General features: G+C 49.7%; 1 long non-coding RNA gene across 3 annotated transcripts; it reads right to left on the reverse strand.

Annotated features, from left to right (window-relative positions):
* Positions 1–2,127: 2,127 nt before the first annotated feature.
* On the reverse strand, positions 2,128–17,760 carry LOC128313226 (uncharacterized). Of its 3 annotated transcripts, none has more exons than XR_008293612.1 (5): positions 17,695–17,760; positions 12,300–12,523; positions 10,152–10,246; positions 7,866–7,974; positions 2,128–7,407 (listed from the first exon to the last, which is right to left on the reverse strand). It is a non-coding gene; the product is annotated as an uncharacterized LOC128313226 (long non-coding RNA). The 3 variants fall into 3 exon arrangements; XR_008293611.1 differs by having other exon boundaries at positions 2,128–7,429; XR_008293613.1 differs by having other exon boundaries at positions 10,152–10,663.
* Positions 17,761–71,170: the final 53,410 nt, after the last annotated feature.

Raw genomic sequence — 71,170 nt, forward strand, 5'->3', positions numbered from 1 at the left:
GGGCTTGGGCTCCAGGGGCCCTGGAGCAAAGGCCCAGAGGTGTAGGGGCAGCATCATTGTGGGGACAATGGCTGTCGGGGGTTATAGGGTGGAGGGCCAGAATGAGGTCCTGTTTCCCAGCCATGATACCAAGAGAGGGGCAAGGGGTCTCCTGGTCCCCATCCCCCTTCTCCTAGAGAGAGTATCAAAGGCCCTGTGGTTCAAAGAGGGCAGCAGCACGATTAATCCTGGTAAGACAAAAAAAAGCCTTGGGGCAGCCTTAGTCCAGAACGTCTTAGTCTCGGCACCATGGTCATTCGGGATTGGGCAGTCCTGTGCCGTGGCCCCGTGCTGTGCACCACGGGCTACTTAGCAGCCCCTTTGGCCTCTACTTACTAGATGCCAGCGGCACCCAATCCTCCCTTCTCTGCCCAGGTGGTGCCAACCAAATGTGCTTTCAAGACTGTATCAAATGTGCCCCCGGGGTGATGGGTGAGGGCAAAATCACCCCAGGTCGAGCACCGCTGTTCTGGGCCCTTCTGCCCGGCTCTGCTGGTACCTGCTGAGGCCGAGAGTCTTTCCCCAAACCCAGATGCTCTGAGGAGGTGTGGCTTCACGCACCCGGCCGCCCGTGCACATTTGTTCAGGAGTGAGGCTTTGCGTGGACACGGGGCTGTCCGTGTTTCACTGACCGCCCCCCCCCCCCCCCGAGAATGCTCTGGGAGTCAACCAGCCCTTGTTGTAACGGTCAGTCCAACTTCCACACGCTCGGGGCAAGGCCACGGGGCCACCTCCGTGGCTGAGTCCGGAGCCTGCAGCTCCAGGGCGTACCCCGCAGCGCAGATCGCTCACCGGATGCCCCTGTCCACGGTGTACCTGTTATGTGACAGGCTCTGAGCTCCGAAGACACAGAGGGAAGCAAGCCAGGCAAGGCCACGGTCCTTCAGGGGGCTTGCATTCCGGAAGGTGGAAGTATGGAAATGCGTGGATCTGACGATTTCAGGGCGGGCCTGGCCTTTCTCTGGGTCAGACTTGCCCAGAAGCTGCGAGGGCCCCGTTGGGGGCTTCCGCCTCTCAAGCCCCTCCTCCAGGCCCAGGAGGGACCTCGGCAATGTGTTCACATGTTTTTACAAAATTTGCAAAAAAGTGCGGCGGCTTTTCTTGACAAGGGCCCTCAAATTGCATAACCTTCCAGGCCCCCACAAGACCTGGATCTAGCCCTGATTTTTAGCTTCCTGGACGTTCTGGAGCCCAGGTCCTCTTCTCAAAATCTATTAGGAAGGAGGAAAATGCATGCAGTTTTAATTCACGGACAGCAGGGGAAGAAAGAAAATAACATCCATTCGGAAAAAAAAAAAAAAAAAAAACCAAAGTAACGAGGAAAGAAAGGGTAGATCACCCATTGGCTGGTGCCCTGGGTTGCTACCTTCAGAGACTGGGGTCATCAGATTCACACACACCAGGGTGGAGGAAGCAGGGAAGCCAGGATGTCCCCACCCCGAGGCGGGGTGCGGGGGGAGCGAAGCTGCCATTGCCGGTGGGGCAGGGCTGAGCAGCTGGCCAAAGCCTCTTGCTAGAAGCTGACCACGGGGCTCGGGGCGGGAGCCCTCCCCCGCCCCAGCCGCGTTCTCCCGGCCATTGTGCGCCCGTATTGATCAGGCAGGGAGGCAATAGGGCTGGGGCAGCTGAAGCTCTGGGGTGGGCAGCATTGATCCGGCCCCCTCCCCAGGTTATTTATAGGATGCGCCAGCCTGGCAAGTAACCGGGAGAGCTTGTTTAACGAGGGTTCAGGGCGCTCTTCGCTAGCTGGTTAACTTTAAGTATTGGAAATGGGATTGATGCGCACATAATAATATTATGATTCATACAAACCACTTCGCCGGCAACTCAATATATTTCATTACCTCCTTTCTAGCAAATGTATTGATTTCTGTTTTGCGGTTTTATAACACAATTTCAAGGCTGTTGTGGGCTTAATGAGCCGTGTTCTTATGATGTTTAAAAAGATTTGAAGCTATTGTTGAAATAAATATTATGGATCACCCCCTCCCGAGGCACCCCCCCCTCTCTCCCTGCCCCCGCCCTCCTCCTCGCCCCCACCCCCACCCCCACCCCCACCCCCACCCTCCCAGCCCGCCCCTCCCCTGCCCGGGCGGTGCCGCCAGCAGAAAGCAGGGGGGCTGCAGCTCTGCGGCCCTTTGTGGCCCAGATCAAAGGACCCGAGCGCCACAAAGGCGGCCCCACTCGGGCCGCGCGGCCACACACAGCCGCACCTGCAGCGCGGCCAAATGTCTTTGTCGCTTCTGCGGGGCGAGCGCGGGGGACGCACCTCAGAGGCGGCAGATGACTCTAATAACGCTTGATGAGAATTGATGGGGAAGGAGGCGCGCAGTGCCCAGGGCTTTTTATTAGCTGCCCCGACTGCCCGAGCCCCAGCCCGAGCGCCTGCACCTGTGGACCCCCTTCCTTTCAGCCTTTATGGAAGTTGACAGATTTTATTAACTTTAAGGAAGAACTTTCCAGCGTGTGGAGGGCCGCAGTTTATTTTGTATTCATGCGAAACGGAAACCGAAAAAGCCATGTTTACATATTTACCGGGCCCACTGACTTCCCTCTGGGGCTCCATAAGTCACGTTCCAGATTAATTTTGTCATAAAATTGACTAGTGTGCTAAGGGATCTTGGGAGTTTGGGGGCTGTCGTTGGATGTGTGAATTTTTTTTTCAATGGGAGAAAGCTATATTCAATTATCTAATATCTCAGAGGAACCCCCAAAGACTTCCCAAATCGTGCAGAAATTGGAATTCTTTTTAAAAGCGTTTGCTCCTGGGGAGAGAGCATTTGCAAGAACCGGAGTAGCTTTTGCTCACAGCGAGGCTTCCCAAATCTTTTTGATAAACTAGAAACAAAGGCAAGGACCAGTGGCATCTTCAAACTTTGTAAGAGTGGCTCTCTTTGGGGGCTTTAGGGTAAGGGGCTCATTAACGGGCTGTGCTCCAGCCCTGGAGGCTAAGCCCCAACACATTTGGAAGAACAGATTTTAGTTTTAGCAAAATGATACGGTTGGTGGGGGAAATATTGGTACATAAGCCAACACGGTTTTACACGTCTACACTATTAGAAAGATCCTAACGGGGGGGGGGGGGGGTCAAAGTAGTAGAATTTTGCTTATATTCCTGGTTGTCCCCTGCTCTCAGGGTATTTTGAGGGTTTATGTCTCATGACAAATGGAAGTCTCCGACTATGAAAATTCATGTTATATTAATGGCCCAGTGTTGAAAATTCAGCCACAGAGTCAGCTGGGTATATTGCTTATTAGCTTAAAAGCATAAAGCTTTCTAGAGCTTCCTTTTGTGTGCCAAATAAACTTCAAATGAACCGAGGATCATTTTGCAGGAAACTCTTAAGTTGAACGATAATACAAAGTAGTTAGTAGAATATTACACTTTTCATTTGGGCAAACAGATGGGATGCCTGCTTTTAGATTTAATCAGGGGCTGACAGACAGGTAGGACGCCGGCATATTTTAGTTGGAGTCTCTTTCTTTTCAGGAAAGAATGAGACTACTTAATATTCAGTATATCCCCCCCCCCACCATGCCCCGTGATCTCTAATGCCTAACTTTTCCTCATTTCTGATGACATTACAAAGTACAAAGGGCATCTAACTGCAAGTGAATCCGTTTATTAACACATCTTTTACTCTATTCTTCCCTTGCAAAAAAAAAAAAAGTTATGAGTGTGTGTGTGTGTGTGTGTGTGTGTTAAAAAAAATAAAGGCTGTTTAAATCACCGAGAGCACACCCAAATCTCCATTTACATAGACACAGACGTAAATAAATGATTTAACAATTTGGGAGTCATGAGTCTCTGACCTCATGCTTTCTCAACTAACCTTTTTAAAAGATTTTGATATCAATTGTTTCTCTTTTTTCCCCAGAAGCATAATACGTGGTAACCTTAGCATGCGCAATCTGTTTCAACAGAAGCATACAGACGAGTGCAGCCAGTGGTGGATTTTAATATCGTGCTAGAGCTCGTATTACCTTGCTGGAAACCAAATATCCCCCCTCCTTCAAATGCAAGTCCCTGGACACCCCCATCGGAGATCATTTGTTATGCAGAGTTTTGTGAGGCAATCAAAATTAATTCACAGTGATCTTTTCACCCAGAACCTCCAGCCTCGAATAATGGTCCTTCTCAACAGGTGTTCATTGTGGCCGTCTGACTCCAAATTGCCAGACTAAAGGTTTTATTCTGTCATCATTTCTTTTTTAATCTCAAACTTGTAATTTACTAACCTGTAGCAGCTGCCAAGAAGGGCCCAGCTGCTTTACGAAGAGGGGAAGTGTAGCTCCAAGGAGGCCAGGGAGAGGGGAGAACTTCACCTCTGGACAACCAGGAGGGCAAACTTGGAATTCACAGGCTGGGCGGAGCCCGGACAGGGGCTCAGTGGCACCTTCCTTCCTTTGAGGCTGACCTAAAATGGGTGATACCTGATTGGCGAGAGCCGACCCCTCCAGAAAGCCTTCAGAAACGTTGTGGGTTTTGCCCAAGTGAGTAGAGAAGGGATCTTGACGGCGGCAACACCAATCACCAGAAAAATACCATGCAGAGAGAAAAGATTTTGAAAACTTGCATATTTCAGTTCAGCCAGGCTAGCATACTGTCTTCGTCAGCTTTCACATCTGCCTCCTTTTAAGGTAACCCTAGAGTGGGGAGGGAGGAATTAAGTTTTACTGCGAAGATTCTTGGACTTCATGGCTCATCATCAGAATCAAGCTGGCTGAGTGTGTGTGAGAAAGCAAGAGACCAGACTCGCCATTTCCAGATTGCTACAATTATAAGTGCCAGGATTCCGGCCCTAGAGATTCTGATGTAGTAGGTTGGCACCGGGCCTGGGATTATACATTTTAACAAGTATCAAGGGCTTCCGACCCTAGGGGCCTTGAATCCCTTTCATCACGGCTAGCTAGCTGTTTCACTGCCTCAGTAATCTGATCTCTACAATGGGCTCCCCCTCTTCAGTCTCCACAATCACTTGGTTCCCACCACATGGTTCCACCTCTGAGCAGGTACCCCTGGGGGCCACCGTTCTGCCTAACAGGTGTCTTCTTCCTAAGGAGATGACATCCTGGAAGAACATAGACCAGGTTGTCAAGCAGTAACCAACTTTGCCGTGTTGCCAATTCTTGGCCTCCTGGGTTTTTTGGTAGATGATGGCTGCCGCTTGTTTATGACCCCTGGGCTGACATCTTAGAGGATGCAGCTTCGGCTGAAGTGGGTGCTTTGTGCAAAGACTGGAACTGGAGGCAAATCCTCCCTGACTTGGGGGGGTGACGGAGGCTCACCGAGAGTTAAGAGGACCTCGGGAGGGATCAGTTGCAACTCTCTGCTTGGGTTTTGTCGTAGCCTACGAGTCAGCATCCTGCAAGGGTCAGAAAGGAGGCAGGGTGACCGGCACTGCTCTGTCTGGCCCCAGACTTACAGGAAGGGGATTTGGATTCCTTTGGAATGTGCTGGAAGGAGTGGACACAGACCCAGGCGACTTCAGAGAGGCAAACCAGAAGGCTCATGCGTCCCGAGGCCATGCCTCCGTGGAAGAATCCCCAGTTGGGAAGCAGGATGAGCCTTCCTTTCCAGAGACAATTGCTCCTTAGCATTTTAGCTTGGTTTTTTGTGAAGGTTCCCCTGGATCCATTCAAAACTTAATTATGGCTGTAAAAACTGCGAGGGGCGAAGCCGGGTTGACGAGTTTGTTGCACCGTGTCCCCTCCGGTACATTTGTCCGCACGGAAGGCAGTGTAGCCGCTCTGCGCACTGATGGGCATCGATTTTGTAATACGCGAGCAGCTCTGTTCTGCTCTCGGGAGCCTCTTTCGTTTCATGGCGGCGTGGAGAGGTTTCTTGGGCCCTGGACGCCAGGGAGCCCCCTCCCTCACCACGAGCCTACGGGTGAAAAATCGTGTCTCCCAGCCTCATTTCTGGATTGCACAAGGCACCATTTCAAGTGAGAAGAGACACCCAGTAGACTCTTTAAGAGAATGTGCTGTTTTTTTTCTTGGCCTCACTGTAGGCCATTGCGGAAAGGCACCCCAAAGAGGTTTCTAAGTGGGAACTGACATCTCAGGTGCGTTAGGCCGCTTTGGTGACAGACACATGCAAAGCTGCTGGAGAAGTACAACCGGGATGGTATTGTGCTCTAATTGTCTGCCCAGCATAAGTCTTATAATGAGTATTTATAAAACACGTAAGTGCAGGGCGCGTGGGTGGCTCAGTCGGTTAAGTGTCTGACCCTTGAGTTCAATTCAGGTCATGATCTCACGGTTTGTGGGCTCGAGCCCCCCCCGCATCAGGCTCTACACTGGGATTCTCTCTCTCCTCTCCCTCTGCCCACCCCCCCCCCCGTCTCAAAATAAATGAACTTTAAAAAAATACATAAAGGCATACTTCAACGTAACCTTACCCCCCATACGGAAGCTCCCAGAAATGATTGCCTTCATTTGAGAAAGTCAAGGCCCAGAGAGGGAAAGACTCTTGCTTGAGGTCACACAGCCGGTTTGAGACAGGGCATATAGCTCAGAGGGTAGGAGCCGTCTTTTGGCCAGCCAGTCAGAGATTTTAACCTGTTGAATCTGAATCACCCACTCGTTACGAGAACATCGTACTTTTTTTGGTTTGGGGCCTAATGTTTCCCATGTGCTTGTATTTATGTTACTGTCTGGTCACCTGAACCATTCACTCGTTCATTCGGTCGCTCAACAAATGTCATTAAGCATCTGGCAAGAGCCAAGCATAGGAGCTAGAGATACAATGGTGAGCGAGGCAGACCTGGTTGAGGCCCTCATGGAACTTTTGGCCTCGTGGGGGAAACAGACATTACGCAGATTGATACACATAAGTAAGAGATTGCCGCCACGATAAGTGATCTGGAAGGAAAGTTCATGGTATCAGACAGAGACCTGACCAAGTGTGGGAGCAAAGCTGGGTGTATCAGCCCGGTCAAATTATGTTTTGCTGTGGAACAAAGAGCCCCCGCAAACTCAGGGGTTAACGAGGCATATGGGCTTTTCTCTCACGCGGGCCTTGACCCTGTGCTCGCTCAGGAACTGGCCCACAGAGGCTCCATCTCGACCCGGCTCCCACGATCACAGGAGAAAGAAATGCGCTTCCGCGTTCCTTCCCAGAGGCCGCCATGTTACCTCTGCTCACCTTTCATCGGCCAGTTCAAGTCCCAAGGCCACACGCAACTTGAAAGAGGGTGGGAGGGAATCCTCCCTGCGCCCGGAAGGAGATCCAGAATGCCTACCGCGTAGGGTTAGGGACCGCTTCTCTGGTTTTTCCCGAGGATCTGAATCGCGAGCGAGTGTCAACCAGGGAAAGGTTAGCATAACGGAAGCTCGAAAGTGCCATCAGCGCGTCTGCAGGCCCTGAGGTAGGGAGAATCACAGCCTGTGTGAGCAACGGAAAGAAGTAGCTGGAACCCAGTGGGCAAGGGGGACGCGGTTCCCAGGCAAACAGGACATGTGGGGACTTAGCCACCGACGGAAGACTGTTAGCCCATACCGGAGAGAGAGGAGGGTGCAGGTAGGTAGAGAGAAGGGTCTCAGGGACTGGGTGCTCATACATCACCACACACCTGTTAGGTAGCAGAGCACCCATTGTGTTGGAAGGAAATCGTGGCCCAGAGAGATTGAGTTGCTTGGCCTAATGGTTGCATCTCGTAAGCACTAGAACCAAGATTCAAAGCCTCTCCCTTAGACTTGGACCCTCCCTGGTCCCCACTGCCCACAGGGGCCTCCCCCTCATGCTGGAAGAATCCGCAACGTGTTACCTCCCCGCCCCAGCCCCTTGTGGGGCAGCACCTACACTTGCAAGTGTCATGCACGTGTTATGGAATGGAATTTCTGGTCAAAGCAAATTCCGACGTTCGTATTTCCACTCGCTAAGGAGCTCCTCCGTGTCACGCTTCTGAGAAAACTTCCGAAAGACGGTATCTGCATATCAACGAGAATGAGACGTTGGAGACGTCAAGAAGTTTCAGCAGTGGCTGCTGGGGGAAGCAGGGAAGCCTTCTCCAAGCTGAGCCCCCATCTCCCAATTAGCATACGGAAACATTTTTAAAGGAAATAACCTTCACGAATAAAATGCTATAATCTCAATAAGACATTTCAGCAGGGGAATTATTAGATATTAATTCATGCCCAGTTGCACTGACAGCTCTCGGCCGTCAATGCAGGCCTAATAGCACACTAGGTGAGAATTAATATACCATAATTCACGCTCTGTCATGCATTATTGCTTAAATAAGATACATGAAGAATAACCTATTCTGGCGAAAGAACTGGGATTCTCAGAGTTCTCCCGGCCAAGTTATAAATAGTTACGTTAGGACCCAGAATTTTTTTGTATTACTAAATTTGAAATAATTGCATATATGTATCCTCATCTGTAATTACTGTGAACAGTTTTCGTAAGTACTGACATTAAGTTCAGTCATATTCCATGTTTTAAAATTGAACTGAAGCAAAATCACATAATTTTCTTGAGACCAAAATAGAAATTTCTCTCCTCCATATATAATTGTATCTGGTGCTACAGCACGCGTGACGGAGCGTATCCGGACGTGGCTTAGGGACGACGAAATGGGTCTGACCTGGGGGTACAAAATAGAAAGAGTGGGGGTCTGGGGGGGGGGCCTACGGGATATTCTAGTTATGTTTGTGAAGAGCTTGAGTCTCGCCGGACAGTGACCATTACTCGTGATGCCTTGTTTTCCTAACAAGGGAATGCAGTAGGAAGCAATCCCTGTCTTCCGGAAACTTCCAGCCTCCTGAGAGAATCAGTATTGACCCAGGTGATAAACTAACCTTGTCCTCACGGGATAGCACCCAAGAAAATGCCAAGGTGTGAAGAGGAAGGCCATGGAATCCTTTGCAAGGGCTCTGTTGGCAGAGTGGTAGGATCCCAGAGTTATTTTTTTTTAATGTTTATTTTTGAGAGGCGAGGGGCAGAGACAGAGGGAGAGAGAGAATCCGAAGCAGGCTCCGTGCTGTCCGCGCAGAGCCCTATGTGGTACTCGAACTCATGAACCAAACCATGAGATCATGAATGGAACCGAAATCAAGCGTCGGATGCTTAACCGACTGAGCCACCCAGGCTCGGTCCCAGGCTCCCAGAGTTATACGATGAATCACTAATAAACCATTCATGTGTTTATCATACGGTTCTCGGGCACCGTACTCTATGCCAGGCCCTGGGACGGACATCGAGCACACCAAGAAGCTGGCAGCCTGGGGAGGGAGCGGGCACTTAGAGATAACCACAATGTCAGGCGACAACAGCAAAAACCAGGGTAACACAAGGGCTCAGAAGCAATCAGTGCCTGTCTCAGACTGCCAGTGGGGAATTTGGCCATGGAAGGCTTCAAGGAAGAGGTGACACCTGCAATGAGTCTTCAAAGAGAGGAATTATGGGCACCTGGGTGGCTCCGTTGGTTGGGCGACTGACTCTGGATTTCGGCTCAGGTCAGGATGCCAGGATGGTGAGTTCGAGTCCTGCATTCGGCTCTGCACTGAGCACGGGGCCTGCTTGGAATTCTCTCTCTCTCCTCTCTCTCTGCCCCTCCCCCTGCTCATGCACTCTCTCTCTCTCTCAGAAGTAAATAAACTTAAAAATATTTATTTAAAGAGAGAGAGGGAGAGGAATTAGATGACATATTGAGAGGTGTGGGCAAGGGTGAGCCGAAAGGAGATGGAGGTAAATGCAGGGAGAGCTGGCAGAGGGCGGTGAGGGGCTCGTGTGCTGCCCTGACATGACTCGATCTTACTTTGAGACCCAGCCATCAGTGGGATCTGTGAAGTCCGTACCCAGGAAGACACGTGGGGAAGCAAGGAAACCAGGTAGGAAGCTGCTGTTTCAGGTTGGGGGAGAGGGGGTGAGGGCCAGGACGGGAGAAGACAGAGGGACAGTGCAGGTGGTTCAGGCAGGAAGCAGAGGGGACACGTAGAGACTAAAGGGAAAGAGAATGAGTTTAATCGCGGACGTGGTGGGTTCTAGGCCTTGAGCTTGTGAGAGAGAAGTCTGGGCTGCAGGTCAGGTCTTGGGGGGTCCCCCGCATCGGTAAACCTGGACCATCAGAGCCGAAAGAGTCACTGGAGAGCATCTTACCCACCCGTTTCAAAGATGGGGCAGCCCGGTTCCAGAAAGGGGAAGGACCTTGTCAAGATCACTACAGACCTCTGAATCCTTTTCCAGATGGATTACTCCCTGCAACAGAGAGTTTTCCACTTTAATCGGCAAGTGACAGAACTGACTAAAAGCAGGGGACAGAAATCACGAGTGGAACGATGGCTTACGACAGAGTGCCCTAAACTTTGGTCATCCGCAAACAGCACTCAGAAATTTCACCATGTCAGTTACCTAGTATTTATTTATTTTTTAACGTTTATTTATATTGAGAGAAAGACAGAGCATGAACCTGGGAGGGACAGAGAGAGGAGGAGACACAGAATCCAAAGCAGGCTCCAGGCTCCGAGCTGTCAGCACAGAGCCTGATGCGGGGCTCGAACTCCTGAACCGCGAGACCATGACCTGAGCTGAAGTCGGACACTTAACCGATTCAAGGTTATGAAGTCATGTGACCCCGTATTTCCTAAAACATGGCATACCTTGGGAAATACCGGGCTAGAGAAAAAAAAAAAAAAAAGAAACAATATAAGGTATCGTTTCCACATGGTCCGAAGATGGGCTGTTTTATGATTTATCAGAGTGAAAGAGGGGCACCTGGGTGGCTCAGTGGGTTGAGCTCCTGACTCTGGCTTTTGATTCAGGTCATGACCTCGTGACCCTGCATCCGACCCCGCGCTGTCAGCACAGAGCCTTCCTGGGATTCTCTCTCTCTCTCTCTCTCTCTCTCTCACACCCTCTCTCTGCCCCTCCCCCACTCACACATGTGCTCGCTCTCAAAAGAAATAAACATTAAAAAGATAAAAAGTAGGGGCACCTGGGTGGCTCAGTCGGTTAAGCGTCCGACTTCAACTCAGGTCACGACCTTGCGGTCCGTGAGTTCGAGCCCCGCGTCGGGCTCTGGGCTGATGGCTCAGAGCCTGGAGCCTGCTTCCGATTCTGTGTCTCCCTCTGTCTCTACCCCTCCCCCGTTCATGCTCTGTCTCTCTCTGTCTCAAAAATAAATAAACGTTAAAAAAAAAAAAAAGGTAAAAAGTAAAAAGCAAAAAAAAAAAAATAATGAGAAAATGCCGAGCCGCCATGCATGCGCTCGATTTTATCGGAGATGCTGTAAACCTATTTCGAAGAACTCTCTGGTGCAAACGCTTTGGTCTTGCCACTTTGGGTCAAACAAGGGGGATTCCCTGTCCTGCCCCTGCCTCCTGGTATAGTCACAGCTCAAATGAGAAGGTCATACACCCAAGAGCTGTCCTTGTGCCCTTGAACTTTCCGCAAAGACGTCCCGATCTTTCCTGGAGGCCACCCCCACCGCAGGAAGGAAGCAAGGACACAACCATTGGAACAACACCTTCTGGGGAGTTAAGCGTTGCCCGCTGTGTGGGGTCTGCCGAGGGCACAGCACACGGCCTGGCTTCGTTTGGGGCAAACGAGGCGTCTGTTGGTTCTCAAATGTATGTCCTGGGACCCGCTCCCCATCTTTTGGTTTCTCATGCTTCTTACCTTTGGATCCCCCCCCCCCCCCCCCAAAGCACAGCCTGAGAAAAGGACCTGGGAGAGTTTATTTGAAAAATGCACCAGAAGCCGCGAGTTGAAGGAGCAGGGAGAGTCAAAGAAGAAAGGACTAAAAGCCATAGAAAGCGATCGAGCTGGTCACTGCTGTGGGCCTGTCTGGGAACCGGGCGGGACACACTCGACAATGTCCGACTCACAGGACAAAGCTGGGGTAGCTATTGTCTCCCACCCCACAGGCGGAGGGTCGGCCCTGGCTGTGCCTGCACCTGAGTTGAGCACTGTTCTCGCTTCCAGGCACACTGAGGCCGAAAAGAGGAGAGGTGGCCCAGGCACGTGGGCATCGGACGTCGCACTGTCCACTACCCCTGCGCTGAAATTAGCGGGGCCACGCGGCTGTGGCTCGGGCCCCCCAAAGGCTAAATCCCACACCGCGTCCTCCCCAGCGCTGAGAAACGTGGCTCGTGTGGAAGCCACTGGAAGGGTGCACCCCAAAGAGTGACGTGCTGTACCTGTCCCCCACGTGGTGTGAGGGAAGGTGGCCGAGGAGAGGGGCAGAGCCCTGCTTGAACCCCGCCCCCACGTCTCCCCACGCACCCCACCTTTCTCAAGGAAGCCGCCTCACCTTGTCTTCTGGGAAACGTTCCAGGTTGGAGAAACCCTGCTTGGGCACCCCGCCCCCCCCCCCCCCCCACCTCCCCAGAGCTCCGCTGTCGGTTTTAAGTTGACCTCGATTTTTCGTTCCCTTTGCGGTACTGCTGGCTGGAGGGGGCTTTTCAGGGCCACCGGCTTTCAGGGCTCAGCGGCCTCTTCCCGGGTGTAGTTTGTGGTTTCCACAAGCCGATCTTGCTGCAAGGGACAAGAGGAGCAGGAGGGGGAACAGACTCAGGGAAGAAATGCGTGAACGTCAGCCTCGGCGGGCCGTGCCTTCGACCCTCCCCCAGACCGTGGCCAGGTGACCTCTCCACCTTGCTGAAATGGAGGCACAGGTGGAAACTGCAGGGGCAGGGGGGAGGGGGCAGACAGCGGTGGAGGGTGAGTTCCCCACCAAGCCTCCCTGCCCAGCTTGTCTGGAAGGACCACAGAAATGTCGATGGTCTCCTAGCTGTTACTTTGCTAACCCGATCAATCCATATGAAAAGAACAGATTAAATGGACTGATCCTCACATATTTAATGATTGCTGCTGTTTGGTCAGGATGCGTTTCTCAGGAAGCGCTTGTCACGAGCCACTGATAAGTCTTTTAATCCCGCCTTGCTGTAGGTTGGAGTTTTCTGGCTCCCCAAGATGGCCAGTCTGGGGCGACTCCTGAGCTCACCCCACAAAAAAAGGAGATGGCTCCTCTTTACTACTGGGCGATTGGGTTATTTATTTTTGAGAGAGAAAGAGAGAGCAGAAGCAGGGGAGGGGCAGAGAGAGAGGGAGACACAGAATCGGAAGGAGGCTCCAGGCTCTGAGCCTTCAGCACAGAGCCTGATGCGGGGCTCGAACTCGTGAACCACGAGATCATGACCTGAGCCGAAGTCGGATGCTTAACCAACTGAGCCACCCAGGTGCCCCTGGAACTTTCAGTTGAACACACACGCTGACTGCCCACGTTTTAAAGACCTGTTTTGTATATTCACCAAACAACCATTTACCAAGGACCTACCATATGCCAGCCACTATGCTAAGAAAAAGAAAATGACACGGTTCCTGCTCTCAGGAAATGAAGTCTCATTTCTGCAAATGCGTAAAGACACATGCAAGGGTAGTCTAAGCCCCTTGACGGGTACTTGGGGTCCTGCGGTGGCCCAGAGGCAGCGTGGGCTGCAGGCTCGGAAGTCTTCATGAAGGAGGTGGCATCTGTGCTAAGCCTTCAAGAGTATGTGGCAATAGCCAGTTGGAAGAGGGCTTGCATTCAAGGATGATTTGGGAGGTTTTTTTGAAAGCTTGGCTTTTACTTTCGCTGCGTAGGGTTGGTTGGTTGGCACATGGTGGCAGGACCTGGCCAGGGGCCGGGCAAAGATGTACTAGAAAATGAGACCAGAAGGGTCAAGCAAGTTTCACTTCCATCCAGGCACTGGGCTCCGTGGAAGGATTCTAAGCATCCCAGGGACGGGAATCTTATAGCTTGTACCATAGAGTCTGACCTCAGGCATCTGGGCTGTGGTTCAAGTTCAACTCTCACTTAAAAGCCACGTGGCCTTGGGCTACCGTATGTTTCACCTCCCAGTCCTTGCCAAGTAATACCCATCTCGGAGGGGAGCTTCGAGGCCTCAAGAAGAGGGGCGGGCGGGGGGGGGGGGTGAGGGTGAAGTGCTTGTTGAAGAGCCAGGCACATAGTAAGTGCTAAATAAACAGCTGCTTTTGTGGGCCAAGGTGCATTTTATTTTATTTTATTTTTTAAGATATTTTTAAAGGGTGTGTATTTGTTTTTGAGAGAGAGAGCAAGCAGGGGAGGGACAGAGAGAGAGAGAGAGAGAGAGAATCCCAAGCGGGTTCCTCATTGTCTGCACAGAGCGCTCTGCGGGGCTCGAACACACCGTGAGATCACGACCCGAAATCAAAAGTGGATGACTGAGGGGCGCCTGGGTGGCTCAGTTGGTTAAGCGTCCGACTTCGGCTCAGGTCATGATCTCACGGTTCACGAGTCTGAGACCCGCATCAGGCTCTGTGCTGATGGCTCAGAGCCTGGAGCCTGCTTCGGATTCTGTGTCTCCCTCTCTCTCTGCCCCTCCCCAGCTCATGCTCGCACTCTGTCTCTGTCAAAACTAAATAAACTTAAAAAAAAAATAACTTTAGGAAAAAAAAAGTGAATGATTGACTGACTGAGCCACCCAGGCTCCCCCTCCCTGATTTGCATTTTGGACGGCTCCTTCAGGGAGGGGAGTTCAGGCTCCTGTGTGGAGATCACTGATAGGGTCCTGCGGCCAGAAATGCCAGGTGCCTGAGCGAACGCTGACTGTGGCAGGAGATGGGGACGCCAAGGGGCAGGTACTAAGGAGCAGGGATGTTAAAGAGGTCAGATCGGCAGTCAGCAATTAGCAGTGGACGAGGGAGCCCGAGGTTTGCTGATGGGGTAGACAGCGGTGTCACTCTCGGGGACAGTTATTACAAGAGATGTCACAGGCTTGAGAGGGAGTGGAGAGGTGTTGGGTTTGAGGGGCTGAGGGCCCCTCACTGACACTGCCTTAGAAGGTTCTTGGACTGGCGGGGTCTGGACTCCTGGCAACGTCCTCCTCTCCAAAGGATTGAGAGCGCCTCACAGCCTGGGGCAGAATTTGTTCTTTTGTATCTTTCAGAGAAAGGCCCTCCGGTCAGGGTTTAGAGAGCCCTGTCCGTCTCCTAAAGATTCCCCCAGAACAGATGATCACCACTTTCTAGAAACTTCTCAGACCACCCCCAGCCCAGAGCTCTCTCTCCTCTTAATTCTTACAGCATGATTACTTTTTTTTGGGGGGGGGGGGTCATTTTATAATTGCTGCTACATACTTAACAAATATGTGCCTTGCCTCGGCTAGATGACAGACTCCTAGGTGGGGGACGACCTCTTTCCTGCCACCCGCCCATGCCTGGCTCACGACTGGGGTCTATTGCCAGCTCACTGCTGGATGAGAGAATTCTGCCCCCTGAGAAAGCTCTGGGGCTTTCTGCTTTGTCCTCTGTGTCTGCAAAAATGGGGACCTTGCTCAGCCCGCTCGGAAGGGGACATCTGACCAGGGAGGCAAGGCTTTGCGGGGGCCCTGAGATGTCTGCTTGGAGCTCACAGGGCCGGCTTATGATGTCAGGGAAGCTGGCTTTGGGGAGCCCCTACCTCCCTCCACAGGGCTTTCAGGGGCTGATGCGTTTTTAGCTCACCCCAACTCCTGGTTTGTAAACACAGCGTCAGAGACCCATGCTCTGAGAAGGTGGAACCCACATAGGGGCCGACTCCTTTTATGGCTTTCACCACCCCTCTTCCCCAGCCATCCTGACCTCCCGTATTTCATTCTTGACTCTCTCCCGCCCCACCACATTCCTGAGCATTTGATCTATGGTCTATAAGTAGATGTAATAAAATGCCAAGTTTCTTTAAAAAGAAAATCACCCCCCCACCAAAGATTTAACCTGGGGATCGTCCAATGACAAACAACGCTCAGCTCACTGGGGTTGGGCTGGGGCCTGTCGCCTGCCTGTGGTCTCAGAGTCCCCGAGTCCCTGCCTGCGGCTCGGGTTTTGCTACTCATTTCTCTCTTAACCTGTATTTATTTTCAGTTTGCTAAAGGAAGCCACAAATAATTCCAGAGTCACATGAAAAGCCTGAGCTAAAAGGCTCTCCTCTCTCCCCTAGCAACTCCTGCTTCAGCAAAGAGACAGATCTGGAGGGGAGTTGGTCCCTTCTGGCTTGTGGGCGTGACCTGTCCAGGTAGCATAGGACAACTCTGGTCCTTTACTTTGGGGGAAGGTGGGAGGGCACATGGCCCAGGCTCCCCATCAGCCTAGACTGTCTGCCCCTTTCTTTAAAAAAAAAAGTTTATTAATTTATTTTGAGAGAGAGAGAGAGAGAGAGATAAAGAGAATCTCAAGTAGGTTCCATGTTCAGCATGGAGCCCAACATGGGGCTCGAACTCACGAATCGTGATGTCATGACCTGAGCTGAAATCAAGAGTCAGACGCTTAATGGACTGAGCCACCCAGGCTCCCCGTCTGCCCCTTTCTAATCAGGGACTTTAACGTCCTTCATTACCAGAGGGCTACTCAATGATCTTATAGTCTAGTCCCTTGTCAGACCTCAGCCTCTCCTTCTAGAAAGCGATGCATTGGAATAGGATTCCTATCAGAAGGGTGTGCATATATTAGGGACGCCTGGGTGGCTCAGCCGGTTAAGCATCCAGCTCTTGATTTCCGCTCAGGTCATGATCTCACGGTTCGTGAGTTCGAACCCCACCTCCGGCTCCGGGCTGAACATGGAGTCTGCTTGGGATTCTCTCTCCTTCATCCTCCCCTACTCATGCTCTCTCTCTCTCTCTCTCAAAATAAATAATTAAATAAAGAGAAGGGTACGCATCTCTGAGTGGACGAGAGAGAGAGGGGTAGTGGGCATCGAGAGCCCTCGTTCTTCTGGCCTGATTCAGAGGGGACTCCAGGTGTTAAGGCTGTGCACTGCTCTGTGGTTTTCCACCCTTTCCGCAAGGCCTGCCCAGACCATCGGCCCAGGGCCTCCCTTCACCCACTCTTTGCCCCCACAATTAATTCTATATACGATTCTTTGTCTATAACGGAGCTTCTCACACCTGTGCGCTGTTGACATTTTGAACCAAAGAATTCTTGATTCTTTGCCTAATTCCTTGTGCCTCGTGGGATGCTTAGCATCCTTGCCCTCTATGCACTGGGTGGCCGGGAGCACCTCCCCCGAGTTGTGACAACCCAAAAGCTCTCCAGACATGACCCGGTAGGCAAGGGAAGATGAGCCGTGAATAAATGGACACGTGAGCAAGATAATTTCCAGCAACGGTCAGCTCTATAAGGAGAATGGTTAAAGGCCAAAGACAGTGCAGAGAGCAGACTTAGAGGGGGGGTAGGGTGACCTCTCGAAGTACTTCTATAAAGTACTCATCTTTGCTTTTTCATCTGCCTCCTCGTGTTTGGCACTTAGTAGGTACACAATAAATATTTATCGGTAGAGTGAATGCTCTCTCCTCTCCATGCAGAGACAGCCAGGGTTGCAAACACTCACCACCCTTCGCGTTCTAACGGGCCGTTCTGGAATTATCAGCCAGTGAATAGGATGTGAGCGCACAACGTTTGTGGACAAAGTCTGAATCAACCCCCGAATCATCCTGTCTCCCCCCCGGTTCTATTTTTTACAAAGCGAGTTTCTCTAAAATAGACTAGACAGCAATCTCCCCACCAAATCGATCATTTAATCGCACATCCATCATCATCGTCACTGAAAACCTGAAACCACATCTATACAGTCTGGCCATTTCCCAGCCCAGGTGTGAACCCCAGGACCGACCGCAGGGGGGAAAATAGGCGAGCTTCCCACCCAGATCTACCTTGCCGATCAAATGTGCTCCGAGGACAGGGTAACATTACCATTGTGCCCGGATAAGAAGGTCCCCATTCCGGCCCCCACCCCGCAGCAGGGGGGAAGGAAAAAGAGCTTAATCATTAATAACACTAACTTGCATTTCTAGAGCCTTGAAAATGAGAATTTTGCCCTTTTTTCCCTGGGAGTAAATTGGGTCAGAGTGTTCCCAGAATTTACATTTCAATTAAAAATACAATAATAACACATTGTGCTAATAGTGAATGATTCCGACTCAGGGGAAGATGACACCGCCCGCTACTTTGTTAATGAAAAGCCCCCTTCATTCGGACGGGCCACACATCAGCGGTCACAAATCTCCTGTCTTGTTCTGGGTCTGGCGGGTGGAATGGGCAGGGAGGGGTGCGGCTGGGGGAGGTGAGTGAGGCATCGCGGGCCCGCTGGGGCTTTCAGGGGAGGCTGTCTGTCCGGCAGGGCAGCACGGCCCCGGAGCTGGGGCGTCCGTCCTTCCACCTGTCAAAACCAAACCTTGACTTTGCCTTTAAATCAAGCGTTTAAAAGCAAGGTTGTTTGTTTTTCTTTTCTTTTCTTTTCTTTCTTTTTTTTTCTTTTTTTCTTTTTTTGGTTTCTGTTGTTTGGTTGGTTTTATGTATTTTTTGTTTGTTTGTTTTGCTTTCCTAGGCAATCGTGGTGGCACCAGAAAGTTTGCCACAGACAACCCCCCACCCCAAGGCCTTTGGGAGTGGATTTGACTTTAAAAATATCCCCCATCAGCCTCTGGAGTTGGAATCTGAAAGAGACTTCAGCTCGCTGAGGCTCAGAGCAAAAGCGATCTGTCGGTCAAGGGGCTGCGGGCTGCGGAAGGACCACCACGGCTGTCTTTGAGAAGGCCCTCTGCCTCAGTGAGCTTCAGACTTGGTCTGAAAATCTCCCAGACGTGTCCCTTGATCTAGATGCAGGACACCCGAGGAAGGGAAGGGGGACGTTGCCCCGGCAGGTGCGGGCCTGGGGGGCCTGCTCCCAGGACACAGCAAGGGGGGGGGGGTCTGCTTCCCAGACACAGACTGGAGGTGTTCGCTCACAGATTGTTTCTGAAAATAAATAACCCGGCTCAATCTTGTTTTCATCAGAAAACGACCTTTACATGTGGGGAAAGAGTCGCACTCCGCACCCTTTCTACCGGAGTGGGGGCACCTTCAAAAGCAGGCACGGGAGCGGGGAGGGGGCAGGCGGCAGTTGGGAACCATGGCTATGTGGACACAGAACCCCGACTGGGAGTTTCCAATGGGCCCCTTGTGGGCTCAGCGACTCCCATCTGTGCTAGGCCAGGTAGGGTGAATACTAAGCACATATGCACATGTGGCTTTTCGCCTGGCATTGCATGTTCTTCAAAATCTCTTAGTGGATTAAATATATGATATAAAGGGCGCCTGGGTGGCTCAGTCTGTTGGGCGTCCGACTTCGGCTCAGGTCATGATCTTGCGGTGTGTGGGTTCGAGCCCCGCGTCGGGCTCTGTGCTGATAAGCTCGGAGCCTGGAGCCTGCTTCGGGTTCTGTCTTTCCTCCTCTCTCTGCCCCTCCCCTGCTCGTGCTCTGTCTCTCTGTCTCTCTCTCTCAAAACTAAACATTAAAAAAAATTTTTTTTAACAGGCAAGCCATGAGGTGATGGGACTTGGTCTCAAGCTAGCAACCCCCACTTCTGTGAGGTAACTGCCATGCCCTTGACAGCCCTGAGGCTGGGCCTCTCTCTCCCTCTCTCTCTCTCTCTCTCTCCTGTTTCTGAATCACTGAAGGAAGACAAAGACCATGGAGGTTCAGGCCCGCAAGTGGTGAGTTCCGATAATTACCAAGAGTGTAATTAACATTCCTGATAATAACACTTCGTTCACTGTGATACTCGTTTTATCCCAAAATGTGGGCCAAGGAACGTTGGGTACAGTTAATACACAAAAGTGGCATTCATCATTATTGGTCAGTCATTCCTTTCTCGTTTTAAGAACTCAAACCATCTTCCAACACTCCGCCTGACGCTGAGAACAAGTCACACTCTCCTACCCAAGTGAACGTGACTTTGCCATTCACGGTCTCCATTGGCCTACGTTCCAAGACCGTCCCACGCAGGCAAAGGGTTTGAATGTTCATCACTTCCCCGAGGACCCATCAGCTCCGGTGAAAGCACACAGTTTGTGCCCTAGGATTCTTTTGACTCTGACCTCTCAACGTCCTTGCTTTGCTGTTTCCACCAATGCCGAATTGAAGTCTCAGTGGATTCTAGCCCCACTTTCCGTGCTCAGAGACACCACCAGAACTCTGCCAAAGGGATCATCTCCTTTGCTGCGGTAACAACGAACTCAGAGTTGTCTGAGCACCAGGTTGTTTGGGTCATGTTTTGGGAGCCCAATCTCCTTTTTACAATAGAGCGTCGGCCTTGAGGGGCAGAGCTGTTTGAACTGGTTTGAATGTGATCTCTAGTGAAAATGTTATTTTGTTTTAGTTGTGTTCATTTTTTGATTCATTTAAAAAGTTGTGTCAGAATCATACATCAATATTCCTTAATACATAGACGCAAGGCATAAGGCTTATAATGAACCGCAGACCCCTTGGTCCATCCCCGCCCCCCGCCGCAGCCCCCAAATTCAAGATCTCTGAAGCAACCTCTGTCAATTCTTATGGGAATTTCTTCTGGGTTTTTTTTCTCTCTGTACTTTTATTTTTATTTTTTTACGTTTATTCATTTTTGAGAGAGAAAGAGAGAGAGCAGGGGAGGGGTAGAGAGAGAGGGAGACACAGGATCCGAAGCAGGGTCCAGGCTCTGAGCTGTCAGCACAGAGCCTGACATGGGGCTTGAACCCACGAACCATGAGATCATGACCTGAGCCGAAGTTGGACGCTGAACTGACTGAGCCACCCAGCTGCCCCTCTCTCTGTACTTTTAAATGACACATGTGTGCTACTGGCTCCTGGTTTCTCTCACATATCAGGTAGTTATTAATTTCCAAATATGAGCAATGAGCAGTCTCTTAGACCACTTCTTACTCACATGTATTTCCTTTTCCTTCCAACTTCCCGCCATGGGTCTGTTGTATTTTTTTTTTTTTTAATTGAATCCAGATTTAGTGTTTTCATTATGATGAATGAGTAAATATTATTCACAGCTTAGTCGGGTAGTGTTTTAGGATGTCATTCTCCCCTGGCCTTTGCTTCCTTTGGCTTGGCTTTCTTTGAATGTCTGGGTGACTCTTCCCACACCCTCCAGTAGCTCTGTACAAAGGCCCTCAATCCAATTTTACACCCGGCCACACCTGTCAGTTAATCTGTCAGTCCCATTTTTTCCTGGAGACATCCCTCCTGGAGCCATCCCTCCTCCTGCCCCACCTGATCCCGTTGCTACCCAGGCCTACAGCACAGCTGTCACCTGGGACTTCCCTTGCTGTTGTCCTGTGCAAGAGCCCCTGTGCCCTGGGTCTCATGTCTTCATCTTTCTTGATTTACTCCCTTGTTTTGGTGGAGCACACCCTCTGATATATTCCTGAGAAAAGGTGCATATTTTTGACACCATATGTACCTTTAAAAAAAACATTTATTATCTGCCCCAACTTTGGGTTGATAGTTTGGCTGTGTATAAAATTTAAGCGTTTGAAGTTATTTTCCTTCGGAATTGTAAAGGTACTATTCCACTGGTTTCTAATGTTGCTGCCAAAGTCTGTTGCTTGTAAGAAAGCCTGTTGTTCATGAAAAACAAAGAATTCTTAATTCTTTATATATGTGACCCGGTTATGGTGTTGTTTTGTTTCATTTTTTTCTCTCCGGAATGTTTTAGGCTCTTCTATTTCTGGTGCTCTGAAATGTCATGATGATTTCCCTTGGTGAGGTTGTCTGTCCATTCCTTCTGTTGGGTTTGCTGTGGGGCCATTCAATCAGAAAATCAAAGTCTTTAGTTTCTGGGAGATTTTCTTGTATTATTTCTTTGATACTTTCCTCCCTTCTGTGTCCTCTGGGATTTTTGTTTGTTTTTTTGTTTTTTTGTTTTCGTTTTGTTTTGTTTTGCTTTTTTGCCTCTATTATTTGCCTCTAAAAATTATTTGCCTCTAAAAATGTCTATTATTTATTTTTTTTAATGTTTATTTATTTTTGAGAGACGGAGAGACAGAGCACAAGTCGGGAGGGGCAGAGGGAGAAGGAGACACGCATCCGAAGCAGGCTCCAGGCTCTGAGCTGTCAGCACAGAGGCCCACACGGGGCTCGAACCCACGAACTGTGAGATCATGACCTGAGCCGAAGTCGGACACTTAACCGAGTGAGCCACCCGGGCGTCCCTGGAATGTCTATTATTTAAGTGGCAGACCTGAAACGATCCACTTGTTTTCTTATCCTTATTTTCTCTCCCCCATCTTTTTTTTTTTTTTTTTTTAACCTTTTCCCTCTTCCCTGAGTGTTCCTTCTTACAATTCTGTGTTTCTATGTCGTGGACATAATATCTTTTCTTACCTGAGGACAGCAGAAGCCGCAGTGCCCACAGTGTCCCCACGAGTCTTACCATTTTAGCTCACGCAGGCCCAATACCTAACGATGGTGTACCATACAGGTAGTAAAACACTAAGGATTTGTTTATGTTGTTAGTTGCATTTTTCAACTTTTAGAATACGTGCCTTTTAATGAATGCAAGGACTGATTTTATCATCAGCCTTCCCAAATAATAAGCTTTCCATCTTCCCCTGGGATGGGGAGGAGTGGTCCCTGGCAGGACGTTGGTGGGAGAGGGAATCTAGGGCTCTGAGAGACCATTTCATTTACAGGCTCTCTATTCATTTTACTGGCTTTAGCCCTTCTGCCTTTCCAAGAGACTTTCCAAGGCACTACCGGTCAGAACAGCTTATCTCTTTGCGTCCTTTATCACAGGCCTAATTAACCTATTTTCTCACTAGTCTCTAAAATTTGGTTGACATCTGTCATTTGCTGTCTACTCTTCTATTCCGTTTCTGGTCCTGTGGATATATGCCTTTTTTTGTTTTCTTATCACTTAACTACCATTTTATCAGGGTTTTAGCGACGAGCAGAGTAAAACGTTCGTGTTCAATCCACCATGAACTCCATTGTGCTTATTTTTATAGTCACAGTCTATTTATGGCGTGCAGTATTGGTTTTCCAGTTTGGGCAGTGATAAAAAGTTTTCCTTCAAAAATAAATATGCTTTTCTTTTCCTACAAAAGTGAGGCGAGTTAGAGAAAAATAAATAAATAAGATGTGGGGCATGGCCCAAATCGCGATGGTAATTTGAAAATGACAGAAATTTGAGATTTACGGGAACTCGTGGGTCTGTTGCAGCAGATAAGACAGACTTATCTGCGGGGCTCTCTTCTTGGCCACCCCAGGAGGGAACACTGACCTGATGCCGAGGTGCTTATTGGATTCATAGTCTGATGACACCACTGCCCCATAAGTCAAGGTCAAGGAGAGCACGGGAATGTGTGTTCCCTGGAATTTTCCGAGACCAACTTCAGAATGGGTCCGTGGGGAAGTGAGTCGGAGTTGGGAACACAACCAAAGTGAGAGAAGGTGGTTTCTGGCCACTCCCCATGGATCCCTCCCTGGTCATTTAGCCCAAGGTTCGGCATGGCTCCTGTCCCACTGGGATGCATGCACTGGGAAAAGGAGGGCTGTGTCTAGGGCCCTGCTAGCAATTGTCCCCAGTCACATTCACAGGGTAGACTCTAGAGACTGGTGTAGGGGCTACTTCCGGGTAGACCTGATATTTCTACATGCACCACGCGCCGGCTCCAGACAGCTGACCGGTGGCGATGGAAGATGACCCCCATGTTTTCTCACGGAATATCCAACTCCCAAGCTGCCCTTCATGCGTCATGCCCCGCCCCCACCAATCGCAGCACATTGGACTGTATCCACTCTCTTACCCAGCAGAGAGAGCCCTAGCTGCGGGCAGTGGGGCTGCTCTCCTCTCCTGATTCTCGCCCTTCCATCCTCCAGGGGGGTGAAAAAGGAGGGCTGTACCCCGACTCTGTGCGGAGTAGATGGCCGGGGATGTGAGCGTGCTGTTTGGGCACGTGGTGTGGCGATTAAGGGGCATTGATTCGTCTTTGCGTCTAGTGAAAGGAAATCGTTCCTGCAGCCGCTGAGGTTCTGGCGGCTGATTGCCTGGGGGTTATTTGTTTATTTAAGTGAACAAAGTAATGGGCAGTGGAGATGTCTGAAAATTGCCTGGGTTTGTTCCCTTTTTGCTTACCTGTCCCTCCCGGGTACCATTACTCTCAAGCACCTATTGCGAGGGTGATTTCGCTAATCTATCTGTGTTGGGTTAAATCAATCCGCTCACAGGCTGGGTAATGGGAGTGGCAGCAGAAGGGGGCCGATTTCATCTTTAGGCACAAGTTGAAGGGCCACGAAGGAGGCCCAGTCCTCCCCGGGACCTGGGTTCTACCTCGAAGGCTTGCAGTTGTCAAGGTAGGGAAGGTTCCAGCTGGAAAGGAGCGTAGTGCCTCAGTGAGGAAAGAGGAAGCTAAATGGACAGGGTTTGGGGCGTCTTTATTCCAAGGTAACAGCTTCATCGTCACCCGTTCTCTATTTTGAGTTTCAGGAAAAGATTTGTTAGATAAAAGCTGCTGCTACGCATACCGGCCTGACCCCACTGGCTCATCGCACAGACAGGGCCACCATGCCTCTGAGCGATGAATATTGTCATCCCTTCAGCCTGGGTTTTGGTTTAGGCGGATACAGGCTGTGGGCAGTTGTGCTTTCCAAACGTGGCCGTGGTCATATTTCAGGCTTCCGTATGCTTTTTCCAAATTTTTCTGGTCACCGTCAGTATGTGGGGTCTATTTCCCCTCCCCTCGATCCTGGGCCTTTGACTGCCTCAGGGAACGGACCGTGGTGGAGGCCCTGCCTCAGAACAGCCGAGGCTAGGACAGAAAAGGTGGGAAGCCTTCCTTCCGGCTTGCTTGCTCCTTTTCTCCACCTCTTTAGACACGTGCCTTTAAAGGCCTGTGCGGTCACGTGAGAAGTCTGTCTACCCTTAAGCCTCCACGCTGGAGAGATCTCAAGGAGAGAACACCTCGAGAGATGGTCTAGTGACCCCAGCTTTTCCAGGTCCCCAGCTGGTCAAGCTCACGCACAGGACACATGAGTGAAGAAGCCTTCCAGATGACTCCGGCTCAGTCACGGCTTGACTGTGACTAACGCCACCCTCACCTCCCATGCCAAAACTGCCCAGTTGAGCCCAGGAACCCCCCAGGACTGGGAGAGATAATGATAAATCATTGCCATTGCTTTAAGCACAATTTTGTGGCCGATTGCTACGCAGCTATCGATAGCCAGAACATGTTACACCCATTGCAAAAGAGGATGATCAGACATCTTCACCCCTTGAAAGAAAGCTCTAGTATTTTCCCTCTTCCCCATTTTCTCCTCTCACGTCTGTCTGCCCTATAGAGGACAGTTGAGTCTGCAGCCTTGGAGTTTCTGAATAAATTCCTTCTATGCCTTCACTTGCTCCAAAGGAGAAGATTCTAGCTGGGCTTCACATTGGTCTTTTCTTGAGGTGTCAGCATATTTCAACAGGGAGTGTGCATGTGGGTTAGAGACCCGCTTACTTTTCAGGCTGTACGCTTTCTTGAAAGACCTACTTCATCTGTTTGAATGACCCTTGCTAGTCGCTGTGCTGTCTACCCCAGACATGGTGAGGCAGGCGGAGTTCAAGCCCTACCTTCAAGGGGCTTTTAATCTCCCGGGGGACACGGAGATCACAATGACTAACTTCAGGAGGTGATGCATACCAGATAGAAAACGGAAGTAGGACTCAGATGTGGAATTAAGTTTTGGGGGATTAAGGGGAAAATATCTAGAGGAGTTAAAAGTGACAGGTGAGATTAGTAGGGAAGAGAAGAGGACTACCATAACAGGGAGGAATGTATTTACGACATCAAAATTAAGCATTTTGGTTTGCTGAAAGTCACTGAAGACAGTCAGGAGGGGGTGATAGACTAGGAAAATGATGACGGGGTAAACCACGATGGGTGACGTGCCTACGGAGAGGTTCTCAGCCTTCTAACAATCAGCAAAATAAAAAGCAAAACACACGGGCAACGTTTCCTAACCATCGAGATTGGTTAAAGAAAATTGAATAGACGTTTTTTTCCAAAGAAGACATCCAGATGGCCAACAGACACATGAAGAGATTCCCAACATGACTCATCATCAGGGACATACAAATCAACACCACGGTGAGATACCACCTCACGCCTGCCAGTGGAATGGCTAAAACCGAAAACACAAAAAGATGACAAGTGTTGGCGAGGACGTGGAGAAAGACAAACGCTTGCCCACTGCTGCTGGGAAGGCACCCTGGTGCAACCACTGTGGAAAACAGTTGGAAGGCTTCTCAAAAAATTAGGAATAGAATCACCATGATCCAATAATTCCACTGCACCGAACAATGTATAGAAATGTTGAACGATTATATTGTACGCCTGAAACTAACATAACACCGCATGTTAATTATCCCTCAATTAACCAAAAGAAAAACAATGTCTAACATCGGGAATGATGTGGGCACACAGGACGCCTCCGGGACTGCCAGGGCCATGTAAACTGACATGGCTACTTTGGAGAGGAAGCTGGGAGCACTTCTGAAACGGAGCATGCAGGTATAGACAGACCTCAGGCTGGTGTCGTCTCAGCCCTGGCCTCACTCCCAGAGAAACTGTCAAGGGGAGGGGCGTAAGGATGACCTTTGCTGTGCAGTTTCTGAGGCAGGGAGGTCGAAGTGACCTGGCTGCCCATCCCTAGAGCAATCCCGTCGATCCAACGTGGATGCGTGTGGAACACGAGGCAGCATTCAGAAGCGGGCTAGGTCGCTCTGAAAGACACGGAGTTTGGTGGAAAACGTAGGTAACACAAAGAATTCCCTAGCGCCACACCATTTATACCCTCGTGAAAGACTACGTATCTAACAGGTGAGTAGGGATGCCTCAGGGGAGGTGAGGGACAGGTAGGGGGCTCAGAGACTTGAACAAACACAAGACCCCTGATACAGTCAGCCACTTCCCGAAGAGTAAACTATCTCAATTCTTTGTACTTGAATTTAGAAAGAACAACAGGAAGGAAGCAATAAAAAAACGACACCTCGCGGAAGTCGGGGGTCAATGGATGGGTTTTGAATGGGCGGAGGCTGCCACCCCGGGGCGGGTAGCTTCAGGGCCACTGTCATTTTAGAGACCTATGGGGTGATCTGCGTCCCTCAAAGGAAGGTGAAGCCATTCTCTGCGCGCTCACGTGGAGGCTTCGGGAGGCTTGCGGTCCCTTTGGGGAAGATTTCCGTGGTTAAAATGGCCTGGTGCCTCTAGGGGGAAGCAAGCGTTATCTGAAAAAGTCACTTCTGTGAAACTGGCTCTTCCTCTGACAGGGGCGGATAAATGAAGCCTTCCTGTAATTGTATGTAAATTGGGCTTCTAAAGTGCTTGAAAAGTTTGGTGTCTGGAGCTGGCTAAATGTCACCCCCTGCAAGTTTCTTCACCCTCTTAATTTGCCTAGTAAATCCCTTTTTTTCAGAGTGTGAATTACAGTAAAAGAGGTTTATCTCCCCGGCAATCTGTCAACCAGGCCTGGGGGGGGGGGGCAGCGGTGCGGGACCAGCGAAATGATAATGGATGTCGCTGCTGGTGACCCCCTCCTCCTTGCCGCAGGCTTCTGAGTCATCTAAGAAAGTTGAAATGAATTTCTGCGGAGTCTTAGCATTAAGTAGACAGGACAGAAACCAAGCCTTTGAACGTTGGCCTTGCGTGGGTGGTGGTGCGTGTTCAGTCGGGGACTCGGTTTGCCCGAATGCCCGTCCCCGCTGCCACGGGCTCAGGAGCGGTTCTGACGCATGGAACCTGCCATTGCGACGTTCCAGCTCATGGAGCTTTCCTGAGTGCTGTCTTGTGATAATCGGTGACTAAGAATGAAAATCACGGAGGAACGCTCTTGCTTTCTGGCACAGCTCGGTCACCTCGTGGTGGACGAAAGACGGCCACCGAGTCTTGTCACTCTTTGAGCAATGGAAACTGCTTCTCTGCCCCGTGAAGGAGGCCTGCCTCGGGCTGCTTCACCCCGGGACCGTGACAGAAGTGACGAGGAGCGGTCCAGGCCTGGATGTAAGAGTGCCGGTGACTTCCGCCGTGGCTCTCTGGTAGCCCTCGCTCTTGGGATCCAACCACCACCTGAGGGAGCCCAAGCTGGCATCACCGCCACGTGGGGAGAGAGAAGGCCCAGGCCACCTACCATCTTTGCTCAGGACCCAGGCACGGGAGAGAAGCTCTCTAAAGTGACGCGCGCCCAGTCACCACTTGGCCGAATCCGTGTGAGGGATCCCAGGCCAGGACGACGCCACCAACTCAACCCCATTTAGCTAGCTTTTGCGGTTATTTTTTTATTTAAAAACTTTCATGGTGTTGGGGCATCTGGGTGGCTCGGTCGGTGAAGCATCCAACTCTTTGGCTTGCGTCCTGATCTCACGGTTCATGAGTTCGAGCCCCGCGCCGGGCTCCGTGCACGCAGACAGTGCGGAGCCTGCTTGGGCTTCTCTCTTTCTCCCTCTGTCTTTCTCTGCCCCTCCCCTGCTTGCACTTGTGCTCTCTCAGTCTCTAAATAAATATACAGACTTGAAAAAAATGTTTTTGTTGTGTTAAAATACACACGACATAAAATTTATCGTTTTGACCATTTTTGGAGACACGCAGTTCGGTGGCATTAAGGGCATTCACGTTTTTGTACAACTGTCACCAGCAATCATCTCCAGAACTTTTTCATCTTCCCAGACTGAAACTCTGTCCCCATTAAATAATAGATTCCCATTCCCTCTCCCTCCCGCCCCTGGTAACCGCAATTCTATTTTCCCTCTGTGGATCTCACTACTCTGGGTACCTCATGTAAGTGGAATAATCCTTGTGGGTTTTGCTTTTATGTTTTATAAAACCTCTTACCCACTGTGATGGTTAATTTCATGTGTCACCTTGATTGGCCCAGACAGCTGGTCAAACATTATTCCGGGTGTTTCTGTGAAGATGTTTTTGGATGAGATTAACATTTAAATTGGTAAGCTGAGTAAAGCAGACTCCCCTTCACAATGCGGGTGGGCCTCATCCAATCAGTGGAAGGTCTGAATAGAACGAAACGCTGACCCTCCTCCCAGGAAGAGAGAGTTCTCCTGCCCGATGACCTTGAAATTGGAATATCAGTCCTTCCTGCTTGATGGTTTTCAAACTGGGACATCAGCTTTTCCTGGTTCTGGAACAGCTTCCAGCCTTTGGACTCAAACTGAGATAGGGGTTCTGCAAAGTTTGGACTCACCGAGCCTCCATAATTTGTGAACCAGTTCCTTGTAATTGTGTGTGTGTGTGTGTGTGTGTGTGCGTGCGTGCGTCCAATAACTTCTATTTCTCCTGAGAACCATGATTAATACATTCACAATGGCCCGAATTGAGATTTTTGCTGCAACAGAGACTATTTGGAAACCAAGTTGGGTGTAATGTCTCTAATTCACGTGTGATATATTTAGCCATAGATGTCCCCTGGGGGCTTCCTTGGTGGGAAAAAAGCTGTGTTTTCTAGGAGGCGCCTAAGGGAAGACTATGGATGTTGTCCCATTTCCAACTGAAATGGCTGTCTCCCAGGTATGACTTCAAATCCTCCTTATTCAGGCCTGTTGTCAGTTCAACAGGAACAGACACCCAGAGAAAGGGAAAGCGAGGGTCAGGGGCCCAAGAGGTTCAGATTTAGAATTACTACATTTTTTTTAAGTTTATTTATTTATTTTGAGAGAGAGAGAGAGAGAGAGAGTGGGAGGGAAGGAGCGAGTGGGGGAGGGGCAAAGAGAGAGGGAGACAGAGAACCCCAAGCAGGCTGTGCACTGTGAGTGCAGAGCCAGATGCTGGGCTCAAACTCAGGAACCGTGAGATCGTGACCTGAGCCGAAGTCAGATGCTTACCCGGACACCCCTAGAATTACTACACTTGTCTGACTGCGGTCAACAGGCTTGTGTCAAGCCTTGCTGCCCTTTGTAGTTCATTAAAGAAACCTTGAGGGGCACCTGGGTGGCTCGGTCGGTTGAGCATCCGACTTCGGTTCAGGTCAAGATCTCACAGCTCATGAGTTCGAGCCCTGCATCGGGGTCTGTACTGACAGCTCAGAGCCTGGAGCTTGCTTTGGAGTCTGTCTCCCTCTCTCTGCCTCTCCCCCGCCCATGCTCTGTCTGTCTCTCTCTCAAAAATAAAGAAACACTAAAAAAATCTTTTTAATAAAAGAAAAGAAAAGAAAGAAAGAAGCCGTGAGTCCGGTACAGATTCTATGGGGGTTCTACCCATCATTCTTACCCTTCAAGAAAGTGGAAGACGCTGCTTCCTGAAATACACTGAAATATTTTATCTTCATATCTGCCTACACATACGCTGTATTCTCCCTGCCTGAATTCCTCTTTGGTGAAGTCCTGCTTTGCCACATGAGAAATGAAGTCAACAAACATAATCGGCTCCGTGCCATTCTAACTGTGCCTGCTCTTGTGTTTTTCTTAAATGGTCTCAGGTGTTCTCATCTCTGTATTGGTCAGACCAGAAAGGCAGAGTCTAGTCTAAATATTACAAACAGTAAGAATTTAGTGTAGGGGTTTGGTTTGCACGGGTGATGGAAGAGGTGAGAAGCCCAAAGGGCCAGAGGAACAATCTGAGATTAGAAATTGCAGGAATCCGGGGCGCCTGGGTGGCTCAGTTGGTTGACCGTCCGACTTCAGTCAGGTCATGATCTCGCGGTTTGTGAGTTCGAGCCCCGCGTCAGGCCGTGTGCTGACAGCTCAGAGCCCGGAGCCTGCTTCGGATTCTGTGTCTCCCTCTCTCTCTGTTCCTCCCCCATTCACACTCTGTCTCTCTCTCAAAAAGAAATAAATGTAAAAAAAAAAAAAAAGAAATTGCAGGAATCCACCGCCACCTCTAGGAGTGGGGGAGGGTTGTCAAAGGGAGGAGATGGACTGCTGGAATCCAAGGTAGAAGCTGTTGGGTAGATCCTGGAACCACCCGGGGCACCTCCATTGGCCGAATGCAGCCAGAAACCAAGAGACGGGGGAGTCTGGGGTGCGTCCTGCGGGGGGGGGGCAGTCTTCCAGCCATTGGGAGCAGAGCGGAGCACAGGAGGGGTGAGGGAGGGCCCTGAGAGCATGCAGCCTCCTAAATTAAGACTGAGCCCCAAACAGGTACCCTAGTCACACAGGACCAAACACCAAACAACAAGAACAGAACCTTTTTTTTTTTTTTAACATCAGCATTTCATCGAAGATTCACAGAAGGACCAGACTTGACGAGTCACCTCTGGCTTCCTCATCTGCTGGCTGTGTGACATGGGGTGAATTTTTCCATCTCTCTGAATCCCAGTTGTAAATGAGGATAATTACGGTACATTTCTCCAAACACTTCAGGAGATCTTGCAGGGGAAAAGACCAGACTTGAAGTGTGGCTTCTCACGTTTACGCAGAATGTGCAGGCGGGAATAAAGGGCCCCAGGGTGAGCTGGGGGGCTTCCTTACCCCCGTGGACACGTGCCTTCCACTGGCTCTCTAGTGCGAATAAACGCACGCATTTGCACCTACTACTTACTCCGTTATACAGGCACTTACCCATCAATAACAGTGATTTGAGACATAAAGACGATACATAAATATGATATCCTCTTACTTCCACCCCCCTTACCAGCTTCCAGAAAATGCTCTGGAATTCAGAAAAGAAGGTCCTTACACTCGCAAGAAAACCAACTTCAAAAGGCTATTACATTTGAAAAGACATTCAAGTATACATTTTGAAAATAAAGGGAGTCACGGTAAAGGAGGTCAGATACACATTTGAAAAGAAATTCAAATGTCCCTTTAGAAAAAAAAGGAGGCCCTGGCTTCCTTCAGAAGCACAAAGGAAGCGAAACCTGGAAGTTTTGTAAGAGGTCCTAGGGGTTGTTCTAAGAGGTGCAAGTGGAAGCATACTTTTTGTTTTTTTAAATGTTTCAATTTTCTAATGTGTGACAGGAAGTTTTGTTCATTTTGAAGGGGCTGATTTTAATATCAGAGGGTTAAATGGGATCGTGTAAAAAGCACAGGGTCTGGGAGGGGGAAAAGTGCTTAAAAATGCTAAAGCAGCATCATTATTGTGTGTGTGTGCGCGCGCGCGCGCGCGCTCTCATGCGCGTGTGGTTTTAAGGAGTGTGAATCGGTGGCTTTTCTCCTCTGCGGCCGTTCTTTTCGGGATGTCTAAGGTGATAGGAAAATTGGGGCACCACGGGTAGGAGGGAGCAAATGCGTGGCTACAAAATTTTTGGCAGCCCGGGAGCGAGACATATTTTCTGTGGCAATCAGTTGGAGGTGTGAGACAAGCGCGTTTGGTTTGTTTTTAAACTTCAGCAGTTAACATGCCAACGTTTGCTATTAATTCTCACACACCAGAGCTAGTCAAGTCTGTGCACACGCAGGTGCCACTCACTTGCATGCTGTGGGCTTCGTGGAACCATGCCTGGTTCACCCAAGGTCGGACGTCACTCATGGAAAATCATTCGTGTTTCTGTGGATGTTGGTTGCCGTGAATGTTGCAGGCACCAGGCTGGGAGCCCTGAGTGTCAATGTTACAAAAATAACTTTGGGGCTTGTCTCCAGTGCCTTTTTCTCACTTTCAAGATAACTCGCAGCTCAGCTCAGAGGGCATTAGACTCATTTTCTTGGCGAAGGTCTGGCAAGATTTTCCAGGGAGCTGGCTTACTCTCTTTGCCAAGGGAAGGTGAGGTAGGAAGGGACCAGAGATACTTAGGCCCTCTTGTGATCGACAGATAAATCCTCCCTTGTGAGTTTTCTCCCCTTGGGGTAGCTGGGTAACCCAAACCCATCCTCCAAACTCGAGTCTGGCTAACCAGTGTCCAAAGGCTCAAGTCAACGCCAGCTCCAGCTCCTGGGTGCAGATGAGGACTAGAACATTCCAGGCTTGGCCCTCACAGATGTCTTTGATGGCCATCAATTCTTGCCAGGTCCGGCTCTGGGAACCCTACACAGACAGCTGCCATTGAAAATCACCTGTTATTTTCATTTATTCATGTATTGCTTTTTAAAGCAGCAAAACCTTGGGGTGCCCGGGGGGCTCAGTGGGTTAAGCGTCTGACTTCGGCTCAGGTCATGAACTCACAGCTCATGAGCTCAAGCCCCACATCAGGCTTTGGACTGACAGCTCAGAGCCTGGAGTTTGCTTCTGATTCTGGGTTTTTCTCTCTCTCTGCTCCTCCCCTGCTTGTGCTCTCTCTCTCTCTCTCTCTCAAAAATAATAAATAAACATTAAAAAAAATTAAAGCGGAAAAGCTTTTCTCTGAGCATCTCATCACTCTTTGGTGCCTGTTACCCAGCATGGCTTAAAGGCTCAAGGAGGGAAAATGAAAAACCTTGTCAAGAGAAGAAAGGGATACTCAAAGTTCCAAGATTCTAGCTGAAGAAAGGCAATCCCACGTTCCCTGGTGAAAGAATCTAGAACTTAGAAGAACCGGCTTTATGTCTCATTTTGGTTCACAACATTCATCCCCCTGGGTGGCTTATGTCATCTCGCATAGGTCATTTGTCTTCCCCACCTGTTTCCTCATCTGTCACACGTGAATAATCATAGCACGGCTCCCGCCAACCACGCGCGGCTGGGGGGAGGGTGGGGGGGCACAGCAAGGATTTGGTGAGAATTTCAACAGTGCTTTGTCAACTTGAAAGTGTGGCCACATGAAAGGGATTATTATCTTGTAATTAGTATTATTAGGCATTGTTCCTGCCCAGGTTGTTTTCACTGTAGTTGGGGAGATAAGACAGCCAGTGAAATGGTGAGGCCCAAGACGGCATCTGATTAATTGCAGGTTAGTTTGGTGCCCGCTGTATACAAGAATAAGACCTAGAAGAATATTCGAGGGAAGCTTCAAGAAAGTGGCAGTCCGGTCTGTAGGGTCCTCGGTCCTCGAGGTGACCAGAGGAGTGGGAACTGGCTGGGATATAAAGTCTGGAATGGTGGGGGAAATGATTGCTGCTGAATGATTTTCTCCAAGGGTAACGGTCATGGGGATCCTGGGGCCACATCCACGATGCTCCGCCTTCCAAACTTGCGCACCTCTCCCTGACCTTGCACATCCTGGGGGATTCTGAGGGAGTTTCCAAGATTCCCTCTGATTCATACTGTGGTTTCGCTGGGGGCAGCCAGGCCTGGCGAAGTTATCTTGTGGCCACCAAAGACGTGGACGCAAGTGTGAGTTTTGTTTGCCCCCAGACATGTGACTTTAAGCAAATTTTTCATTCCCTGACCTTGAGACCCCTTCTGTCTCCCATAGACCCCTTCTGTCAGGTTTGGTCTCAGTCAGATTCTGACACTTCTGCTCATCCTTTGGGTCCACGTAGCCACAGAAAATGAGGCTAATTTTGGTCCTCTTGGGTAGAGAAGGCATGATTCCAGAGGGTCACAAATGAAGAAGCCCACCCAATGCTACATCCAAACTGAAAATAAGACAACGTTGTTTCTTTTCCGTATCTTTTGCCTGGTAGTTCCTAGACTCTCAGCTCAAAGAACTCGCAAGTTATCTAGTCATTGTTTGTCTTTGTTTTTCTTTCATGCAACAAATATCACTGAGTTCTTGCTATACGCCAGGCTCTGGGCTAAGTGCCGTAGATTTCCTGATAGTTAAAGTTGACCATACCCTTGCCTTCCTGTAATTTATACTCTAGGGAGGGACAGAGACAACACTTAACTGAATACATACTTAATATTTCAGGTGACTAAAGGGTCTTTGAAAGAAATAAACTGGGAATATCTTAGACTTGAAGGTTGCTTTTGGACGTATCGTTCAGAAGACTTCCATGAGGCAGAGGCGTTTGAGCTGAGAGCTAAAGTCTAAGGAGGAAAACTTAGGTGAAGAGTTGGGAGAGAGAAGCATGGAGAACGACACGTGTAAAGGCCCGGAGGCAGCCAAGGGTTTGGAATGTTTAAAGAGTTCGGAGAAATCCGTGTGGCTGAAGAGGGAGAAGAGGGGGAAGATAGGAAGGTGGGAGGAGGAAGCAGGGCCAGGTCATCATGGAAACTGAGGTGTGGACCGTGTTCCATAGCTACTAGGAAGTCATTCAAGGGTGTCAGGTATAGACGTGATATGAAGTTCAGGTTGGAAGTTTCTTCCTTAGGGCTTCCAACATCCCCTGTAAGTCCTGCATCGTGGCACTCACGGGCACTTAGCATAACTGCCTGGTTCCTGGGCTCCCCCACACCCTGACCCACTAGAATGTGCGTTTCTCGAAGGCAAGCTCTGTGACCCTTTCCTTGCTGAGTCTCTAGCAACTAGTCCAGTGCTATTCCAGAATATTGATTGAATTGAACCAAACCGGAATGCTCAGGGAGCAGATGGCAGACGCCAAAGGAATCCTATGCTCAGCGTTGAAGGGGTTCAAAGCAGAAGCCCATCGCTTGCAGTCGGAGTAGTCAGAGGAGGCTGCCTGGGAGAGGGGGCCTTGAGCCAGAGACCTAAAAGATGAGGGGGATGTAGGTAGGGGCAAGGGAGGAGAATCTAGGCAGATAACGCCATGCGTCCAAAGATTGCCAGCCTCTTAAAGAATTAAAACCCGGCGCATGCTAATTTCACCAAGCTTCCAAAGCTACGGGGACTGAAATATACACAGCAGACGATTCTGGGAGTATTGCAGGAGCACAGGCTACCTCCAAGCGCATAGATCCACCCTCCGGGTTCATGCAGTTGATTGCGCAAGCCCTGGGTGGGAGGGGGAGGGTTCAAAAAAGAGTCCCCGTTCCATCATCCGGTAAATCTCATCCTCAGCCTTGACAGCAAAACCACCGACCATTCCCATCCCTCAAAACGTCCCAATATTTCTTGATAGACACTTTTGTTGTCTTATGTGCAATAGAATTGTAATCACCTGTATTTAAAACTAATGGATTTGAAATAACCGGCAGGCTTCCACTTTAATGAGAGTTAGATTAATGAAAAAGGACCTTTTGCCTCAGATTGCATGACAACATTTTCAAATTACATTCCTGGAACAGAGAATTCACTTATTCAGAGTAATTGGATGCTGACTTGGGTTAATACGTACAATGTCCTTAAATGAAAATGTTCTATTGTAAGTGGAACTGTATGATACCTGAGGCTTTCTCAATAGATTTGGTTGGGCTCTGAGTTAATTATACTGCATGCTATTTTTTGAATGAATTCAAGCATGAATTCTACACGGTAGAGATTGGGATAATTATATTCAATTCTGTTCGGTGCCCCGCTGAAAGAATTGACCTTTTAGATAAAACGAGTCTCCTGAGCAAGAAACCTGAAGAAAGTCTACACAAAGCCGGGGACGGAAGAGCAGAGAAAGTCTTAAGTAAGAGGGGAAATGGGGGCGGGGTGGGGGAGGCGAGCTCAAGGGCCAGTAGCATCAGCAAGATTGATTTTTTGTCACGGGAAAGTATTTCTGTTTTGTAGCTTGTTTTGTATCCTTGGTACATAAAGGTATAATTTAAAACCATTGATTTTACTAAGCTGTTTTCTCATCAGTAACACGGCTAAAAAGTAGCAGCATGAAGAATGAGAAGCGGACAAAAAGCAATTTCTGGAAGATCTCCGGTGCGAGGCCCCCAGGAAGGAGCAGCGGGGGGGGGGGGGGGGGGGGGCAGCACAGTCCTGACCGCTAGGCTCTCCTGCCTCGCACCGTGCCTTGGGGCTGAGTGTGGCCTTAGAGGTCAGACCGCCGGGGCTCTAAGTCTGGCCCTCCTGCATACTAGCTATGTGGCTTCAGACTCCATGCCTACCTTCTCTGGGCCTCGGTTTCCTCATCTGCCAAATGGGGGTGAACCTCGCAGCGTTGCAAGGAGGATTAAACAGCTATAAAACACTTTGCATGGTGTGAGTGCCCAGGAACTATTCATACCATTCTGCTTGGTTGTGAAATGTCTCTCCCCGAGGATGAGGGAAAAAAAGACAACCCATTAAGAGGATTAAACGCATGAGGAGGATTAAAAATACTTCGCCCCTTGGGGAGAGGAGGAAACTGGAAGGAGGGGGACCTTCTGGACACCGGGTGTCAAAGAGGTGTCCTTTGAAGGCCTGCCACAGGACGGGGTGAGATAACCCAGCTCCCTTGGCCATGCTAGTCAGAGGGCAGCCCAGCGCTCCCAGCCAAAGGGAGGCTCCTCACTCCAGCAGATTTCTTGAAAGGAGGGGAGGCAACCGTGTGTTGCCTCTTTGGTCCAAGCTCCCCAGTTAATAAACCTCACTATTCCAGGTGTAGGAGCCAGCCTCATAACCCACGCAGTACCCGTCTTTAAGCAAGTTCCGGGCTCTGACCACCGGCGGGGGCAGAAAAATGACTTCATCCTTCGATGGGATTCTTTCAGTGCTGGTGAAACTCGCTTTCCTGACAGTGTGGCCACGCTCCCCGGCCTGGCCGTGTCTATAGTCCCCCTTCCCGGTGAGGGTTTGGCGACCCCCTTCTATCCATAACCTAACCATCCTGCTGCGGATTATCCGTTTCTCTCACACCGTCCTCATCAGCTTCCTGGCGCTTCTCTAACAAATTGCCACAGACTTGGTGGCATAAAACAAAAGATACGTATCCTCGCAGCTCACGGGCCCGAAGTCTGAATCGGCGTCATCGGTCATCACGTGGCGTTGGCCGCAGTCCCTCCGGAGACTTTAAGAGACAAACCGTCTCTTGCCTCTTCCAGCTTGTGGTGGGTGCCTGCCTTCCTTGGCTTGTAGCTGCCTCCCCCCGACCTCTGCCTCTGTGTCTGGGTCCAATCTCCCTCTGCCTCTCTCTTAAAAGGATGCTTGTGAGGCCATTCAGAGCCTCCTGGGGTAACCAGAGAGGGAGACGGAGGATCCCAAGCGGGCTCTGCGCTGACGGGCTGACAGCAGGGAGCCCGACACCGGGCCCGAACCCACAAACCGTGAGATCGTGACCTGAGCGGAAGTCAGACACTCAGCCGACTGAGCCACCCGGGCGGCCCTCATCTCAAGATTCTTAATCACATCTGCAAAATTGTTCCCATGTAAGATAGCATGCGTGGGTTCCAGGGATTAGGACCTGGCATCTGTAGGGGCCACCATTCAGCCCACTACACCAGCTCCCAATTTTGCTACAGTCTCTCTCTTCTGTTTCTCAGGAGACGTGAACCTGGTCAGTACCCAGCTTTCTCGTCTTGGGCCGGGAAGCATTCATTGGCCAGTGAGTTGGTAGGGGCTTCATAGGCCCTCACCCCTGCCCACCGTTTCTTCTCGGGGAGTTATTCTTCTAACCACCTCTGAGGGTTCTTCAGGAAGGTCCCAAGTTCTCCCTTCCCCCGCTGGGTGACACCTGTGGTTTGCAGTTGCAAAAGCCTGGTTTTCCTTTGGGGAAACCAGCGTCCTGTGCCGTGGAATGTAGCTCTATCCATGCGGTTTGAAAGGGATTAGCCTTCCCCGGCTCAACCCCAACGGGCCCTGAAAAATACTACTCACAACTTGCTGGTGACTTGGTAAGTCTTGGCCAGAATATATGGTGACTGATGTGAGATCCATCATGGCCAATCAGAGCGCTGCATTCCCCCTGCCCAGGGTGAGTACTTCTGGGATGGGTGGGTGACCCAAGTCCCATTGAGACTCAGACCTGGACTTCCGCCGGAACTGGTGGAGGAGGGGACTCTCTTTCTCTCTGATGGACTTGAAGCTGGGGGCATGTAAGCCCACGGTGCCAGGTGCTGCTCCATGGGGGGATGTGCCCCCAAAATGGAGCCAGCTGGAGGAAAGAAGAACTGAAATATGGAGGACAAATCTGAGATCCAATGACCGACTTGCAACCTCCTGGATCCAGCCATGCCTGAAATCCTGTCTATCCTGGACTTTTTAGTTGTGTGAACCACACATCACCAACCCCCGCCCCCTTTATTGTTAGCTTAAGTTAGTCGGAGTTGGGTTTCCGTCACTGACGTCTGGGAGAATTCTTGCTGACACGTTTACTAGTAGTCAACTGTTTGAGTCTAAGCAGGAGACACTCAACATCACCCGGGTCTAATGCCCCCCTGTTCTGTGCTCAGTACTACGTCGGGGCCTCACACAGGAGAAGAGAAAGACTCCATTTCTCCTATCGCAGGCTTTCTCCTTGAATTAGGGTGCCCAAGGACTCAGGAAATAAGTGAGGTCATGCCTCTGGCTGATCTAATTTATGTTGGTTTTCCTTATAGCTTTAGGAGCCTCTTTACTCTGACCTGCACATCTTTTTTTATTGTGCATGAGATACCAAGCCCTACCTTAGCCCTTCTAACACAGTTGGATTTTTCCTCTGTATGTCTGGGGGTTCAACATTACATTTTTTTTTCATGTTTATTTTATTTTTGAAAGAGAGGGAGTGGGAGAGGGGCAGAGAGAGAGGGAGACACAGAATCAGAAGCAGGCTCCAGGCTCCCAGCTGTCAGCACAGAGCCCGACGTGGGGCTCGAACCCATGAACCGTGAGATCCTGACCTGAGCCGAGGTCGGACGCTCAACCGACTAAGCCACCCAGGCGCCCTGAGAGGGGTTCAGCATTGCAACAATCTCTCCGGTTGATTGGAATCAGTGGGGCTTCACTCATGGCCTAAAGAGGGCTGGCTTTGGCCTGAAGAAGCTTGGGACCCATGAGGATCTACTTCTTCTCTGCTAGTGTCATACAAATATGAACTATATTGTTCCTTTTGCTTTTTAGAATGGTCACAATTGCCGTAGGACAAACTGGGGAGCTGTGAGGGGCGCTTCGTGAAAAGTCTCAGCTCCTTGTATTCTCTTCCCAGTTCTGAGCATTAACCACCTTCTGACTTTGGGCACATTTGGCCCTCACCTTTTGGGGTTTGACTCCATTTTTATAAAGTAATCTCCGGGGCACCCGGATGGCTCAGTCGGTTAAGCTTCCGACTTCGCCTCAGGTCATGATCCCATGGTTCGTGGGTTCAAACCCCGCCCCGGGTTCTCTGCTGTCAGCACAGAGCCCGCCTTTGACCCTCTATCTCCCCTCTGTCTCTGCCCACCCCCCCACTCGTGTGCATGTGCTCTCTTGCTCTGTCTCTCTCTCAAGAATAAATAAACATTAAAAAAAATAAAGCAATCTGTGTTCCCAGTGTGGGTCTCCAACTCACAAACCCGATACACGAATCACATGCCCTACCGACTGAGCCAGCCAGGCACCCCTGGCTCCTCATTTCTTAAACGAAGCCTTTGAACTTGGTCAGGTTTGGCATCATCTATGTCTTACTGGTCCCCGTGTCCATGCCACACATCTCCGGTTCGTCACTGCTCTTTTTGGTTGAACCCGAACACAGCCTCAGCATCCTTCTCAACACTGAGCTAGATGATCCTAAAGTTTCTTCTAAACCTTACTTGCATGATCCTAAGGCTTTTTGGACCCCTTTCACTGCATGTAGTTTTTAAATCTTGAGTTGGCAACTTGCCCCTTTTTCATCAATAACGGTGGTGGTTCATTTGTCCAGAGACGTGGGGTGGGGATAGAGACCCCGTGTCCTCTTTCTGGATCCCGGAGTGTCATCCGCATAGCTCAGTAGTGACAGGGTGGCTCTCTAACAGCAGAAGAACCCTATTCCCATAGCTCTGCGGAGTTCTGGAGGCAAAAACCTCCAGCAATTAATTTCATCACACACTTAACATAATTAGGCGGGTTTACGTATAAGGACCCACATTTGTGACTCAAATATTTCCATCGTTTTTTCCCTCTTCCTCCAAAGGTTCCAGTCCCTTAAATTTGTACATTATCTGCGACTGATATGTCATTTATCTAGAGAATACAGTTGTCATTCACTTCATTTAATTAGCTTATGGGTTCCAAATTATCTGCTACCATAAAATGTGATTTTATACTGCAGATCACACAAGTTTTCAGAAATTTAATATGCCACTTTTAATTGGTGAAGAGTACCCTAAAGGATTCATAATATATATTTTTTTTTTTACTGCACTTGCATTTAGGCTCGAGAGAGAGAGAGACAGACTGAAGATGTTTAGTAAGAAATAGGATTTGGGTCCGTGAGATCGGTGATGATTTATTTGGAAGAAGGCAAATCCGAAAGGATGCAGTTGTAAATATAGCCATCAGAGGATTGCGTTTGAGCCGTGAGACCAGTGAGTTGAAAACTGCATATCTTCTGGTTTTCATCCCGCAGTTCGTCATTTTGATGGGCTAACAACATATTTATGGCGCATGGCTCCAAGTTTGCAGTGATGACGAAGAATAACCTACTTTCTGCTCTGTTTTTCCGACCATTAAATCCATAATCTTCTGTGTATATGGTATTACCACACCTTCCCTAAATACATTCTTGGCCTTATTGATGCTTCGGCTCAGTTGTACAGCTGGGCGGCCGTTTGTTCGGCCAAAGCAAACGGCTTCTGTTTGATCCTTCGACTATGGAAATGCCGTACAAGGTGAGGTTACGGTCATAATAAAGGGACTGGGTTATTGGGAGCAACTTCAAGGATTTCCACGCTCATCTGTCTTAATGTATTGCAAGTAAAAGTATATAAAACATGACAGTGGGCATAAAAAGTCAAGAGCCTTAAAGAGAAGGTTTGGAAAGAGTCAAAGGTCAGGGAATGTGGGTGAAGCTGTGAGGTCTCCATGCCCCTCCGAGATCCTGTCCCTCTCTCTCTCTCTCTCTCCCTCTCTCTCTCTCTCTTTCTCACCAGGTCCTGATTATCCCATAAAATCTGCAAGGTACAGAGCCCACACTCACATTATGACCCACTCTTCTGAGTTAAGGCATTGAAAGTCTCTGTCAGAAGCAAATGTCGAGCTAGGGTTAACTCTTAGTACTTTCGTGGTAATTAATTTTATTGGCTAAGCTTGGCCATGAGAAACAGACTCTAGCCTGAAAGGTTTTTCTGGGGGAAAAGACAAAAGAGCAGACTTTGTTGGTGGGATGGGGCAAGACTGGGACTTGAGAAGCCCAAGCTGGGAGTCTGAAAGAAGGGAGGTGTGCAAAATAAGAATCCTAACGCTTTTAGGAATAGGTCACAATGTGTAATCACAGTGCTAATCCCAAACACAACGTTTTATTGAGTACCTGCTATGTGCCAGGCACCGTGCTGGGCTCTTGGTTCTATCAGCCCCTAAATCCGAGGTCGCTGATGCTCTCCCTGGTCATTCCCTCCCTGATGGAACATCCCCTCCCTGGAGCCTGATCCTGGTATGCAAGAGGGAGGCAGAAGGGAGTAAGAAAGACACAGATTGTGTTGCAGGCAGGTGGCAGGGAATCTCTTTCCGGGCTTCATATTCTAGCTCCTTCTGATTCTCCTCCTCTAGAATATACCCACCCTTTGTTTTCAATAGGTGTACGTGGAGCATGGATCCTCAACAGCCAACTTTCTTTTCCAACCTTAAAATATTTTTGCCTTTTCTAATGAAAAGTCGATGTATGGCCTCATTTTATTTATTTGTAATTTTAAAAAATGTTCATTTATTTACTTTTGAGAGAGAGATAGCGTGAGTAGAGAAGGGCAGGGGGGGGGTACAGAGGACCCCAAGCAGCCTCGGCGCTGTCAGCGCAGAGCCCGATGCGGGGCTCGAACCCACCAACCGCGCGATGGTGACCTGCGCGGAAACTAGGAGTCGGGCGCTTAACGGAATGAGCCACCCAGGTGCCCCATGTATGGCCTCACTTTAGAAAAACTAAACAGAGAGACAAGCAAAAGAAAACAATAAAGATGATTCTTGAGCCCACGACACAAAGGTAGAAAACAGCAACGTACGTGTTGGCGCATACGTGCACGAGCGTATACACACGCGTTCATGTGCAAACGAGTTATATTCGCTTTCACACTTAGCAGGAGGGGAAATACCGATGCAGTGGTTTCATCTCAACCTCTCTGACCCTCAGATTTCTCGCTGAGTAAAGGGGCCAGATCACAGTGCCTTCCTCACGTAATTTTTGTGAGGAAGGAGGCTGGTAAGGAATTCAGCAGAAAAGGGCCACGCGTCTAATAAATGTTATCCACAATTGTTATTATTATTAAAACTGTAACATGAACAGCCTTCAGTGTTATCGTATGTTCGTGCACAGCATCTCTTTACAACAATTTTATTGTTTTTGTATTATCCAAGTAAATATGCTTGTTTATAAAAGTAGGGATAAAAATGATAAGCCAGAAAACCATCCATGATCCCATTGATGAAGAGATGACTGTTGTCTTACTTTGCATATTTGCAAGTTCATTTAATCTATATACACATCTGAGCCTGTGCAGCACACGGTCATTTTAAACCCTGCTTTTTCCCCTTTAAAAAATTAGGTTGTAGGCGCGCCTGGGTGGCTTAGTCGGTTAAGTGCCAGACTTCGGCTCAGGTCATGATCTCATGGTTCATGGGTTCCAGCCCCGCCTTGGGGTCTGGGCTGCCAGCTCAGAGCCTGGACCCTGCTTCAGATTCTGTGTCTCCCTCTCTCTCTGCCTCCCCCTGCTCACGCTTGCACTCTATCTTTCTCTCTCTCTCTCTCTCTCAAAAAATAAATAAACATAAAAAAAATTTAAAAATAGGTTGTGAACATTATCTCATGCGATTATGGGATTTGCTGCACACAGAAAATCCCAACGGCTGAACCACAGTCCATAGACAAGATTTAACGTAATCTACTGAGCCAATCCTCTATCACAAACATTTAGTCTTTTCCCCAAAATTTGCTTTTGTACACAATGTTGCCATGAGCAGCCCTGTAAACAAATCCTTGGGTCTTACTAGAATGCATTCCTGGGGGCGCCCGGGTGGCCCAGTCGGTTAGGCGTGCAATTCTTGGTTTCAGCCCACGTCGCGATCTCGTCGTTCGTGACTTCGAGCCCCGCGTTGGTCTCTGCCACGACCATGTGGAGCCTGCTTGGGATTCTCTCTCTCCCTCTCTCTCTCTCTCTGCCCCCCTCTGTTCGCTCTCTCTCTCTCTAGCTCAAAATAAATAAATAAACTTAAAAAAATTTTTTTAAAGAATACATTCCTAGGATTGGGATTTCTGGGTCAAAGGGTTTGCAGGTCTTTAAGGCTCTTGATGAACGGTTCCCACACTCTCTTGGGGCTGCGGGGCAGAAACACAAGGCAGCCCTGTTATGTAAGACAACAGGGTTTCTTGGACAAATTTTGAGTCGCAGCCTGGTGACTGTATTATGCACCGTGCCTATGGGCCACCAACCCTCACGGTCAGTTGAAGAACAGGCAGCAAATGCCTGTTCCCCTTTATGGGTGTGTGTTAGCCAAAGGATAGCAGAAGGCATACTTAAAAGAAACAAATGATTAAGTTCGACAATGGAAAGGTAAACAGAATCATAATTCATGAGATTTCCCATTGTTCTTTCCTGACTTTAATTCTGTAGCCATAAGGCGGCCATAATCTATTCAATTCAACAGACCCTTATTGAACACTTACTTTGTACAAAGCTGGGAGGTAGGTGCAAAAAATAATACTGAGTATTTGTACAGTGTTCACACTTGACAAAGTGCTTTCATACGCTTTAGAAAAAAACCCCGAGCCAGGACTCAGGAGACTTGATTTCTAGAGTTGCTTCCACCGTTTAATTGAAGTATGACCTCAGGCTGAATGTCTCTGTTCCTTGTGTAAATACCAGGCTAAGAAGCCAAGCCTTTCTGCCTTAGAGGGCTTGTGTGGTGCTCATGTGAGAGGCCATGAGTGTTCCGCGGATTTACGAATTGCAGCAAATTACCAAAATGGACGGCGATATTAAAATATTTTTTAACTAGGGACGCCTGGGTGGCTCAGTCGGTTGAGCGTCCGACTTCGGCTCAGGTCATGATCTCGCAGTCTGTGAGTTCGAGCCCCGCGTCGGGCTCGGTGCTGACAGCTCAGAGCCTGGAACCTGCTTCGGATTCTGTGTCTCCCTCTCTCTCTGTCCCTCCCCTGCTCGTGCTCTGCCTCTCTCTCTGTCAAAAATAAACATTTAAAAAAATAAAAAATAAAATATTTTTTAACTAGACCTAAATTGAAAACAACCTTGGAGATCATTTAGGACGCTGACTTTTCCAGCTGCATTCCAGGGATCCCGAAGTTTTCGTGGGGCCACTGTGGGGACAGAGGGGAAGGTGAATCAAGGGCTTGGTTCCGTGCTGACTACCCTAACTCCTAACTTCAGGCTCTGGAATCCTACTGCTCATGTGGGACCCTGGGCAAGTTACTCAAACTCCTTTGGAACCTCATCAGTTTCCTCATCTGTAAAATGGGCATCTGGGTCGCTGCGAAGTTTAAGAAGTTAATAAGTCTACAGGTGCTCAGAACCACAGTAGGCACATACCTAGCTATTGCTATTATTTTTATGGTCCACCGTGGGGGTCCTCCTAGGGTCAGATTTCACTGAAAATAGCATTTGGAAAAAAATCACCGGCTTCTCCAACGTTTTCATTTTGCAGATGGAAAATTTACAGCCCAGAGAAGCCAGAGTTAATAGGCTTTTGGAGACTGGTACACGTGAACAGGCACATGTATCTTGAACATGGACCCACAGTCCATCAGCCAAAGCCCTGTCCCAGCCCCTGGTGTCTGCTCACTCACCTGCCGATGAATGAGAGGGCGCTTCCTCAGCAAATCTCGCCGAGAAACCAAGAACCTCTGTGCCAGGACCAGTGTCTCCAAATTCCCAGCAGACACGGATCTTTGGGAGCTGGGAGTGAGAAACTGGAAATCCTGAAATCATAAGTTAGTCTTAAACCACTTTGAACGGTCTTCATGGACATCTAAAGACATTGCCTGATAAAGAAGAAACAGTCATTTAACAGTATTTATAAAGAGCGTTGCAGAAAATGCATGAAGGATGCTTGCCTCTCGCAAATATCCACGTCCTAGAAAGTGCCAGTGAACATTCCTGGGTAATGTATGAATCATGTCACATTCAGATCTCCCAGCAAGAGTGAAGGAACCACAAAGAGTCAAGAAATTGCCAAAGGACTTATTTTACTTCCAACCATGTTATTTCTTGGAGCTCTGCTTGTAGGATTTGCGTGAAGGGTACGATGCATATAAACACCAACATTTATTTTACTCGCAAGAATGGCACACTGTTGGCAAGATACAGGGTCACAAACACACAACAGCCGGCATGACTAAGCCAGTAGACTAAGACCGATGCTCTTACATACGCTGGTTCTCACCCTTCTGGTCCACACGGCAGTTTCCCCCCCTCGCTGTCCTCTTGATGTCGTCGAGTTCCTTCAAACGAGTAACGTCAGCATGCTGATTGCTAAGCTTTCGTCCTCACGGAAGAATTATAATACTTTTTTTTTTCCCTCATTTTTTCAAGTTTTTGGATGATTTTTTCCCCCAGGAGTTGGGAAAACATAAATTTCCTACAAAATGCTAGGCAACAAAACACAAACACGAGAGACCTCAAAGAGAGTAAGGGAGAGCGAGATTTCAAGGTCGTGTGCTTGGTACTGACCACAGACGCGGTGAGTATTTGGAGGGGAAGGGGATTTTCGAGGAGCCAGCGTAGCTTCTAGAGGGAGGCGGGAACGGAACTGGGGTTTGCAGGATGTGTGGGACTGGAGAAGACAGCAGGGGAGAGACGGGGCATCATAAGATGAGGAGCAGCCTGACGAAGCTGGGAAGGAGGATAGAACGCACAGAAGAGTGAATTTCAGGGAAGAAGAGAATCAGGTCAAGGAGCACCCAAGAAACCTGGTGTTGGGAATGGATAGTAATGGGGCGCCTGGGTGGCTCAGTTGGTTAAGCGTCTGACTCTTGATTTCGGCTCTGGTCATGAACTCCAGTTAGTGGGTTGTAGCCCCGCGGGGGGCTTTGCACTGACAGTCTGGAGCCTGCTTGGGGTTCTCCTTCTCTCTCTGCCCCTCCCCCGCGTGCATGGGCCCTCTCTTACAATAAATAAATAAACAAAAAATGTCTTTAATAATGGATAGTAATGGATTAGCTTGTTTATGACTTTTTATTAGGACTTCTTAAAAAGGATTTTATTTTTAAATAATCTCTACACCCAGCGTGGGACTTGAACTCACAACCCCGAGATCAAGAGCTACGTGCTCCACCGACTAAGCCCAGCGAAGCACCCCTAGGACTTTTTCATTGTACAAGTAACCCACGGGAGCACATTCACATAATTTAGAAGGGTATAGGGTAAGAAATAAGAGACCCCCCCCCCAAACAAACCTCTCTGAGGTCCTCAATCCCAATCAGCGTTCTCTTTGAATCTTTTACCTGAACAGGTAAGAAATGAATAGGCTTTTTCTTTTTATTTATTTTAATTTTTTTTTTAATTTTTTTTTCAATGTTTTTTATTTTATTTTTGGGACAGAGAGAGACAGAGCATGAACGGGGGAGGGGCAGAGAGAGAGGGAGACACAGAATCGGAAACAGGCTCCAGGCTCCGAGCCATCAGCCCAGAGCCTGACGCGGGGCTCGAACCCACGGACCGCAAGATCGTGACCTGGCTGAAGTCGGACGCTCAACCGACTGCGCCACCCAGGCACCCCAGCCTTTTTCTTTTTAAACGAATGGAGCCACACCAAGCATTTGTTGCTGTATGCTCTTTTAACAAAGGCAGCAATTGACGTTTTTTTAAAATGTAGACCTTTTTCTGTTTCTTTTTTATGTTTATTTATTTTTGAGAGACAGAGAGAGACACAGAGCACAAGCAGGGGAGGGGCAGAGGGAGAGGGAGACCCAGAGTCCGAAGCAGGCTCCAGGCTCTGAGCTGTTAGCGCAGAGCCGGACGCGGGGCTCGAACTCACGATCTGTGAGATCATGACCTGAGCGGTCAGCACAAGAACCCAACCAGGGCTCGAACTCGCGAGATCGCGACCTGAGCCGAAGTCAGACACTTAACCGACTGAGCCACCCAGGCGCCCCCACTGCAACGGCTTGTTTGATCTTCTGTGGTGACTCCCTTTTGCAGATACGTCTGTGGGATTTAGATCTGGAAGTGGAGTGGTTAGGAATCACCCGTGGTGTGCGTTTCAGATTTTGCCAGTTAGCAACAAGTGACCCTCCGAAAAGATTGCACCAGGCTTCCATTTCCATGCATGGTGTGTGAGAATGTTTCCCTCCATCCACGGAAAGGACACTGGCTGAGAGACTCGGCTCTGGAGTTGGTGAGCCTGAAATGAATCCGCTTTCTACCATCTCATCGCTGTGGGACCTTTGAAAAGTCATTTAAGCAAGCACTTTGTGTCTCTGCTCATTGGAAAGTGGGGATCAAAGTACAATCTGTATCATGAGATGGTTCTAGTATTAGATGATGAGACATACATACACCTGCTTAGTGGTGCCCTGCACACCCTGAGAACTGAACACGCGTCACCTTCTGCAGCTGAACCTGTTGCTGCCCTGCCCTTGCACCCCTTCACCCTTATCACTTGGGTGCCTGCTGCCCGAACCGCCTCCTGCATTTTCTTCGCCTCAGGCTTTGTTGGCTGCCTGGGGCCGCTTTGCTCAGGCAGGCTCACCATTGGCCAGAAGGGCTGGGGAATGAAGCACCAGCCGCTCTTAGCAACCTTTGACCCGTGTCCAGTGGGAGTGGGGCCCTCACCTCTTGGTCAAGGTAACTCTGAGGGCCCCCTCTGCCTCCCCACTCCGCCCCCCACTCCCTCAGTGGCATCCAGGCACCAGGGCAACACGCTTCCCCGTGGAGGTCCCAACGCCTCTGCTCCCCAAGACCCCTCCCAAATCAACTACTTGTACTCAAGCAAGTGTCTCAGGGTCTGCTTCGGGGAGTTCCGAATTAGGATAAGTTTTAAGCCTTGCCAACCTTTCTTTCTTTCTCTCTCTCTTTCTTTCTTTCTTTCTTTCTTTGAACAATGTTTTATTTTTCTTTCATTATGAGTGAGATTGACCTTCTTTTCATGTTACTGGCCAAATACCTTGCTTTTCTCTGCTATCAGCCTGTTCTTGTACTTTGCTCATGTATCTATTGGGCTGTTTGTCTTTTCCTTATTGATTTGTAAGAGCTCTTTGTAAATAATAAAAATTAGCCCTTTGTCTATTATGTGATTCTGTTTCCCACATTGTCGCTTAGATTTGACTTTGTTTAGGACCCTTTTTTGTTTGTTTCTTTTCTTCTTCTCTTTCTCTCTTTTTTCTTTCTTCCCTTTTTTTTTTTTTTTTGGCCATATACATGTTTAAAATTTTAATGTAATCAATGAGAAGCACAGACTTAAAATCACTGGTTCTTTCTACCCATTTACTACTTTGGTTTTGGTTCTTCCCATAAAAGAGGTAAATATGATGGGTGGCACATTCGGGCAAGAAGAAAATTTTTCTATATACAGATGAGTAAATAGATATATTTATATATGTATATATATATATGTATATATATAGTCATAAATTATAATAAAATTATATATATTATGTTATACACACACAGAATAGAGTTCTAGCATTAATTTCTAATCTCTCCCCTAGGGAAATTATCCATATGTGACTGCAGAATTCTGTGTTCTATGAGGATTTCTCTCTTGTTTTTCTTTTTAAATATTTTTATTTATCTTTGACAGAGAGAGAGAGAGAGAGAGAGACAGAGCACGAGTGGGGGAGGGGCAGAGAGAGACGGAGACCGAATCTGAAGCAAGCTCCAGGCTCCGAGCTGTCAGCACAGAGCCTGATGGGGGCCTTGAACTCACGAACCGTGAGATCATGACCTGCGCCGAAGTCTGATGCTTTACCGACTGAGCCACCCAAGCGCCCCTCTCTCTTGTTTTTTAAGCCAAGTTTATGACACCAACTCGCTTCTCTGTGATCCAGGCTGGCCTAGGGAGAAGTCACTTCCCGCTTTTCACACCCGTTGCAGAGAATTCTTGGTTTCTCTGTGTGCAACTTCGCTACGTATCGACAATTATAATTGCATGTTTATTTTTTTAACTTTCTTTATTTATTTTGAGAGACAAAGCATGCCAGATGAGGAGTAGGGGAAAGCGGCAGAGAGAGAAGAAGACAGAGAATCCCAAGCAGGCTCCGCCCGGCCAGCACGGAGCCTGACGCACGGCTGGAACTCACAAACTGTGAGGTCACGACCGGAGCCCAAATCAAGAGCCTGACGCTTAACCGACTGAGCCACCGGGCGCGCCTATAACTGCATTTTTAAAGTTCCATCGAGCTCTCTTCTTTATACACTGAGATTTAAGGTTTGTTTGGTTGTTTTCCACGTGCTTCCACTGCTCCCTGCAAACTGCCTGCAGCCCAGGGCTGGGCTCTTTGCCTGGGCTACACCTGCCTCGCTCTGATTTAACCGTGTCAACTTCAGCGGGGAAGCTCTGTGGAGGTTCAGGCGTGGAGTCCCGGACGTTGCCCCTGTTCTGTTATTAAACGCCTCCTTGGTGGCAGACACGGGTGGTGGCGGTTTGCGGGGGGGTGGGGGGTGGGGGGTGCCGGGGGGCAGGTGCTGTTTAACCATTTACGACTCACTTCAGAGGCTGCGACACAAGCCCATTGGTGGTGCAAGTGGAGGCTCCAGATATTTTTTTCCCACTTCTCTAGGTCACCAAATGACACCCAGAAACGTGAAAGCGTTTCTTTCTGTTCCTTAAGGATGTTCAGCTCATTCGCCCCCAGGGCATGTCTGTGTGTTCTTCTTCTTGGGTTCCTTAAGTCTCTGCTCAAACGTTCTGCCCCGCCCACCCCGTCTGGGAAACCATCTCTCCCGACGGTGCCCTGTCAACCTTCTGCGTTACTGTGCTTGCAAAACACTGATTTCTACCTGGAGTTGAGTTATTTATGGGTTTGCTTGCTTGTTACAGTCTCCCTGACAGAAGGTACCCTCCGTGAGGGCAGGGACTTTGTCTGGGATCCCTGGCACCTGACGGACACACACAGTAGGTACTCCAGGTGATGGCCAACATGATTCTTTCTGTAAAAAGAGGGATCCAGGCCGCTCGGGGGAGGGAATACGGACTGGCACCCGCGGAGGGGTGCATCTTGAGACCTTCTCATTGGCTTCATGGTCATGGTGCCCACGGAACAGATGCCTCCTAGTTTGCAGAGAGGACAGAGCACTCCGTTCCGACTCTGTCCGCGGCATCACTTGTGTTTAAAGTCCCCAAAGGGATGTGACTCACCCTGCGATGTCAAGTGGAACTTGGGGTCGGCTCTAGAAGAACAGGAGAGTTCTAGAAGGAGAGTCTAGAAGAAAGGAGACCAGAGCCTAAAAAGCTACTGTAGGGTGGGGGCCGGGAGGGGGGCAGGGGTGGAGGGGAAGGACATCTCTGCCTCAGTGGGGGCCCCAGAAATCCCAAGAAGGAGTAAACGTCCTTGCACTCACCAGCGAACTTTTCAGCTCCTGGGCCTGCAGACACGGGACAAGGAGATAGCCCCCATGGCTTAAAGAAAACTGGTTCAAGAGTATAACGCGTGATTTCAAAGGCAGCACAGAGAAGTAAAGCTCACTGTGTCCTTCTCAGCCTCTCCCTCTGCACTTCTCTGTCTTTCTCTGCCTCCGCCCCATCTGTCTGTCTCCCTCTCCCTCTCGATCTCTCTTTCATGCTCTCTGTGTGTGTTCAGATGTCTGTATCTCTCTCCCTCTGTGCTCCTTTTATGGTGCATGTGTAAACGGATGGCTTTGCATGTGAGCTCATTGGCAGTCATTTGAACGGATTCCATAAAAACTTTCTGAAACCAAATCAAATGAAAACCAACCCATAAACCGGGTAGAACAAAAGGGCTCTTTCGACTTGAAAAGGTTAGAGAAGACTGCAGGGGCCGCACACACCGTTCGATCGTGTTCGAAGCTGGGGTTTTAATTTAGTTTTCCTATTTCCCCCGTAGAAGTTCCTCACTGCTCAGCTGCTAATGCATTTCCAACTGAAATTTTGTAAATTATATTGGGAAACATTCTCAGCTAGAGTAGATTGTGCAAGCTCTCATAATGGCTTCCCGCTGCTGCTTCTGGCAATATGGGCTCTTCCGGAGCACCGTGTGTGTGTGTGTGTGTGTGTGTGTGTGTGTGTGTCCTTAAGAACCTTCTCCACCTTACCCTCATGGCCCGCGGCTGGGAGCAGACCAGACTTTCCATCAGCACGAAAAGCTGGGCCTCGGCATGTCCCCTGCCATCTTGCGAAGGCATCGCCTAAACCCTTCTTGTTCATCTTGAAAAAAATTGTTCCCCACCCTCCCAAATCTATGCAAGGACATGACTTTTCTCGAATATAGTTCACCCTGACCATGCCGTTCCTTGGCTTTAAAATCACCTGCAAAATAAAAGCTCTCTCTCTCTCTCTCTCTCTCTTTTTTTTTTTTTTTAGCCAGGACTGTAAGGTTAGCCAAAATTTTGACCCCCATTCATTTTCTTTTTTTTTTAAGTTTATTTATTTATTTGGAGAGAGAGAGGGTGCGTAAGTGGGGGAGGGACAGAGAGGGAAGGAGAGAGAATCCCAAGTAGGCTCTGTTATTTGCTGTGCCCTCTGCCTGGAGCCCTCTTCCCTTAGACAGTGCATGGCTGGTGGCCTTAATTCATTTAGACGCAAATGTCATCTCACGAGGTCATCTGACTTATGCTACTGAAGTACTTATTAATCACTGTCTGTCTCTGCGTGGCAGAGTGCCCCACAATCCATCCTTCTCCTCCCCCTTTTAGTACTAAAATCCCCAAGTTTTATTTGGGCAGAGGGCCAGCCAGCTGGAGACTACATTTCCCAGCTCTCCTTGCAGCTAGACAGGACCGTGTGACTAAGATCCGCTTGATGGGATGTGAGCAGAAGTGATGTCTGCGCCCCTCAAGTCAGGCCCTTTGAGGTCCCTACCTGTCCTACACTTCCCTCTTTTCAGCTCTGACCAGATGAAAGGCAGCACCATGCGGGGGGCTGGCAGAGCAGGTGGAAGGAACCTGGGTCCCGCATGACTTATGGAGCAAAGCCACGCGTCTCCATCCTTACCCCAAAACTGCCTACCAACTTGGATTTTCAGTGAGAGAGAAAGAAACCAGGCTTGTGAAAACCATTGTTCTTAGTTTCTGTTAATGCACCTGAGCCAGTGTATGAACCAAAATGTGCCAATCAATTGTCGGCTCCAAGAGGACAAGGATCTGTGTCCCCAGCACTTGGACCAGTGAGGGGCACACAGAAGGCACCAGATAATTATTTGGTGGCTGACGTTGTGAAATAAAGGTGGGAACTGGGAACTTCCTTTTGGCTCAGGAAGGGCAGAGAATAAGTTAACAACTTGAAGGCAACCGTTCCTCTGCGTCCCCAGCAACCTCACCATAGACATCTGTGGTTGGGACAGGAGGGCCCTGGATTGGAGGCCAGGGCAGCCTCTATCAGGCTCAGTCACCCTCCGAGAGTCGGTGTCTCTTACTGTGAAATGGAAGCCGTGGTGGTCATTCGATCCTCGTCTCGAAGATGCAGAGACAGAGAGGCACGGGCAGTACTCAGGGAGGCCCACCGATGCCCCTTGGGGGAAGGCTATCCCTGTGTCACCAGGACTCAGGCACCTGACCCAGCGCTCTACGAGCCAAGGAGGGCGAAGCAATTTCCTTCCAGCTACTGCCCACCCCATGGGTGTGGCCTCGAACTGAGAGTAATGATGGCCTGGAGGCAAGGGACCGGCCAGGCTCAATTCACCAGGGAGGGAAAGGGGGATCTGGTAGAACGCAGGGCAGTTTCCTCTTCACTCCGCTCCGGAGGCAGGCGAAGAAAGCAGCAGCGGGCAGCGGCGTGCTGACACGGGGGTGGTGAGGAGCAAATTCCCCGTGCCTCATTGCCAAAAGCAACAGAGCCAGCAAGCTGGTACCAGTACATAACCTTGGGGCCGGAACATGGGGGAGCCACATTCTGACCTCTGAGCTGGCCGACCACCCACATCGGGTAAGAAACTGGAGGATTTCACTGACTTGCTCTTTTGTTGATTTCAGAGGTGCATCCACTCCGAGAAAAGCCCAGTGACTTTCAGAAAGGTTTGCCCGACCATTCAGCGGGCACTTACAACACACTGTGTACCCTGTGCTATGCTAAGTGCTCTGAAAGGCAAGGAACAGAAGACAAGACAGGATCCTGTTGAGCGCCCATCAGGCTTCACACACGAGGCCAGCGTCTACCATGCATCTTCTTATGTGTCCCCAGCGCACCCTCACGTGGAGTTTTCACAGAAGATAAGGCTGAGGCTCAGGGAGGTTAAGCAACATGCCCGAGGCTACACAGCCAAGGAAGAGGTGGAACAGGGGCAGGGCCCGCCCCAGGTGGCTCAGAAGACCATCCTGCTTTCTACAGCAAGTTCCCACCCTCCCCGAACTTGCTGTTAGCCATTTGTCAGAACATTATGGTAACTAGATTGTCTATTTTGAGACCTCTGATTGGAACACAACACATCTACAAACAAGTGCAGATTCTCGCGAACGAACACACCCGTGTAACCAGCAACAGATTAAGAAACCGACTGTGGAAGCTTCTGGGGGAAACCCCGCCCCCCTCCTGGCAGTTACCGTCCCCACCCCTCAGGGCACCCACTCCCCTGACCTCTAAGGGCACAGGTGGAATCCTCCTGCACCTGTTACGCTGTGTCTGGCTGCTGTCACTCCTGGTAAAGCTAAGGAGCCTCATCCACACTGCTGGGTGTGGTGGCACGTCTTTTGTCCTCATGGCTGCATAGCATCTCCTTGTGTGAATATCGCTGACGTCTACTGCGGATGGGCGCGTGGGCACTTCCCGGCGGTGCTCCTATGAAACGAACATCCCAGTGCATGTCTTCCGGTGGACACGTGAATGCCTCCCCGTGGGACACACACCTAGGAGGACTGTGCTCTCTTGTGGGCCATCGCTCCCTGGATTCCCACAGGGACCCTATGAGCGGGTACAATTGTTAGCCTGATTCTCTAGTTGGGTGGGTTCAGGCTTGAAGCACACTCCCAAGTTCCCCCAGGTAGAAAGCGGCAGACCAGACGTAGCCCCAGGTCTCTGACTTCAGAGCCTGAGCCCTTCCCCACACCCCCATTGTACTACAATGTTCCGTGCCTCTGCTTCTTCATCGGTGAGCTGAAGAAACCCCACACAGGCAAACAAGACCCAGTTGCAGAGAGGTGGCAGGGTGGGGGGCTGGTGGAGGGTGTGGGTTTCAGCCAGCTCCCGCGCTGACTCTGGACAAATGCTTTCCCGTTCTGTTCCGGGCTGCAGTTTCCTCCTCTGGAAGCTGGGGGTGGGTGTGAGGTGTAAATGGGCTTCAGAATGAGATTTAAAATACCTAGAGCATTTCCAGCCTGGGCAAACACCCAATAAGTGCTGGGTAGCGGCGAGTGATACTGTGGAGCCAGTAACACGGCAGGGCAGCAGAGCAAAATAGGAAGCAAAATAGCCCTGAAAGCAGGTTTCACACTGTGTGATTTGCACCTGATTGTTATAGCTGGAGGGGATCTCAGTGGTCTGTGAGTCCAAAGCAAAAGGAGATGAAACCCTTCCCCCAGGCCGCACAGCCAGCTAATGGTAGGGTGGGAACCCCCTGGCCCCCTCTTTCCTGACCATCAAGCTGCTGTAGGATTCGTGGCTCCTGCCCCGTTGAAAAGCTTTTACATCAACAATGGAACTTTCAAACTCCCTTTCCCCCTCCAGATGCTGATCTTGGTCTTTCTTTAAAGTCTCACTGTCAGGGGCGCCTGGGAGGCTCAGCTGGTTGAGCATCCGACTTGGGCTCAGGTCATGATCTCCTGCGAGGTTCCTGAGTTCCAGCCCCGCAGCGGGCTCTTGCTGCAGCTCGGAGCCTGGAACCTGCTTCCGATTCTGTGTCTCCCTCTCTCTCTCTCTGCCCCTCCCCTGCTCACACACACACACACACACACACACACACACTCTCTCTCTCTCTCCAAAAAAAAAAAAAATTAAAAAAATAATAAAGTCTCATGGTCAAGAGAAGGCTTGCAGTAAGGGTGAACAATTCGGTCCGGTTTCCTTTGGATTTTTCTGAGTTTTGACCCTACAAATCTCACTTCACTCCCAGGCCACGCGGGGCAGATGTGGTCCCAGGTCCCAGGTCCCAGCCCACCGCCTGGCTGCTGTGCTAAGTGTCCAACGAGTTAGTCATCCCAGGCGCTCGTGTGTTTCGCTGAGATGCCTCCCCGCCCAAGGAACCCAGGGAGCCAAGACTTCAACCGAAGCAGTTATTTTCCCCCTAAAGACACACGGGCTACCCTTTCAGAGAAGAGTGGACGAAAATACGGTCCCGGGGTTTGCAACCTCCGACTCTTGAGTTGTGGACACGCGGGCACATCTGCGTCTCCCCGTGCCTCAGTTTCCTCACCTGTCAAACAAGGAGGCCACCCCCCTGCTCTGCTTTTCTCTCCAGGTGCAGTGAGGCGCTCATGTGAACACACATCAGGTGTTTTTACCTGTGCCGCCCGGAGCAGCAAGTTACTTTCTGCAGGAAGCCTTGCTCTCTCTGACGCAGGTGCATTTTCTAAATATGTTTGAAAATTGTTGCGCTCTCCCCACAAAGTCAGTTTGTACCAGAAATATTTGTCTTTTCTCCTTTTCTGCCTTTCAAAAGAAATGTGGAATATAATGTTAGGGAGTAAACACCTCAACGGCTTCCAAGAGTTGTTTCCCTGAAGTTAAATTGTTCTGAATTTCAAGCAAATCCACCCAGGTTGCCAAATGAAGGAAACATTGTATTTTTAGTGGGGTCTGGCCCCCTCCCGGAGTCAGGTGCGGTGGGGAGCAGACGGGTGCCGGCAGACAGATCAGTCAGGGTTCAATCAGAAGAGCAGAACCCACCAGGAGACTAGGTCTGTTCCAGGGATTCGAACTTACACACGGGGGAGCTGGTTAAGCCGTTTCTGGAAAGCTGTTCTCCCACGTGTGGTGCTGGGACTTGCTCTCGGGGCAGCAGTGGGGAAGGGGTGATGGACATAACTAGGAGAGCAAAACCAAGCATGAGTTTGGGTCCACGACAGACAGAAATCTATGTTGGTTCTCGTCTCTGATCTCGGTGGCCTGGGGTCCCGTAGAGCTCAGGGCCCTTCACCGGAGTCCAAGAAGCTGAAGGAAAGGATCCAGGGGAAGGTGGCACCTCGTGGGTCCAGTGCCGCTTCCAACTTGGCGAGCCAGCAGGTGACGTGACGACCGCCACGCGGGAGCTGCCCGCTTCTGTCCTCCAGACGTCCCATGAGGACCTCCCTGGGGAGCACCCTCACCAGAACTCCACAGGGAAGGGGATTCCGGGGAGTGGGTTAGCCCAGCAAAATCAGCACTTTACAGAGCCACCACGGCAGATGAGGTGGGATTAAACTATGCCGAACAAGAAAGAATTTGTCTTCCTGGTGACGGGGCCGGAAGCTGGGTGTCCGACCCCGATGGCTGCTTATACTGACGGCGACAGTTGGGTTTGGGCCAGTTGGCCGCTCACACAACCGGTCTCCAGATAGGGACGGGCACAGAGCAGAGCAGAGCGGGGTTGGCTGAAGGCTTCTGTAGTGCTAAGATCCGAACGCTTTTGTCCCCACCAAACTCATCTGCTGAAATTCTAATGCGCCATGTGACGGTATTAGGAAGCGGGGCCTTTGGGAGGTGCTTAGGTCCGGAGAGCCCTCAGGAATTGGACCAGTGCCCTCATAAAAGAGACCCCACAGAGCTACATGTGAGGGCACGGCCAAAAGTCTGCAACCAGGAGAGCGTCCTCCCCAGAACCTGAGCATGTTGGCACCTTCGTTTTAGAAGTCCAGCCTCCTGGCCTGTGGGTGCTAAATGTCTGTTGTTTATAAGCCACTCAGTCTATGGGATTTTTTATTACAACAGCATGAACAGACTAGGACATACAGTACCTCATCAACCCAGAGCCTTTGAAGAGCTCAGCAGGGGCGCCTGGGTGGCTCAGTCGTTGAGGGTCCGACTTCAGCTCAGGTCACGATCTCGCGGTCCGTGAGTTCGAGCCCCGTGTCGGGCTCTGTGCTGACAGCTCGGAGCCTGGGGCCTGCTTTGGATTCTGTGTCTCCCTCTCTCTCTGCCCCTCCCCTGCTCACGCTCTGTCTCTCTCTGTCTCAAAAATAAATAAACATAGGGGCGCCTGGGTGGCGCAGTCGGTTAGGCCTCCCACCTCAGCCAGGTCACGATCTCGCGGTCCGTGAGTTCGAGCCCCGCGTCAGGCTCTGGGCTGATGGCTCAGAGCCTGGAGCCTGCTTCCGATTCTGTGTCTCCCTCTCTCTCTGCGCCTCCCCCGTTCATGCTCTGTCTCTCTCTGTCCCAAAAATAAATAAACTTAAAAATAAATAAATAAATAAATAAACATTAAAAAAAAGAAAAAAAACTTTGAAGAGCTCAAGGGAAGAAGCATGGCTTCTGCTCCGGGGTGGGGGTGAGGTATAGGAAAACAGAGCCTTGCTCAAAGGGAGAGCCGAGGTGTCATATCTGAGCACTCCTCATGGGCCTTAAGTGGACCCACAAAGAGGTCTTGACAAATGGGGACACCTGCGGGGGTGAGATCTCTAGAAAGACTGTGAAGAGGACGGTCACGGGGGTGACTTCTTCATGCCTGTAACGTTGCCTGTCTGGCAGATGGTGTGTCAGGCTCAGGGGGAGTAGCGACAGTGTCTAACCCGTGGTTACCGCCTCAAGAAGCCGGCAGCGTGCGGGTGAGAGAGAAGGAGAGAGAGACCAAATCATGGTCGGTGGACAATAACCCAGTTCAGAGATAAGGATCAGTAGGTTTTCAAACATAAAATACATAGAAGAGAACAAAGCCGCCTTTGTATAGCATTTGACAGTGATCCCCTCCTTCTCAGACGTCGCCCGTGGGTCGCGCCACCCAGTGTCCCGCCCCTCGCGCCTCCTCAGCTTCCCCCTGGGGTTGAACACCTGCCTGATGGGCCGCCTGCCGACTGGTTCCGCGCTGAGCTCGCCACATTCCCCCTCTCTCTGCGGAGCTTGACTCAAGGGCCACTGAGAGCCGAGAGGAAATTGGGCGTTAGCTGTGGGAATTGAAGCGGAAAGGCTGGCGAACAGGGATGGCAGGTCGCTGGAGCAGGTGGCCGCCTCGGGCCATGCACAGGCCACGCACCGTTCGATGGGACAACAGGGCACAAAGATAGAGTCCAGACTCCTTGAAAGGGAAGCCCCCTCCCTGGGCCACCCCAGCCCGATAGGGAACCCAGCCTCCGGACCCTCTAACCCCAATGATGAAGTCGTTCTTTGCAGATGCCTCCAGGTCCCTGGACCCTCACACTTAATCCCACCCCACCTCACCCCCTCTTCTTGGCCGACTGAGGACAATTTCCGCGACCCTAGCCACAGCTCCTCGCCTGGAACAAGGCCACGCTTCTGTTCTCCCATCAAACCTGTCAAAAGAAGACCGTCTGGGGCGCCTGGGTGGCTCCGTCGGTGAGGCATCCAACTCTTGATCACGATGTCACGGTTCCTGAGTTCGAGTCCCGTGTCAGCCTCTGCGCTGACAGCTCGGAACCTGCTTGGGATTTTCTCTCTCTCCCTCTCTCTCTGCCCCTCCTCCACTTGCTCTCTCTCTCTCTCTCAAAATAAATAAACTTAAAAAAAAAAAGAAGAAGACTGTCAGGACCCTCCTCTTTCTGCTAAGCAGAGATGTGGGACAGTCAAGTACTCTGGCCGACACGAGCCAGTGTGTGGGAGAGTCTGGACTCAAACCCAGGCCTCAGGATCCGAACTCTTCACTCTTTTTCTTTACCAACTGTTCCCTCCGGGGTTTGGCAGCTTAAAGACTCGAGGCAGGCAGGCAGATGTGTGTCCTTCCCGTTAGGGCTGCAGAGGAGACACGAGGACAGCAGGTGCCCGAGGGTTCATCTGAGACGCAGGAAGCCAGAAACTCTCTTGGCTTCTGCTTCTGGGAGTGTGGGGGCGGCCAGACTTCCCGTTCGGGAGTGTGTGTCACCCGTGCCCGGAGGAGTCCGACGAGGAGGTGACAATCCTGAACCGATTTTCCAAGCTCTTGGTTCGTGCCCCGCTTTCGTACTTTTGTCTATGGACCAGGAACAGATTAGGTCCTCACATCTGCTGAGGGGCTGTTCAGAGAGAGTGACGTTTAAGTAAGAGAGCAGTGTGGTCACATTGGTTCTGAAAGATCCATAAGACAAATGGCCCAGAGAAAATGTTCATGCCCTTCTTATCTCCTTCCTGGGACTCTTTTTTTTTTTTTTTTTTAATTTTATGTATTTATTTTTTATTTAAAAAAATTTTTTTAACGTTTTATTTATTTTTGAGACAGAGAGAGACAGAGCATGAACGAGGGAGGGTCAGAGAGAGAGGGAGACACAGAATCGGAAGCAGGCTCCAGGCTCTGAGCCATCAGCCCAGAGCCCGATGCGGGGCCCGAACTCACGGACCGCGAGATCGTGACCTGAGCTGAAGTCGGACGCTTAACCGACTGAGCCACCCAGGCGCCCCTGTATTTATTTTTTAGAGAGGCAGAGAGAGGCAGAGAGAGACAGAGAGAAAATGATTGGGGGAGGGGCAGAGAGAGGGAGACAGAGAATCCGAAGCAGGCTCCAGGCTCTGAGCCATCAGCCCAGAGCCCGACGCGGGGCTCGAACTCAGGAACCGCGAGATCACGACCTGAGCCGAAATCAAGAGTTGGGTGCTTAACCGACTGAGCCACCCAGGCGCCCCCCTCCTGGGACTTCTTTTAAGGAATGAATCCTTAAGAAGAAAAAATCCCGCGTGCAAAAGGATGTCAAGGGATGGGGGTGGGTAGGGGGTGTCTGGTCTGTAACATGAGGCACGCCAGCCCATGTACCCACAGGCACTCACCCGATAGGTGGCCCTGCGGGGCTGGCCCCCAGAGTGCGGCCTTCCCATCCCAGTGCCTCGTCCTCCTGCCCCCGCCTCTGCTCTGGAAGCCGGCCTCTGGCTCCTCAGACCTGGGGCTCCCTCCTGACTTGCGCCCCGGGGCAGCCCGGCCCACGGGGGGCCCCCAAGGAGGCTGCCGTCTCCCCCTCCACATCAGGTCCTACCTGTCCGCCTGCTTCCCGGCAATCCGGCCCCACTGGCTGCATTTCCGGTCTTCGACGTCCCTGCCTCAGGGCCTTGCCACCTACGCTTCCCTTTGCCTGGAAGTTGGGCGGCTCCCTCCACGATACAAGACCGGGTGGCTGAAACGATAGGAATTTACTTTCTCACCTCTCTGGAGGCTGGAAGTCCAAGATTCAGTGCTGGCAGGTTTGGTTTCTCCTGGGGCCTCTCTCCTCGACTTGCTGATGGCCGCCTTCTCTCCGGGTCCTCCTCACGTGGCCTTTCCTCCGTGGGCGCACATCTCTGGTGTCTCTTTGGGTGTCCAAACTCCCTCCTCTTGTAGGGACACCAGTCAGATTGGGTCAGATTGGGTCAGGGCCCACCCTCAGCCCGCATTTTAACTTCGTCTCCAAATATGTCCACATTCTGAGGCACTGGGGGGGTGGGGGGGTGTCAGGGTTTCCATGTGAATGTGGGGGAGACACCACTCGGTCCATCAGACCGCCCCTCGAGTGTCCCCTCAATTTTTTTTCTTTTTTCTAGGAGTATCTCTGGGGCCTGCCTGAATGCATGTGCAGGCTGCTTTCGCTGGGACGATGTTTAGTTCCGGGGGTCGCGTCAGCCCTGCCCTGCCCGTCAAGCCATGTGCACCACGCAGGGCTGTATCCATCTGGGGCAGGAGGAGCCCTTTCCTCTGCCACAAGCACCGTCTGCTCCTAGAGCCACACAGCCATGGGCCAGGCCCGCCCAGAGGGGACCCCGTTTTCTAATTCTTGTAAAGACCAGACAGGCTGGTGGAAGCATTCCCTGTCCCCACGCGGCACCTGCCCCCCACCCCCTTTACCTTCTCTCCTTATCACTCTGTTTTGTTTAGTGCGCTCACCACAGCCTGTCTTGGGGTTTGGTGTTTTGTTTCGTCTTGCTTTTGACCACTGGCCTCTCTAGAAGGGCCCTCGCCCGATTCAGGGCCACATCTCTGCGCCCAGCGCAGAGCCTGGCGCACGAGTACATATTCACGGGAGGAAGGCAAGCGCTTTACTGCCCCTGCCTGACGCTTCCTGGCAGCTGCTGGCCCCCCTCGCTGCTCACTCGGCCCCCAGGTCTGACTTCGGCTCCCAAGTCCGGTGAGCTCGCCCAGGAGGCGAGGGAGAGAGAACCAAGAGGCTTTCTAAGGAACGCGTCAAGTTCACCAGAGGTCAGGTGGCTGCTGGCCGGTTCTGAACCCTGGTGAAAATGCTGAGTGAGACGGAAAAACGTCTGGAGCAGAGAGGAAGGGGCTGAGTGAGCCTTGGAGACACATAAGGTGCACTTACGGAGCGGGGGAGAGTGAAAGCAAGCCCGGCGGCCCGTCAAAGAGCCCACAGTCTGCGTAAAAACGCCACCGGAGGCAGAGGCAGCCTCAGATTGGTGGGGAGCAGCGGGGCCCAGACCAACGAGGCGTGTCTCTACCTGCAAGGCCGGCGCGCAAATCACTCCCACGGCTGGCATGTTGCAGAAGACATTACCCTCCGAGGAAAATCGTTTCCTGACCCATTGGCTCATCTATTTCAGGGTGTTGTTTTTGGAATCATTGCCGGCGTATAACTTGCAAGAGCATCACCGGGCTATTTTTCTTGAGGCGGGGTGAACCTCCGAGCCTCCCTGTCGCCTGTTCCTGCTCAGGATTGCCCGGCCGGGTCATGGCCCAGAGGCACAGTTTTGAGATTTCCTTTTCTTGGCTCAGGGGGCCATTGTAAATCCAGGCTAATATTTTTCGTCGCAGGTGAACGTACTCACTCTCGGGGTTGGTGCGAGGCCACACAAAGTCCTAGGAAGTGGCCTATTGTTCCAAGGGGCAAGGCAAAGGCACAAAAGTGCTGACGTGCCTATTAGAGGTCGGACGAATGAAACACAATCACGAAGTTTCTTTTGTTCTTGCCCACGGAGCCCACAATTGTTAATCTATAACTCGCTACACGGATTCAAACTTATTAAAGCAAAATTCTGTGCAATGACAGAAACGGAAAATGAGGACTTGATGAAATGAAATGTCAGTCCGGTGTCATTTTCCTCTCGGGTGGATGTCAAGTGACAGATTCTGGAGTTCCCCCTCCCCTGCCCCCCCACCAGAGAGGGTGGGCGGGGGGAGCGGAGGTACGGGCCACCAGGGAGGGTGGAGGGGAGCAGAGGTATGGGCCAAACCGGGAAAGCTGGAATGTTCCTGGGTGAGGGTGTCATCTCTGCCCCATGCACAGGTGTGGGCAAGGCCTTGTGGATCCAGGCGAGACCTTTGGTTCGGCCGCGGTGGGGTCGGCGGCTGCCTCCTGGGCTCCCCCCACTGGGGTTTGCTGCCGGGAGTAGGGAGCTGGGCTGGAAAGGGCTCAGCTTTTCTGGCCAGAACTTACCATGAGACTTCTGAGTTCTCCTACCTCCATAACACTTTAGGATTCATGAACTGTTTTATGACCACGGTCCCATGTAACCTCACAGCATTCTTGGGAGGTAGCCGGACTGGATTTATTATCCCCATTACATAGGTAAGCAAACTGAGGAGCAGAGAGAAAAAGTGACACGGCCGGATTACAGAGCGAGGACTCCAATGAGGTCTCTTGACCTGCAGTCCAGTCCCCCAACCCATCACTGCGCCCTACTGTGCGCCAGGCTGGGCACTTCCAGGAAATCCAGGCCTGGGGGCAGAGTGTGCTGGACGAGGTCCTAGGAAAGGGAAAGGACTTGCTTCTCTTTCTAATAAGATTGTGCAATGGAGAAAGCCCCAACCCTGATGGTTTATGGGAGGGGATATGACTTTTGTTGGGTTTTTTTTTTTTAATTATTATTTTTAAATTTTTCTTAAATGGGCTCTCTGCCCAACGTGGGCCTTGCACTCAGGACCTTGAGATCAAGAGTCATATGCTCTGTGACAGAGCCAGACAGGCTCCCCAAGTTTTTGGTGTGTTCCCTGTGCCCCCTAGGATGGGCGGTCCACGAAAGTGGGGAGATTGGTCTGTTTTGTTTACTCTTGTTTCCCCGGTGCCTAGAAGAACACCTGGCACATAGTAGGTGCTCAACAAATACTTGATGAGTGAATTAGTGCATGAACAAGTGAATCTCAGGACTGAGAGTCCCCTTCTCCACGTACCACTCAGTAAGCCTTCTCTGAACCCTCAGACAACCTCCTGGCTCTTTCCTAAGAGATTCTATTCCAGCAGCCGAGGAGTCCCGTCCAGAGAGCAGACTCAGCATCCATCGTCACCGCTGGTCCTGGGAAGGAGAAGACTGCAGTTGGGGCCACGTCCCATGTCATACCTCCCAGACCTTCTTTTTCCTAACTCTTCTGTATGGTTCCACGTCAGCGAGGTATTAGAGTACTCAAATCAATCGATACGGAAAGTAGAAAAGGGGAGGCCAGGGGCTGGAGAAGGAGGAGGGGGGAGTTAGTGTTTACGGGGGGCAGAGGGTCCAGCTTTGCACGGCGAGGAAACTTCTGGAGATGGATGGTAGCAACGGGTGCGCGACAAACGTGAACGGACTTAATGCCACTGAACTTTGCGCTTAAAAATGGTTAAAAAACGTAAACTTTGTGCCATGCGCATTTCACCACAATGAAAAAAGAAAGGTGAAAAATTATATAAAATATTAACCACGGCGCCTGGCATCCCGCATGTTAGGTCTAAGACAAAACAAAAAGTCCCACCCAAAACCTAAAAGAAGATGTAGCTTGCGGGAACAGGTGCGTTCAAAGCGAGTTGAAGAGCCTCCCTCTTCCCCGAGCATGTATACCTCTGGCATGTGGTCTGGTGGAGGGCGCAGGTCCAACAGGCTGGTCAGGATCAGAGGGAAGGCAGATTGTGAAATAACGACGGACATAGAAACTCCCTGGAGCTTGTCCTAAGAATTCTCCGTCTTTTCACCGACTTTCATGATGGTAGTGCCGAAGTCAAGTTCAATGAGAGAAAAAGTTGCAGTGTCGAGGAAGGAAACAGGTTTTGACGTCAGCTCTCTGGCTGTGTGGCTTTGGGAAACTCGGTCAGCCCCTCTGAGTCTCAGTTTCTGTATCGACAGAGTGTGGGAGTGTGGGTAGCTACCCTTGCCTTTCAAGATTCTTATCCTTCCCTTTGGAGAGAATGATCGGAGCCCATGTACAGTAAATAACACGGCCCCTTTGCCTCAGATTAAACATGGCCACAACATTTTTAAATTAAGTTTTTATTTTAATTCCAGTTAGGTAATATACAGGGTGATATTAGTTTCAGGTGTGCAATATAGTGACTCAACACTTCCCTACATCACTCTGTGCTCATCGCGACAAGTGCACTCTTTTTGCAAACGTTTTATTATTTTTTTAATTATTTTTTTAATTTTTTTTTAATGTGTATTAATTTGAGAGAGAGAGAGAGACAGAGCACGAGCAGGGGAGGGGCAGAGAGAGAGGGAGACACAGAATCCGAAGCAGGCTCCGGGCTCTGAGCTGTCAGCACAGAGCACGACGTGGGGCTCAAACCCATGAATCACGAGATCATGAATTGAGGCAAAGTTAGACACTCAACCGTCTGAGCCACCCAGGAGCCCCTTTAATTTCTTTTTTTAATTTTTAAATGTTCATATATTTTTGAGACAGAGAGAGCACAAGTGGGAGAGAGACAGGGAGAGAGCGGGAGGCACAGAATCCGAAGCAGGCTCCAGGCTCCGAGCTGTCAGCACAGAGCCCGACGCAGGGCTTGAACCCACAAACCGTGAGATCATGACCTGAGTCGAAGTCAGACGCTCAATGGACTGAGCCACCCAGGTGCCCCAACATGTGTACTCTTAATCCCCATCACCTATTCACATAGGTAACCCCTGGTAACCATCAGTTCTGCTTCTTGGCCTCTCTCTCTCTCTTTCCCTCTCTCTCTCTCTCGTTTTCCTTTGTTCGTTTGTTTTGCTTCTTAAATTCCACATATGGGTGAAATCATATGGTATTTGTCTTTCTCTGACCGACTTATTTCACTTAGCATAGTATACTGTCTAGCTCCATCCGTGTCACTGCAAATGGCAAGATTTCCTTCTTTTTTTATGGCTGAGTAATATTCCATTGTGTATAGATACCACATCTTTATCCATTCATCTATGCATGGACACTTGGGCTGCTTTCATAATTTGGCTATTGTAAATAATACTGCAATAAGCACAGGGATGCATCTGTCCCTTGGAATTAATGTTGCTGCGTTTTGGGGGTAGATACCCAGTAATGTGATTCCTGGATCTTAGGGTAGTTTATTTTTAATTTTTAAAACTGTTTATTTATTCATTTTTCGAGACTGAGAGAGAATGGGCACACACACCCACGTTCATGCACAAGTGGAGGAGGGGCAGAGAGAGAGAGAGAGAGAGAGAGAGAGAGGGAATTCTAAGTAGGCTCCACGCTGTCAGCACAGAGCCTGATGAAGGGCTGGAAGCCACAAACCAGGAGATCATGACCTGAGCTGAAACCAAGAGTCTGACGCTCAATGGAATGAGCCACCCAGGTGCCCCTATTTTTAATTTTTTTGAGAAACCTCCATACTGCTTTCCAGAGTGGCTGCACCAGTTTGCATTCCCACCAGCAGGGCACGAGAGTTTCTTTTTCCCCACATGCTCGCCAACACCTGTTGTTTCTTGTGTTGTTGGTTTTAGCCATTCTGACAGGTACAAGGTGATAGCTCCTTGTGGTTTTGATTTGCATTTCCCCAATGATGAGTGATGTTGAGCATCTTTTCATGTGTCTGTTGGCCCTCTGCGTGTCTTCTTTGGAGAAATGTCTCTTCGTGTCTTCAGCCCATGTTTAATGGGATTATTTGCTTTTCGGGTGTTGATGTGTATGAGATCTTTACACTTTGGATACAAACCCTTTTTCGGATATACCATTTGCAAATACCTTCTCCCATTGAGTAGGCTGTCTTTTAGTTTTGCTGATTGTTTCCTTCGCCGTGCAGAAGCTTTAAAGTTTGATGTGGTCCCAATAGTTTCTCTTTGCTTTTGTTTCCCTTACCTCAGGAGACATGTCTTGAAAGAAGTTGCAATGGGCGATGTCGAAGAAGTTACTGCCTGCGTCCTCTTCTAGGATTTTTATGGTTTCAGGTCTCGCATGTAGGTCTTTCATCATTTTGAATTTATTTATGTGCGTGGTATAAGAAAGCGGTAACGTTTCATTCTTTTGCGTGTCCAGTTTTCCCAACACCATTTATTGAAGAGACTGTCTTCCAATTGGTTAGTCTTTCCTGCTTTGTCAAAGATTAACTGACCATATAATTGGGGGCTTATTTTCCCGTTGATCCATGTATCTATTTTTGTGCCGGTACCACACTGTTTTAATCACTACGGCTTTGGGGCACCTGGGTGGCTCAGTTGGTTAAGCGTCCGACTTCGGCTCAGGTCGTGATCTCACAGTTTGTGAGTTCGAGCCCCACATCGGGCTCTGTGCTGACAGCTCAGAGCCTGGAGCCTACTTCAGATTCTGTGTCTCCCTCTCTCTGCCCCTTCCCCACTCATGCTCTGTCTCTCAAAAATGAATAAACGTTAAAAAAAATTTTTTAATAAAAAAAATCACTACGGCTTTGAAATATAACTTTGAGTCCAGAATTGTGATGCCTCCAGCTTTGCTCTGCTTTTTCAAGATTGCTTTGGCTATTCGGAGCCTTTTGTGGTTCCATACAAATTTTAGGACCGTTTGTCCAGCTCTGTGAAAAATGCCCTTCATATCTTGATAGGGATTGCATGAAATGTATAGATTGCTTTTGGTAGTATAGACATTGTAGCGATATTGGTTTTTCTAATCTGCGGGCATGGAATGTCTTTCCACTTCTCTGTGTCGTTTTCACTTTCTTTCATCAGCGTTTTATAGTTTTCAGAGTACCGGCCTTTCACCTCTTTGGTTAGGTTTATTCCTAGGTATCTTACGGTTTTGGGTGCAGTGGTTAAAGGACTTGCTTCCTTAATTTCTCTTTCTGCCGCTTCATTATTGGGGTATAGAAATGCAACAGGTTTCTGAACGTTGATTTTGCATCCCGAGACTTTGCTGAGTTCATTTCTCGGTTCTCGTAGCTTTTTGACGGGGTCTTGGGGGTTTTCTATATAGAGTATCGTGTCATCTCCAGACGATGAAAGCTTCACTTCTTCCTTACCGGTTTGGATGCCTTCTATTTTGTTATGGTGTGATTGCTGTGCCTAGGACTTGTGGCACTATGTTGAATAAAAGCGGCGTGAGTGGACGTTCTGGTCACGCTCCTGACCTCAGGGGGAAAGCTCTCGGCTTTTCACCATTGAGTATGATGTTGCCTGTGGTTTTCCATATCGGACCTTTACGATACGGAGATACGAATGATTCTTTTAATGTACTATCGGATTTGGTTTGCTAGTATTTTCGTTAGGATTTTTAAATCTATGTTTATCAGAGATATGGGCCTATAGTTCTCTTTTTTGGCGGAATCTTTGTCTGGTTTATATCAGGGTGGTGCTGGGCTCATAGGAAGTCTTCCTTCCTTTTCTACTTTTTGGAACAGTTTGAGAGGGATAGATATGAACTCTTCTTTAAATGTTTGGTAGCGTTCCCCTGTGAAGCCATCTGGTGCTGGACTTTTATTTGTTGGGAGGTTTTTTTTTGATTACCGATTCCATTTCCTTCCTGGTTATCAGTCGGTTCAAAGTTTCTACTTCTTCCTGCTTCAGTTTTGGTAGCTTATATGTTTCCAGGAAGTTTTCCATTTCTTCTAGCTGTCCAATTTGCTGGCATAGACTTCTTCATAATATTGTCTTACGATCGGTTGCATTTCTGTGCTGCTGGTTGTAATTCCTCCTCTCTCATTTGCGATTTTGTTTATTTGCGTCCTTTTTCTTTTTTTTTTCTTGATGGGTCTGGCTAGGGCTTTATCAATTTTGTTGATTTTTTTTTTTCAAAGAACCAGTTCCTGGTTTCACTGATCTGTTCAATTTTTTTTTTTTTTTTTTTTTTTTTAGTTTCTATATCATTTATTTCTCTTCCAATCTTTATTATTTCCTTCCTTCTGCTGTTTTGGAGTTTTGTCTGTGGTTTGTTATTTCTGTAACTCCTTTAAGTACAAGGTTAAGTTGTTTATTTGAGATATTTCTTGCTCCTTGTAGGAGGTATGGCCACAACATTTTGCTGCTCCTTCTACAGTGGCAGAATCTATTTCCCTACCTCTGAATGTGACCTGGCCTTGACCAGTAGAACACAGCAGCAGTGATGTCATGGACTTTGGAAGCTGGGCCTTAAGGGGCAGTGAAGTTTCTACCTTGGCCTTCTTGGAACGCTGCCCTGAGGCCATCGGGTCAGGAAACTGGTCTAGCCTCCTGCAGGCTGAGAGGCCATATGGGGGGCCACCAGAGTGCCCAGCCCAGTGCCCCCGCACAGTCCTAGACCTGGGAGTGAGACCATCTTGGGACCTTCCGGCCCGGCTGACCTGCCAGCAGAAACAAGTGAGAACACCTGGCCAGCTTATAGAATTGTGAGAAATAGTAAGCCGTTGTCGCTTTACATCATCAAGCTTTGGCGTGGTTTGTTACGTAGCAAAGGCCACCTAAAATGGTCCTCACCATAGACCGGTTGAATTGGGTGATAATAGAGGTGAAAGTCCTTGGGAAAATACAGCAAGAGCCTTTAAGCACAAGCTGCTATTATCATTATTAGCCGCACCGATTAGTTCTAATAACAAAATAAAGTAACACAATGGAATAATCGGTGGTGGCTGATGACTTCTTACTCCCCCCTCCCCTGGCAGGAGACCGCGGTCAGGCAGAAGAGCTTCGACAGGCTCAGACAGGCAGCAACCTTCTTTGCACACGAGCGTTTTAAACCTCTATCTTGTCATGTCGGCGGCAACTGCGTCGCCTCATTCGGCCACCTGGGACGGTGCCACAGCCCGTTAATATTGCCGTAGGTGGCAGCTTGGCACCCGAGTACCACGCTCTCGGCTGCCTGTGTGGGGCACAGAGCCTATTTTTAGCGTTTTGCATCTATAATTATGTATGTTTCACTGCCTCTCAAATGCATATTTGTTCTGGGGAGAGGTTACGGTTATGTAATCTAGGTTATTTTTGATAGGGCAGATGTGTTATGCCAACCTGCTAAGTCTCACTCAACCGGAGAAAAATGGCCAGCTGTTTCTTCCTCACTCAGACTCCCCCGGAATCAGGAGTGAATCGAAAAACGTGCAAGTACTAAGAAATCAGAATAAACCCAGCCATCACATCAACTGATATGTATGGGGCTCGTTAAGGACCGATTCAGTCTAGGACTCGATTTGTGATTTTTACAGATTAAAGTTCCCTTCAAGGAAACCAACCCCCCGGGCATAACGCTGGTCTTAACGGGGTGGTATCGACCTTGCTGACTGCCTAGGTCAACTTCCCAAGGTGTCCTGGTGCTTGACCCACAAGTTTCTCCAATGGGGGTTTGGCCCATCGGGCCAAGCAAAGCAGGTGGGCCCCCGTGAGGGAGATCTGGAGCCCGGGACTAAGAGATGGGTCTTGTGGCAGAGCAGAGGGGGCCTGGGCAGCACCCCCAGAGCTCGCAGCGGCAGGTGTCAGGCCGGCAGATGGTGGAGGTTAAGGCATCCGAGCAGCTGGAAGCAGGAAGCAGGAAGCAAGCAGCTATGCTCCAGGGTCCCAGGCCTGGAGAAACCAGGCCAGTAGAAGATGCCCCAAGAAGGTGAACCTTGGGTAAGACACGTACCATTTGAAAATTCGTATTTGTTTATTTTTAAATTCCAGTATAATTAATATATGGCAATCATTAGTTTCATGCTTATGATATAGTGATTCAGCTATTCTACATGTTATTCGGGGCCCGTCGCGACAAATGCCCTCCTTAACCCCCATCACCTGTTTCACCCATCCCCCACCCACCTCCCCCCTGGTAGCCATCGGTCTGTTCTCTGTAGTTAAAAGTCTGGTTTTTTTCGCCTCTATTTTCTTTGTTTTGTTTCTTAAATTCCACATACAAGTAAAATCACACGGTGTTTGTCCCTCCCTGACCTACTTCACTTAGCGTAAGACCCTCTAGATCATCTATGTTGTTGCAAACGGCAAGATCTCATTCTTTTTTATGGCCGAGTAATATTCCATCCATCGCACACACGTAACATACCTTCTTTATCCATTCGTCTCTCGATGGGCCCTCGGGCTCCTTCCATAGTTTGGCTATTGTCCATAATGCAGGAATAGGCACAGAGGTGCATATATATTTTTTGAACTAGCGTTTTCATTTTCTTTGGGTAAATACCTAGTAGGGCAATTGCTGGGTCGTAGGGTAGTTCTATTTTTAATTCTTTGAGGAACCTCCATGCTGTTTTCCAGAGTGGCCGCACCAGTCTGCATCCCTACCAACAGTGCACGAGGATTCCCTTTTATCCAATCCTCGCCAACATTTTTGGTTTCTTGTGTAAAGCACACTATCTTTTTATTCACTCACTCACTCACTCACCCATGCAGCAAACATTGGCAAAATATCCACTGTGAATGAGATATTGTCCTAGTTGCTAAGGAAACAAAAATTGCCCTAAGCATCCAACTTAATTTAAAAGGTATCTTTTCCCCCCTGTGGA

This window comes from Acinonyx jubatus, chromosome E2, assembly GCF_027475565.1.
Source record: "Acinonyx jubatus isolate Ajub_Pintada_27869175 chromosome E2, VMU_Ajub_asm_v1.0, whole genome shotgun sequence".
In the NCBI taxonomy this organism is placed as follows: Eukaryota; Metazoa; Chordata; class Mammalia; order Carnivora; family Felidae; genus Acinonyx; species Acinonyx jubatus.